Genomic DNA, 72089 nt, shown 5'->3' on the forward strand with positions numbered 1-72089 from the left:
ACATTCACGATGTAGCTACTTCAGTTGTCTGGAAAACTCAGCTTACACTTGATTCAACATACCACTTTCCACAAAGTTTGAAAAAAAAAAGACATAAAATGGCATAACAAAATATACCTCGAGTTTCATAAGACAAGTCTTCTTGGCAAACCTCGTGAGCCAGACCCATGCATCTCTCGTAATAAAAATTGTTGGGTACACAACAAACAGAGTAAACTCCTCTGTTTACTTTGGATCGAAAATACATTTGAACTTCATAGATTCTACAACATCTGCATTGTGTGTAGGTCTGTGAGTGTGAACAGAACTTGACTGAAACAAACATCGATTTGGTTTATTGCAGAAGAACACGTAAAGCTTTCTGGAAGAGCAAGCACTACTACAGTCATTAACTGTCTCACAAAAGCCAACTTAAAATTCTTGTATCCATTCCCGTCTTTGGCAGATTAATAAGGGGAGAAATCAAAAAGACTGTGTCTTACAAAGCTTTCATTATCACAATCTACTTTATAAGGCCAAATAAAATACGTTTCTTTGTATTATTAAAGAAAGCACATGCTCAATATATTCCCATTGACAGGTCATATGAACGCTCTACCGTTGATGATTGCCAATATGTGGCAGAGCTGGCTGCTGCTTTCCCACCGCTTTCCTAAGCTGCACTCCTATGGAAAATAAAGTGTGCTTGGCAATCGATTTGGCTTTATGTCAAGCATACTGATTTGGAGAATAGGTATGAAACTTGAGAATGGGTCTCAGAACCCAAATATAAGAAAGAATGAGTTTGCCCAATCCACCACAAACGAAAGCTACTTTTTGAGATATAGGCGGGTCAGATAATTAGGGAGTTTATACAAAGACAGTTTTCCTAAACGAGATTTCAAACCTTCTTATGCCCCCTTTAGGATAGATGTAACATTGTTGGGCAGAAAAGAGTAAATTAGAATCATCTCTCACTCTAGGGAGGAAATATCGTGATATGGCTGCACAGGTTATGTTTTGGGGAATGGCCATCTATTTTTGCCCCAAAGACTGGAACAGCTTGTGGAGTTGTCCAGGAGAATGGACAAAAAGCCAGAGAAGAATTATTGATATTGATGCCATTTGAATTGACCTGACAGCAAAATACTCTAGTATTCTTCCAAGAAACCAAGCAAAAAGTGGCCATTCCCAAGCAAAGATCCAGGAGAGGCTAGAGCTGGATGAATTCGCCTCTCCATACACGTGGCCAGTTACGTCTGAGGTCATGAACATAAAGCCAAAATGACTCCTTTTCACGGAAACTTAAGATGCAGAGTTGTTTTTCAATGCTTGTTTCCAAACCCCTCTCGCATGGAAGTGAGACAGCTGGGTTCTGAGGATCTAACCACAGAATGTGAGTCGGCGAACTCAAACTTGGAATGACCCTTCTTATAACCTTTGAACTCAATTTAATCTGACTCATTTTGAAATCCCAACAGAGGTCAAGGTATTTTCGAGGTGAGACATCTCCCAATAAAACCAATATTACCACTGTCTGAGGCTGAACTGTGTACATTTTCACAGTTTAATGTATACACAACTGTTCCACAACCGCTAACGAACAACTGGCGCCCATGCATAAATAAAGTCCATTGAACCAAAGGGGAAGATCTAGTTCAAAATGAAAAATGTTGCTATTAAGACCACAATGCATCACACTGCTAAATTTTTAGCCTCATGCATAAAATTATAGCACTGATTGGCAGTTGCTAATTATAATACTACACTGTTAACACAGGACAACTCATTGTTCAGACCAAGTGGCACACATGTAGAAAATAAGAATTTTCTTTTTCAACAGAGCAAATGAACACAGATTGTTTCTTCAGCAAAATATGAAACTGTAAACTTTGGGCTCATTCTGCAACTTTCCCCAATCCAGAATAAATAAAATCCAAAGGGGAAAAAAAAGAACATACATTTTTTTTAAGCGCACCTTTTCGTCTATTACAAAAGCACAACCTAAAACGTATAAAGCTTTTTTTCTTTTTTTTTTTTTAAATCACAGTTACCAAAAGAAACAGTGAATAATTTATTACATACGCTATAATAACATTACTCTAAACACTATTATCTATGAGGTATATCTGAGAAAATTCGGTAAGGAATTGCGCGGTCTGCATTGCCAACATGCCCAGGTTCATATTAAAGCTTTGGAACCGTGAAGAACTAGAAAAGGGAGAAGGACAGGGAAGGCAGAGGAGGAGAGATAGAGAAAAAACCTTTGGTATTAGTACAAATCTCGTTCTTTGCAGGGTTGCATTGCAAAGCACCACAGTACAATAAGCCCACCAATGTACTGTATGGAGGCCCAGTGGAAGCTGAGGTATTCACAGGAAGGATTAAAAAAAGCACAGAGAAGTCCAGACTGGCTAAATCGTTGCTTTGGTTCAAGCAAGGCACTCGTCCCGTGGTTACGTCACACTTTGCAAGTGAAGCATGGGGCTGAGGGGGGATTGCTGAGGAGAGGTCTGCCAATCGGGGATGTTTTCTGTGTTCAGGCCGCCACCGGTCTGCCTACGTTCCCTCTTCTAGGGGCTCGGTGGTCGGAAGGCTGGGGAGGGCGGTGTTGGCTTATAGAGGAGCACTTCGCTGCTCAATGAAAAGATCTTTGTTGTGTCTCCCAGGTATCTGGAGAATTCTACTTCCAATAGGAATTTGGGAAGAAAACCAAAGCAATTTGCTGTTTGGAAGGCAGGCCTTACATCTCTGCCTGGTATGGAGGGGAGATGGAGCTTTGAGCCTGTTTGGACAGGAGAGAACTCTCACATGTGTCAGTATGGTGCTTGCAAACTACAGGAAGGGGGTAAGTGAGGGTTTCTTAACATCTGTCAACCTAACCTCTGATTTCTTCCACTGGCTGCACTCTGGATGCAGGGATCGGATGAGTTGACTGGTCTTTTCCCTTCTTAGCTTCTTTGTCTAAATTGTCTCTTAAAAAGCTAAAAGAGAACTACGTTATGTGAAATGCAAAATACTAGTACTCAATAAGGAACCATACAGGCTAGAGGCCGGTCTTTGCATATGTCTGAAACCCATTTGGTCAAAAACTGAGAATGATTCATTGGCTAACATACAAATCACAGTGATGACTGAATCTTAGTAGTGACTTAATCATTTAATGGAATCGGAAGAAACTTAAACAAGACCAATTCATTTCATGAGTAAGAAGGGAAAAGAATCAATTTTAAGTAATCATGTCTTAAACTGGCATATTGATTTCTCTGAAATTTTGAGGTCATCTTTTGTTTCCAATGAGTAATTTTTCAGCATCCAATGAGATAAGGCTTAAAGAAGTTCTCTCATAAATACAAAAAGTTGCCCTAGAAATGATGTATCAAGTCAAGGGGAAAGGGAAAAAGCTGAAGAGCTTAAATGTCACGTGTGCAAACAGTGATCAGATTCCCTCCCTCTGATAAATACTGACCTAAAAATATGCGTAATAGTTCAACTCAACAGACCAAGAATGCACTTTCTCTTCTCCCTTAATTAGAAGTTTATATATACAACACTCTGGAATGGGGAGGTTTTACAGTGATCTCACTGGATCAGTGTGTACTTCCAGGCTGTAAACCTCTCTATGAGCTCTAATAAATTAAGGCTGGCCACCTTTACAAGCAATTGATCATATGTGACTTTACGTTGAGATTCTAACTAGACAGATACTGAAATGCCTGTGACTATTTTTACAGAGTAAAAATGTTCAGTGACAAGCCCCAGGCCCCCTTCCTCTTTGCCAACGTGTGGCCCATCTCGGCAGAGGCAGCACTGAGCAACGGGCACAGACTGGAGGAGAAGGCGGGAGGCTTGTCTGGGCTTTGCCTCTAGATAGATACTTGTGTTGGATAACTATTTCACTCCCCCGGGCCTCCAGGGGCTGGACTAAAAGATTCCTAAGGTCCCTTCCAGCTCTACTATTCAATGATTAGAATTTCTATGGTCTAATCATTGGAAATCTCAACTGCGATAGCTCCAAAGCAGGGAACAGAGCTGGGACTGAAGGCCACTTCCAACCAGTCTTCTTCACCAATTTGGAGTTTGAATTTCAGGAATCCAATTACAGCAGCATCTGAACTTGCACCCTGAACATGTGGAGGGGACAGCAAACAAATGAGAGAAACACAGAAAATATCCCTTTCCAAATTAGCAGCCACTGTCGCATACATAACTATTTCTTTGGGGTATCTGAGCTGTGGCTGTACATACCATATGTCAGAGAAAATAGTTAAAATTATAAAAGAGCACAAGCAAAATGCAGACCGCACAGAGAAAGAAATCTTTGGTATCTTTGGTGTCATCAACACGATTAAAATTACAAATGGAAAAAGTCAGTGAGGTAGCCTTCTTTGGTTCTCACTAGAAATAGAAAGTTTTTCCTTTTTTTTTTTTTCTTTTTTCTGCTTTTTTTTTTTCTTTTCCTTTTTTGTTTTGTTGTTTTACACGCACACAGAGTTCATTCTTGGAAGCAGCTAGTTTAAGGGTTCCCCTCTTTTTGCTGTTCTGATTTTTTTTTTTAATCTATTTTTTCCAGTTTCTGTACAGAAGCCCCAAAATCCAGGCTGGTGAAGCAGGGTCTCGGCTTACATTTTCTGAATGCACGGGTTCGGGTTGAATAGTCATTGCTTGTCCACAAACTTTGCTCTGTTGTTCTGACAGCAAACAAACTGCAGTGCTCTCTATTGTTTTAAATAAAAAATATAAACTATATCGTGCACCTTTTGCAGGTGCTGAATAAGTTAAATAAATAAGTTACAATATGAAGGCTCTGAGGGCCCCAATAATTAAAAGGTGAAGTTCGCCTGGTACCAGGTGGGGCTGTGAACTTAAATTAAATAATTTAATCACTGCTACTTAAACTATTTTCAAAGTTAATTCAAGAAGGAAAAATACCTCGACATTTTTTTTGTAACCTGTATTTCTCCCCTGTCTGTAACAGAACTTCTCTGCTTTATAAAGCAAAACTTCAAGGGAATTCTAAAAGGGACTGTGCATCTCTGATGCACAATTGGTCTAGGTTTTCATAAATAAGCACAAAGAGTAAAACCAAAGTAAAGAAAGATGATTAAATAATTACTAAAATCCTATACATTTGTGTGCTAAAATCTAATTTAAATAAATTAATTACATTAATGGTACTTAGCTTGTTGGTCATAACCCAAAGAGATGAAGGGAAAAAAAAAAGGTTTCTTTTGACTGTCTTCATTTTTCGATGGACAAAATGTATAGCTTCTTTCCATAGTCTAAATGAAAATAAAGCAGGAAATTCTAACGTCTACACTTTCTCACTTTCAAAAAGACCATTTAAGTGTGACAAGCATGAAAAAAAAATCACCACGTTCCCTGCTCTTAGCTAGTGCAGCATCCCCAAGACCATGTCACCATTTCCTCCACCCTGGAAACCAGAACTCACTTTCTCCTTATTAGTTCATGCTTTACTTTGCCATTTTTTCCTTCTTTTTCTTTTTTTTTGGTGTGTGTCCTTTTTCAGGTCTTTGGATTTAGCTTTAGTTATGAGAGATCCAGAATAAAGCTATTCAACCGAAGTTATCAAGCACGTGTCATTCTTACACAGATGATTAAATAATATCCAAGTTTTCTTGAAAGTTGAGTTTATCTTGGTATGTGCCCAAATGAAGGTAATTCCAAGTGTACAGAATGAAGATGTTGGGATACTTTTTTTTTTCCTGCACTTTAGTTTTCAATGTTACAATAAATAATAAAAAACAATGTACATTGTAGAAGTACCACATACATGTTAAATGATCATTTAAAATGTATTTATTGTAACAGATCACTATTTATGTACATATGAATGTGTCTGTGCACACGTGTCTGTGCAGTCTGAACACTCAGAGGCAATGTGTGTCGCTGTGAGGATGTCTATGAGAATGCATGTTGAAAGGTGCATCTAAATCTGTATACACCCAAGCTGACAGACTGTATAAGGTTTAGGCAAACTTATCTACCAAGGTTTACGCTGTGAGAAATGCCTCTGCTAAAGATGGAACTGAGTGGAAGACTTCCATGGAATGAACAGACCTGTAGCAATGTGTCTTTTTTTTTTCCTATACACATTTTCTCCACTAAAAGGGAATTAGCTGGTTAATTCCAGGCAACCAAACTCAAAACTGGTAAGGAAAGCTTAGGCTCAAGCTTCAACTTGCCTCAGACTGTCAGAACCTTTTTGGTATCTGAGAACAATGAATACTTCCGGTCCCCATGGGTTTCATGGAATAGCCCATCAGCTTCAACTGTAAGTTCTGTGTCTACCTATGTGAAGCCCTATGTTATTTTAATATATATATGTATATGTATATATACGCACACACACACACACACACACACACACACACATATATATATATAATTTTATAACGCATTCTGAGACTTTCTAAAACAAACAAACCCTCCCTTCCCCCTGCCCTTGGAAAGAAACAAATCAAAGGTAGAAAATAGGCACTGGGACATCCATATTTAAAGCCAATGTCATTAACTTAGGAGATTTATACAGCAAACTTGGGTGCACCTTCTGCCTTTAGTAAGGATTTTGTGGCCTTATCTGAAAACTAGAATCTCCTGTTGTTTTAGAGGTGACTTGGTCTTAACTAAACGTACAAAAGTATTAAGTTCTCCAGTCTTACAGGTAAACATCCGAATGTTACAGACATAACAGCTCTATCCCTTTTCTGTCTACTGTCTTTCACTCTCTCTTCCTGGTTAGACTAACAAGTCTGAATCACAAGGCATCAGCAGCAACAGCAACAAAAAATCAGCTCTGATCTGTTAGGATTCCGGACAGTTATCATCACAGTACCTGTGTCTGGGCTTTGGGGTCAACCTTGACCACACGTATCACCTCTTTTTCTCTACTTTTTCATATACTCCATTATTCTTCAACAACACTGGAACCCAGCCTGTTCTTCTTCTATGTTTAAAAATTCCTACTATACAACCTCCTGAAAAACAGAGTTCACCACAAAGGTATACTGTCATGACATTTCGGTAACGGTAATCAAAAAGACACTTCTATAATTCTACCAGCATTTTTAGAAGTGGGAAAGTGTTCGCCCTGCACCCAGTAATGATATAAAAAAAAAATATGTTCAACTTTAATTTATTGGCATGACTAGGTGGGCACCCAGCACAGGTAAAGTAAAATGGGTGATCATCTAAAAGGTATTTATGACAACACTGTAAAGCAGTTATACTCCAATAAAGATGTAAAAAAATAAATAAATAAAAAATAAAAGGTACTTATATTTGGCTTTGAAATACATTGTTTGATTTACAAAAATGTATGTATGTGTATCAGATTTATTCCTAATTTTGATTTTATTTTAGCTAGTAATAAAAATTAGCTTGAATTTCCAAAGCCCATAACTGCCAAGAGCCTGCAGGAAAAGAGACACTGCAGAGGTGATGCCTTGATTTCTTCAAAGTGTCACGTTGGTACCTTCCTGCCTCATTCCCGCCTGTACTGTTAAGTGGTACAACCTACACACTACTTTACATTTTAGAAAAGGCTTTAAATATTGTGGATGAGTTTTTATTGTTGTTGCTGTTTTCTTTTTAAAAAGAAATATATTGGCTCTTTTTTTTAATAAAAATTTCTTGGAATGAAAGAATTATATCCCCAGGACCAAAATCACATTGAAAACAAAAGTAAGCAAGCCTATTTCCCTAAAGAAACAGAGAATTTTCCACTCAATAGCCTTTGGATTTCTGTTGCTTCGAGAATGTGAATTTTGGTTCAGAACTGTCCCTTCACACTGCCCCTTTCATTGCTGATGGCTGAGGCATGCCTGGAATTTTTCTTGGATTGAGGAAATGGATCCTCAATCCAACAGGTTAAACGTTGAAGTCCAAAGAGTTATTTTTTTCTGAAATTATTAACTTAAAGTAAGGTTTAAAAATGTTTGAGGAAACTTACTGGGTCAAATTCCATTACCTTCCAGTTTGCAGGGTTTTTTTTTTTTTCTTTCAGCTTTTTAACAAACTGAAATTCTGTAGGGCTTAATTTTTCAATACACAGATATACAGATACACAGATGTATTTATATATGTACGTAAATAATTTTTTAGAAGCAAGCACTTCTCTCTGGTATGGCATTATCTGGTATGAGACATTTATCAGAAGTCCCTAGCGGGAAGTTCTTGCCTTTTTTTACATTATGACATCTTCCTCTGGTCACCAGGAGTGCTGAGGGTGTATGTGACTACACCTGGTTTGACCAGGGTTGAAATCTCAGGCCACAAAGGCAGCCTTTTTCAGTTTAGACATCTTCATAGGATGCCAGAGACCCAGATGCTGACATTAGCATGCCAAAGGATCACTAACCAAAGCAAGCAGGCTCGGTTCCTCAGTCCAATCTCTAGAAGAACAAGCATTTCCATTGGCCATGAGTCACAAGGATTCATTTACAGATACCCAAGTTGAAATTCATTTTGATCCACCCATAGGAGAGTTCCCCTGCTGAAATATGCTCTTTTCTTGGTCATTCGACAAAGGAGACATGGAGAATGGGCAAGAGACAAAGTGACACAGGGCAAAGTCAAGGAACATCCCCAGGTAGGGTGAGTTATAGAAGCCATGGAAAGTCGCCTTCTTTAGTGGCTACATGGCTGCTGCCCCTGCAAAGGGAGACCCACACAGTGGGAGGAAGGAGGTGGCATAATAGACAATGGGGTTCCCAAGGGCAGGACTCTGGGGTTCTCCCAAACCCTGCCTTGTGTTTTCTCTCTAGGACTGAGACACCCGCACCCCCCAATACCGCTGCCTCACCCCAGTGCCGGCCGTGGCTGCACACAGGCTTGTCTAAACTAATTGGTCATTACCACCCTGAGGAAACCTGATCAACCCATTGCAGCAGGAGTTGGACTTCCCCTGTGAGAAGTCCCTTCGGTGGATCTACTTACTGAGGGGCATCTGGAACACCCTGATGGGACAGGGCGGTTCCTGGAGAACAGACCTCTGGGCTGGCCTCATCTCTGTAACTGGTGGGAATGGACCACTGAGCTTTCCCAGCAGTTAGAGAAGATGAACACTCCCTGGCCACGGCCCAGAACTGGTGGATGGACCTCACTCACCACCCTGATCATGGTTGAGACATAGAATAGAGAAGACTCAAAATACAAATAAAACTCATTCGTCCCATGGGTCCACTTAGCAACAGGTTAACTGTTGAAATGCTTAAACTTGACTTTCAACCTTTCCCAGGAATTTTCACAGAAATCTGAATACTCTAAATCATCCACAGCAGCAAATATACTCTGGGATGGCATGAGAAAGGAGCACAGTTCTGAACTGAATACTTAAGAAATGAAGCACTTGACAAAAACAAGATGTGAATTTGAACAGCAATAACTTTGGGTTATCACCAGTGTCAAGTTGAATCTATATATGTATTCATATATTATATATATCTCTTTCTTTAGAAATGCAACCTTTACAGCTGATTTTTAAAAAGCTAATAGAAAAGTAGAAACTGACAATTATTTTTACACATTTTCCCCCACCCCCCTGTTAGGATGTAGCAATCACGTGAAGACGAGGCTTGTCAATTCCTCTATAAATTCTTTGGTTCTGTGGCTTGGGAGAGGATGTGTCACCGAGACCCCTACCCTTGACCCTCACTCCCCTTCCCTCCCCTGATGATGAGACTCTGAACATAGAAGGAACCAAGACTAAGGATTAAGCATAACATTCAAGTGACAATATTATTCCCCACGCTCTGCTGAGCAGAGAGGAGAACTGTTCAGTATCCCAACATCTTAAACTTGGATTCCATGGAACCTTTTGAGAGATTCCATGTCGGGTAGAAAGCCATAAAACAAAATGATAGGGAAACAATAAAACCAAACAAATGACCCTTTCCTTTCGTGGCTCAGAAACAAAATTGATTACCTTTACACAGATCAATGGCGCTATTAGTATTTAAGCCAGGCAAGAGGAGATAATGAACTGAAACAAAGGTGTGAGAAATCCTCATCTTTGGTATTGTAGCTGTTGAGGTTTCTGTTGCTCTGTTCCGTGTTCTTTTGAAAAACTGCATAGGCACAAATTAAAGACAATCTTCAACTTTTAGATTACCGCATGAGTTGTCAAATGAAGCAGCAGCCACGGAGGCTTTTCCTTATTTCTCTTCCTGTCTCAACCCTTTCTTTAAAATCTGCTTCCAAAAAATGTCCCAAGAGGTCTGTTTGAACACAGTGTGTCTCGCTGTTTTTCTGTTTCTGGTTTTTGTTTTTTTGTTTTTTTCCTTTTCTGGCGAGCTTCCTTCTCGTTGGTGGTGATTTTCGGTGATTTACGTTTTTATCTATTTATTCATTTTAATGGGACAGTTTTGTTTGTTGCAGAAGTAGGTGCAGAAAAAGTTTCTTTGGTTTCGATTAAGTAATTCATAAAAAAAGTCAGTCTCAAGTGTCTGTAAAGAATCATTGCAGTGTTTGGCTTGCTTTGAACACCCCCGTGGTGCCCACCTGGGGCCATTCACTGGTAAATATGCACATGGTGACCTTTGCAATCTCCCAGGGTTCTGTGGGTGCTCTTCCATTTGCCGTGGGAAGGTGACAGCCAGGAACCAGAAAGCCACTCGCTGGGTGGCTTGGCTAACATCCTTGGTGTAGCCGGTCCACTCAGCCCGACGATGAACCAAATGCAAGAGCTGAATGCCATTCGGCGTTGCAGAGGTTTTCTGACTTCTAAGAAGTAATCACAGTATTTTTCAGGCTAGAAAATGGCAAGTAATAAATGTCTTTGGTTTGCAGTATTCTGCTTCTTTGGTGTGCTGTGTTTTCTCCAGATTTATTTAGCTGTTTTGCTAGATGATTCAACAATGGAAGAGATTCAGGACCAGATGACGGTTATGAGTAACACGTATGGTGGTTTGAATTATTTATTTTTTCCTTGCTATGAAACACTGAAAACGTCCCTACCGATGGGATGGACAAGGGAACAACCCAAATCTGAAGGAGCGAGAATGTATCATGTGGTCATAACGCACAATAGGAGGAACCAGGTGACAGATAACCAAGAAGGATACATTTATGATCTAAAAAAATCTAGATCTTTTAAAATGCTGCATTTGCTCCGTGTACTGTAACAGTTAAATTGGCCTCCTGAGTGTGCGTCTGCATTATGTACAAACAGAATTTGTAGCAAACTGCAAAATGTGCTTGAAGCCATATTCCCAATGATTCCCTCATGACTTCCTAACTGGTGTCTTGAAAATCGAGATGCGGTGAATCCAGAACCTTCCTGACTTCTCTGTTTATCTTTGTTGTGCTTGATACTTTGAGCTCAAGTGAACTGATCTGGTTTTTTTTTTTTTTTTTTTTGATGGATCCAAGACCACGTGAGATTTCCAGGAGGTAAGGAAAAGAAAATTGTAAACTGGATCAACTTAAAGCTTTCTAAACCATTCAATGAAAAAGAGGCCTGAGTTGGAAAAACAGGTCCTCGGATTCTTTTTTTTAACTTCCATATTTAAAACTTGTGCTCAGTAATTGTCATTCTGATGTTTTTTTATGTTATGGCTGTGAACGTCGATGAGCTATGGTATGATGAGGCTAAGCACTTGGAAAGCAAATGAGGTCGTTCTTGTTGCTAGATTCTTCTCTTGTTGTAGCATCTTGGGAGCCCAAACTGAGAGTCCTTACACAGGCCAGAGTCCCACTATTACTCACGGGAACTTCGACTGCAAGAGGTTGGCAGGACTCAGAGCGGGACCGTTGACATTCTAAGCAATCCTGAGCTTGACTGACACCACACTGAAACTGACTTGCTGCAGAAAGGCCCCATTTGGGTTTCTGAGGTGCTCAGCATACTTGCTCAGAGGACAAGGTCCGGTTCAAAGAGATTAGTTTTCAGCTTGCACTTGGACTCCATAGCCACTAAAAACCAACGAACGAAAAGAACACCTGGCCTATGATTACAGCTAGAATAGAATTTTCTTTTCAAGAGAATTGTGCTTTCAAATCACCAGTGAAGGGCCCCAGCTAAGAATCCAGCGTCTTTTTCCTTTGCATTTTCTTTTGGTATCTTTTGTCCTCATTTGGAGGTGACTTGTGCCCAACTGAGAGTCCTTCCATCACGCTTTGGTACAGGTGCCGGAGGCGGACGAGGGGCCCCCCGTGCTCAGATCGTCCTGCCACTTCTCCAGGCTGCGGCGCCGGGCATTCATGAAGAAGTTGCTGACGGTCGTAAGCTCCAGGCCCAGCTGCTGGGAAATGGTGATCTGCATCTCCTTGGATGGGCGTTTGTTCTCCTTGAAGATGGCGAAGAGCGTTCGGCGTTGGAGGTCGGTGAACACCAGGCGGGATTTCTTCTGGGAATTGTTCCTGTCTTTGTTTGGTTCTTGCTCTTTGCGTTTGCACGCTTGAAGGGGAAGAGAAGAAGGAGAGAGTCAGTGCGAGCGTGAGAACGTGATCCACTGAGAACATTGACAAAGTCAATGGGGATGGAAAGTCAAAGGGGATGTAAACCGTTAAACTTTATTGTGCAAATTGCCCAGCTGTCAATAACCAGCCTTCCCAGTTCATCTATGGGTGATGGAAAGCCTCGGTTAGTGGGGGAAGGGAGAAAGGAGAAAAGAGCAGGGCTGTTTACACAGTCTGGTTTTGAACCAAATGCTTTCCCTTTCACTCCCTACCCCCCACTGCCACCCCCTTAAAACTCTTTACCTGTGAAATCAGGTGCTCTGAAGGGATAAGTGACTTCCCCAGGGGGAAGTCTGGTTACTAAGTTCCTCTTTCATGGTCACCCTCTGGAATTGTTTACAGATGAGCCACAGTGACTTTCTGGAGTCAAAACTTAAAAGTGCGTAATTTCTCAGAATCAAAGCTTCCACCCTTGTGACTCAAAGAATTGTTAACAGAATGAAATTAGAAGTGACAGAGTGATGGTATCATCCTGACCCCAAATCCCCTTCTTCTAGACTTTCGAAAAATAAAAAAAATAAAATCAAACAGGGAGGGAAAGACTGTGAAAAAATTGGTTTAACCAGTTTTAATTTGGCTGGTCTGAAGTAAAGCCAGTACAAGAAGACCAGGGCTGAGGTTGGCAAAAGAACCCAAATTTACAGTGGATTATTTTAGGGCCCTAGATGTGTCAATTAGTAGATGCAGAGTCTCTGATTCAGTAGATGGGTATCCACATCTGGGGTGCCATGTGCAGCCAGGACATTAATTTATGTGTCACTACCTCTGCCTTACCCTACAAGTTTCTAGAAGGCAGGGATCAGGTCTGTGTGATATTTCCGACTGGCTCTTTCTGGAGCCGCGGACATAAATGAACACTTGGGATGCTGATGACAAGTGGTGTCTTGACTCTTTCAGGAATTTGCACACTTCACAGACAGATTGGGTCTCAGAAAAGTAACTTTTAAGGGCTAAATAATATTGTGCATACAAATCACAAATTTAAACATGGGAACACGTGTTAAAATCACTGGACAGAAACCACAGCTCATCCAGGGGTTCTGTACCGCCTCAGCAGAGCTAATCCAGGAAAGGCGAGGAGGGAGCAGAGGGCCGGCTTTGAGCATCCTTCCCTGGATCAAGTCCTACTGGACATTCTGGCTCCAGGTTGAGAATTTCTTTGTACTCAATTGACACTCCCCTAAGGCTAGCAGTCGTCTGGAGTGCTGTCTGGAAGCCTTTTCATACTTCTCAAAGCCCTGATTTGTGAGTTTTGCTTCTGAGCTTTGGGTCAGGCCATTTTCTACTCTTTGCATTCTGCAGGGAGCATTTGGTATAGTGGGGCCGCTGGCTGCAGTTTGAGTATCAGGGGAACATCCTTCAGACTGATGGGTCTTCGGATTTAACCTAAGGACCAACACTCATAGCAAAGATATTCTGGAAGCTGAACTTCCCCCTACCCAACTGGCCATCCTCTCTGGTGGATGCTATCCGCCATGAAGGATCACTCCTGAAATAAGTGAAGAGCCATGATAAAAAGGGCAGGAACAGGAGAACCCTCAAAAAGGAACACTGTTGGGCTACGTCAGCTTTGCGGAACCCTCTCTTCCTGACTTCTCCTCCTCTCGTTTCTAAAAGTAAACGTATTACCTTTGAAAATTAAACACAACACACACATACACACCTATAAAAACAGTATGTTTCCATCCCAAACCCCATTCTCTTGGGAGGTTTGGACGTTTTCAGATAAGGGGCGCTTCCCCCGAAATGGGAACTCAGAGAGAAAGGGCTGAAACGGCTTACAGTCACCCTTCTCCCACAGGAATTTCCCGGTAATGATTTCTTCTTTGATTATCCCTGGGAGGATCTTACACTTCTGTTGGATTTTTGGATAGTTACCATAACCTCATCTGTAGACTTCCTCTCTCTAGTGCAATCCTCTACAACAGTGCTTCTAAAGTTCAAGGTGCACAGGGATCATTGGGAAGCTTGCTCAAATGCAGATTCTGAGGCAGTCAACCCAGGTGGGGCCCGAGAACCTGCATTTCTAACGAGCTCCCAGGTCATGCTGCTGCTGCTGGCCCATATGCCTCGGTTTAACTAGCGAGCATCTACCTGATTTCTAAAATCTCAGAGGAGCACCCTGATGGAATGGAATGTTCTGGAACCAGATGCCTGGATTCTCTCACCTGCGCTCCTTCACCTACAAGACTTGGGACCTCGGTAAATGACTTAACCTTTCAGTGCCCGTCTTCCTCACCTGCATAATGGAAATAAGGTGCTCACCTCTGTAGAGGCTTACGTGAGGCAGAGTGTGTGAATGCTCCCTCCCCACCTTCCCTCTGGCTGCATAACCCCAGTAATCCTGAGGACGATAAAAAGCAGAATTATTCTCATTTTAAAATGAAATAAATGGAGACCTGAGGGTGTAAGCGATTGACCTGAGGTCACATTCCAAGTTGGCTGCAGACCCAGGGCAAGAATCCAGCCCTTGGGTCTGTCCATCTTTCTCCCCTATAGAAATGGCACCCCACGCCATTGGCACCTTAGAGGGACTCTATCTGCACGGCAGCCTCGGAGGTTCTACCCCCCCACCCCGAGATTCTGACTTTTACCTGGGGGGGCAGTGTTCTGGAATCTGGGGAGATATTGAATATAGTTCCCTGTGCGGTACGGTAGGTCCTGTTCTTTATTTTATATACAGTAGTCTGCATATGTTAATCCCAAACTCCTAATTTCTTTCTCCCTCCCCATCCCCTGCTATCCCCTTTGGTAACCATACGTTTGTTTCCTATGTCTGTGAGTCTATTTTTTGTTCGTAAATAAGTTCATCTGTATCACTTTTTAGATTCCACATACAAGTGATATCATATATTTGTCTTTCTCTGTCTTACTTCACTTAATATGATAATCTCTAGGTCCATCCATGTTGCTGCAGATGGCATTATTTCATTCTTTTTATGGCTGAGTAGTATTCCATTGTGTGTGTGTGTGTGTGTGTGTGTGTGTGTGTACCACATCTTCTTTATCCATTAATCTGTCAATGGATATTTATGTTGCTTCCACGTCTTGGCTATGGTAAATAGTGCTGCTATGAACATTGGGGTGCATATATCTTTTCAAATTAAGAGTTTTCTCTGGATATATGCCCAGGAGTGGGGTTTCAGGGTCATATGGTAGCTCTATTTTTAGTTTAGTTTTTTTTTTTAAGTTTTTGGCACGGGGGATCCTAGGTCCCCGACCAGGGATCAAACCCATACCCCCTGCATTGGAAGTGTGGAGTCTTAACCACTGGACTGCCAGGAAGTCCTACTTTTAGTTTTCTAAGGAACCTCCATACTGTTCTCCATAGTGGCTCCACCAATTTACATTCCCGGCAACAGTGTAGGAGGGTTCCCTTTTCTCCACACCCTCTCCAGCATTTATTATTTGTAGACTTTTTAATGATGGTCCTTCTGACTGGTGTGGTGGTGTATTTGCACTTTTAATAGGGAGTTTAGACAGTATTGATGCAGGTCCATGTTGGCCTGTCAGGTACATATGATTTAAGAAACAAATGTTAAAAGTTTAACGTTCAGCAACCTGCAGAGAGAGAACAGATCATCAGATCCTGTGTATGCCTTGCCAACAGCTCTCCAAAGACAACAGACTCTACGTCAACAAATGCAGAGCTGCAGCTTGTGGTCGGCCAACGTACGGCAAGTCCAAAAGCCCAAAATAATGAGGCCGCAGGTACATGACCGGCCCCAAGTCCTCACAGCTGACAGTTGCCACTTCATGATTCTTACAAAAGCAGTTGGTCAGGAGCTGAAGGAAAATACAAACAAGAGGGCAAACACCTGCTTTGAAAGTCTAAGAAAAAGTAGACGGATTGAATGATGTCTGGAAGCTGGCAGGAAGGTGGGAACCTCAGAATTTCTCAGACAAGGTGTGGAGCTAGCTTTGCCCAGAGGCACAGTCAGAGTGTAAATGGTTTTGGTGTTAGAACATTACACGCTACAAATGCCCATTTCAAAACAGCTAGGGAAATGTCAAGTAGCTCCCTACGGCCCAGGAATGTGTGTTAGAAACCCAACAGACGGTGTTCATCAGTGGTGTGGATGGAGTGGGTTCCTGCCACTCACGATAAACTCTGCTCCAGGAGGGTGAGAGGTTAGCCCAGACTCCTGCAGGCACTGGGATCTGCTTCTCTTCCCTCTTCTAGGAAGGAAGCAGGGAGGGCGTACCATGGGGTGATGTGTGTGTTGCCTGACGGGAAGAGAGAGAAATCCCTCATTCTCCATCTTCCTTCCTCTTCGGGGGAAGTGGTCCCTGTGTGGGTCATGGAGGTTTGAGGGCTCATTTCTATTTCAAAGACAGGGAGAAATCATGTTTTTGCCCACAATGAGGCTACCTCCTGGGGCCACAGTGCCTTTTCCCTCCTTTTGGGGGCAGGAACGATATCAGCTCAGATGGGGAAGGCTGCCTGTCCCCCGTGGACCAGGACCTGGGACTCGCAGGTATATACAGATAGGGGTATCTGTGATTAGTAACAGAGGTGATAGCTACTGCCTAAGTAGGGTCCTGGGTAGACAAATTTTTTAAACCACTGGGTTCCCAGGGTGAAATAATAAGAAGGGAAGCCCTGGTTCAAGGCACAAGCCCTCCCCGAGACCGTGAGATGCCAATTCACCTTTTCCCAGGTGGTCACCCTCAGAGGGTCAGAGACAAAAGTGCATCTCGAAGCATGCGCCACTTCCCTGGAGCTGATCTTCCTAAACCAGGAGAGAAAGAAGAACTTCTCTCTACCACTGGCCCTTTCTCTCTGCTCCGCACACGGTCAGGAGCCCAGCTGTCCTCGGGCGCCCAGGGGAACTGGCCATAGCGCTGTCCAGCGCCCGCACACGGACAGCACGAAGGCGCGCCCCGTCAGGCACGTGGCAAGGTTGTAAAGCCAGAAGTCATTCCCATTAGAAGGCGGCTCACAGGCAGGTGAGGCAGGGTGAGGGGCGGTACCAGAGGCTCAAGAAATAATATTAAGGAGGCCACGGAAAGCAGTGCGTCACGCCGGTGAGGGCCCTGGCGCCGACCCCAGAGGGCAGTGACTGTGTCGTTTCTCTGATGGAAAAGGCTTATTTTCACCCACCCCTAATTTTACTTCTTGGGACAAAGGTCTTTGGTATTTGCCTGCTAGGGGTGGAGAGCTGTGGGAAGCCAGGGCCCGAGCCGCGGGGCGGGGAAGGGAGGCAGGCTGGGAGGGAGAAGCAAAGCTGGGGAGGGCCGCCACCTCTGCGCCGCCCGCCTGGTTTTCGCCGTGGTCTCCTCTGGGAGGGCCCGTGCCTAGACGCGGGCGGGCGGAGCGACCTCGGCTGTCAGTGTCTGCAGGGTAAGGGGGGTGGTAAGGAGCTAGTTCTACGAGGCAGATCCAGGCCGGGGGTCATCGGAACCGCGCTTCGCTTTAACGCCTGGTCCCACAGCCGCAGGGGCTTCAGCTCTTCAAGGCCCCTGCGCGTCTCCCTCCGCCCATAACTCCATCATCACGCCTGAGTCACAGAACGACGGCGCTCCTGTCGGGTCTGGGGCTGTCGGTTTCACGTGGGGAGCTAGAGGTCAGCGAGGTGAGCCTGAGAGGCAGGCAAGGTCTGGACTCCCATGAGCACTTTCTCTCTTTATTTTTATTTTATTTTTAAATTTTTGGCCATACCCCGTGGCATGCAGGATCTTAGTTCCCTGACCAGGGATTGAACCCATGCCCCCTGCATTGGCGCGTCTTAACCACTGGACCGCCGGGGAAGTCCCAGCACTTTCCACAGGCTCTTTGACGGGAACGTGGGGCAGAGGTGTGGATTCCCATTCTGCACGTGGTGAAGGTTCAGTGACTTGTTTAGGGTGACACAACTAGCGTCAGGGCTGAGACGTTGGCCTGGAAACCCCTTCCCAGCCCCGCCTCGGTCCTGAGGGGCCGGGGAAGTAAGAGGCACCCAAAACCGGCCCGAATCCTCGGTCCTCCCTGCTCTGGAGCTGAAACTACCCACGCTACTGGGATTTTGACCCAAGAATTCAGGTCCCTGTTGAACAACTTCTGCTGTATTGGGCTGAAACGCTCCCATTTGTTTTTGGAGAATCCGGCCCCATCTCATGATTTGCTACAGAGTTACGAGTACCGGAAGGGTCCCTCGGGCTCCTTCAACAAGCTGACAGGAAAGGAAAATGTCTCATGGAAATGAATTACAGACTTGAAACAAAAGCCTTTGTAGTTTTATTTTTCTTGAGGCAACTGATGGGGGGAGAAGACTAAAATGGACGGGGGCAGGGCGGTTTCCATCCAACCTAAGCTCAAATTCAGCTCGGCCATTCACTAGCCGTGTGACCTGGGTATGATCACCGGGCCTCCCTCTCCCTTGGGGTGACTGGGCCAGAAATGATTGACGGGTCCATTCCATCCTTCGGATGGATTTGCCCTCCATGGTCCTCTCCCTCTGCCTGGTACCATACAAATGCTGTCTTCCTCAGTGACATCTCCTGGAGGGGTCAGAAGAATTAAGGACATCGTTGGCTGTTAATCTGCGAGCTGTTATACACAATCCACTCTGCCTCTCAAGTCCCATGTTGGGCAGGTGCCCCTTTGGGGGATACTTGCCCCACCTGCCTTAGTGAGAAATGGAATCGGGGCTTTTCTTTCCTTCTGGACTTGAAGCTTCTGTGTCTTTAACCTCCAGGACCGCCTCGCAGGGGTCATGAATGACCTGCTGGTGAAGGTGCCGAGCGTGAGTTAGCAGCAGGGCAGTCGTGCTACAATGTGGTGTCGAGGTCTGGAATCGTCGGCCCCCTTTGGCTTGTCCTCTCATCTCTGATCTTGCCGATTTGTTTGTTCTCTGCTGGTTGTCTCCTTCTCATGAGCTTTCTGGCCTGTCCCAGTCCTCCAGGAATCCAGCAGCCCTTCCCTCTTCTGCCCCCGTGCTCCCCTTCCTGCCCCCCAGCTCCACGCTTCTCCTCCCTCACAGCCCAGCATCACCTCCCGTGTCGACCGGTTAGCCCTGGTGTCCTGCGGAAATGGACCTTTCCTTCCAACCCTCCTCCCTGGAAACCACAAACACACAGGCCGAAGAGAGGTCCTTGCAGAGGCCCTGGGGAGGTGAGGGGCCGAGCCCCCGCAGAGGAGGGGAACTCTGGCTCCACGAACATGATACCATGTCCAGAGATGCTCGAGGATGGGCAATGGAAAGCCACCCTCCAAGAGGTATCTGGAAGAAGCGCCAAAGTCTCAGGTGTAGGCCTAGAAGAATCTTTTTCAGTGTGGTTTCTGCCCCCCGGCTGGCTGCCCCGCCCCCAGGCTCCCCTCCTGTGCTGGCTGATGCTGAAAGCCTCCTGCTTCAGCTTAATCCAGTCAGTGGAAGGCTTAACCCCTGCTAGACTGACTGCACCCCTCCCCCTTTGGAAGAGGGCCGTGTAAATCCCCCTCCGCAGTCATTCTGTGCAACGTCCTCAGTACAAGTGAGACGCGGCTCTGAGCGCAGGCTTGGAGATGGGGGAGCTGAGGCTTCCGGGAAGCAAGGCAGCCCCACAGTGGGCAGTGAGGCTGGCTAACTGCAAAACTGGCCCCAGTTCTTCTCGTCCCACCATCCCTGTCCCCTGCAATGTCGCTCTGCAGCTCCCCTCCAGCACGGGATGGAGTTCATCTATCTTTCCCGGATCTGGGCCGGTCTGGCGATTTGCTTTGGCCAACTGAATGCGGCAGAAGGGACAGCCCAGGCCTCGAGAAGCCGAGTGCTTTGTTCACGCTCTTGGAGCTCTGGCCGCCACATGACAAGCCCAGGCCTGCCCGGGTCAGCCCACCCCAGCTGCCCCAGCAGCTGACTGCAGCGAGCCCAGCTGAGACCCCTCAAGCGTGGCCTGGACCAGCAGAACTGCGCAGCTGACCCGGAGACTCCTGAGCAAAAATAAACGTTCATGGCTTTATGCCATCGGTTTTGTGGTTCTGTGTTACGTGGCATTCCTGTGGTGATATACAGCTGACAAAGAAGCAAAGAACAGCTGTTGCCTTTCTGCCCAGGCAGGGAGTCACATGTAGGGTAAGAAGTCTCAGCTTGAAGTCATGACCTTGTTTCAGATTCCACATTGGCCACTTATCAGCTGCATGACCTTGAGCCTCAGTTTCCTCATCTATAAAGTGGGGATACTAATTGCAAACCCCTCTGGACATCAAGGGGCTAGCTGTAATGTCGGTGTGCACAGTAGGTGCTCAGTAAATATCCTTCCTTCCATCATAGAGAAGGAAGAAAGAGGAAGGGGGGTGAGAAAGTGAGGTTAAGAATTCATAGTCTGAAATGATTTGCCAAGACTTACTCAACGGTAGATGAAGTGTCCAGAGGGCTTATAGCAAACAAAAGGTTAAAGATTTTTGTTTTCCTTGTGAAGCAGTCTCAGAGCCAATTCCCAGCCTCGTAGAAAAGGTAAGACTGTGATGTGTTTTTACATATGTGTCAGAGATCCTAATAGGTTTTGGACCCCTGGTGTTTCCTAACATCACTAATTTATGTCCAAATACATTCTACATATGATGGGTATTGTTAGCCCCTAATAAATAATGCAGACGTGCTCTACTCTCCTTGCATTCAGTGAATACTTTCCCTGAATTGTTCAATGTGATCTCGCCAGGGCACCGGGTGGGGTGGGGAAGGAAGTCATCAGGGTGTGCATTTTTCAGCGTGGTCACTTAACCTCCGAGTATATGGGTTTGAAAACGATGCCGAAGGAGAATCATTTCCAGCTTTCAGCTGGAAAGCCTGAAGCTGCCCTCTTCCAAGGGCTGTGCAGAGCGGGAGAGTGACCCTCTCCAGCAACAAGGGCACACCCACAGGGGCTGGAGTCGGGTTGGAAAGATCAACTGAGGCAACCAACTGGGTTATGCTGGAAAAATCAATTACAAAAGTAAGGTCGTATTTGTACCTCCAGCCTTGTTCGGAGAATTCTGTGGGGTTTGGAGGTAAGAAGAGGGAAATCAACTCCTTTTACTTCCCTTTGTTACTGTCAGGATGGGAAGGAGTGATGGCGTCCAAGAAGGCTCCCTTCCTCTGTAACTAATTTGCATATTCAAGAGCTTTTAAAATAATAACAGCATCCCTTGCATTCAAATAGGGAAGCAAGAATAGAAGAGTTACATACTCTGATAGTACATATTTAATGTTCAGGAAGCCATCAGTGCTGAACAATGCCATCAATGCAGGCTCCTCGGGCCAGCAAAGGGAGAGGTGCTGGCACACTGCTACAGGGACCTGGAGAGGAGGGGTGTGACACACAGGACTTGGGGCTCAGGCTCTGAGCATTGGCCACTAAGGCCAGAAGGTGGCGCACCAATCACTCACCGGGGAGGCGCGAGGGCTTGATGAAGGGGGAGGGGCTGCAAAGGACAAGATCTTTTCATCATCATTTGATTATCTTGTGCTCTTTAAAACTTGGAAACTATAAGTAGTTTGCAGTTAGATGCTTTACAGTTTTCCCTGCTTCTCTTTGATTCCTGACCTTATTACTGAACTCCACCTTGGTCCAGATGGTCACAGAGCCAGTAGGGTGAACTTGGCCCCTGAGAGCTAAACTCCAACTTCCCTCTTGTTTCTCCAAACATCCCTGGCCTGAGTCTAAGGGGAAACTTAATGGCTTTGTCTCCGGGATGGAGCTGGCTTTTCTCACAGACCAGATGCCCATCCGCTCAGGCAGCAGAGCCAGTGACATCCAGACCAGCATCCATTTGGGTGGCCAAGAGCAGAGACAGGGAAGTTGCACGGTGCAAATGGATTTGGAGTCATTCCCGGTCCCTGGGGTTTTAGCCCTCCTTTCACCCCCTTCTAACTGGCCTTCCGTGGCGAGAAAAACCTCTAAACCATTTAGCAAATTATCCTGGACAGACAAGGCAACAGGATCCGGGCTGAACAACCCATGTGCCAGTGAGGTAGCTGCTGCCCGGCCTATTAGAGCAAATATCACGGGCGGGAGATGCCAGAGCAGGAGGGAAAGAGGAGAGAGGAGGGAGAAAAAACAAGAGAGCAGGGGACCACGCATGCGTGAGCACACACCCCTCATTCTGGAGGCTCTGGAAGGGGTCGCATCCAAAGTGCAGAAAAGTCAGGAACCTCAGGAAGCCTGGCATTGCCCGGAACGCTTGAGCCCCACCTTAAGCTTCACTTCTGACCTGGGGCACGTCTCTGCCCATCTGGGTATCCCTGTGGTGCCCTCTTCTTCCCATTTGGAAATCACGGGTGATAACTCTCTGCGCTCCCTCAAAACCCCACCGCCCATGACTTCACTTGGGTTGGGTTATAAACACGTTGGTTGTGACAAACCAGCACCTCCCAGGTCTATTTATTGTCGCATGAGAGGCAGCCATCCGGTCACCATTCGCAGTTCCCTTGCCTCAAAGACATCCTCTGAAGAAAACAAGTTTAATTTCCTATCCCTATTTTCCCTTCAATACAAAGTCACTGAAGGGGACTCAGCAAATGGGGTCCTTTGATGACTGAAACTTGCTTATACAGAGGCCCACTGTGGCCCCAGAGGGCGGATCTCCAGAGGAGGGTCGCCAGTCCTCTGCACCCGAGTTGCCCACTCCTCCTACTGTCCCTCCCAGCAGGTTCTGCCTGTAGCTGGGGCTCGCTCACCCAGCGTGGATGTGCCTTCTCCTCCTCGGCTTCCCTTTCAGCAGAAACTCTGGGAGTAAAAGGGGAGCCCCAAGGAACAGGTTTCTAACAGCAGATGTTCCAGGCCAGCTGGTAAAATCACCGAGTCCTAGAAGGGCAGGACGTTAGAGACCATTTGGTCCTATCCTTTATTTTAGATATAAGGAGTCTGGGGCTCTTAGAGGCGTCATGATTTGCCCAACGCTGACCACAGGGAGTCAGTGACCGAGCCCTGAGAACCCAGATTCCCTTATTACTAGTTCAGTGGTGTTTTTATTTCTCCCTTGACTATTAGAATAAATCTTTAGGGGGCACTCAGCCTTTGAAATCACGATTCCTGGTCATCTATTCTGCCTATGAATTAGACTGGCAAAGACAGACCTTTAGATCTGCTGCATATCTCTACTCGGCAAGCTATCCAGGAGGTTGTGAGTTGCTAAAACAAATATTTAATTCTGGATAGAACATCTCGCTAAAAGTGGTTAGGAGAACCCAATACAGCCTCTCTTAACTTCCCACTAAAATGATCTCGAAGACCTAGAATAAAAGGTAAAACTCACCAAACTGAACACTAGGACTGCCGTCAACCTGCACGGGGGCATTTCTGAGGAATTCTCACCTAAACACAAGGCCAATGGAATTGGATTGAAAAAATAACACCTGAGTCCTCCAGCTGTTCAGAAATTCAAATTAAGCAGCCATCACTCAACTTGATAGGTGATGCCTTTTGAAACAGCCAGAGTGCTGTCCACTCCCTTCTACCTACTAATTGAGAACTGCAACTCTCAATAAACAATTGGGCAAAAAAATTGAGGGTGGGGTGGGTAGAAGAAGGACTCCAGTGGTAGATCGAACCCTGGGAGGTATAGTTTCCAAAGAGTACTCCACGTGAGCTAAGGACAAGAGGAAGATTTGGCACTTGGTATCTTGGGGATTGATGCACATACACCATTTGACCAGCTTGTCAGCAGCTGAGGAATGGACGCAGGAGATGAATCCGTGTCAGTCCAGCAGGGCCAAATTACAAGAAAACTGGTTAGACTGTAGGAGCTGGGTTAGGTATATCAATTGGCAATTTAGTGTAAGTCTACAAGGGTGAGTGCACCAACATCCAGAAAGGAGGCTGTGAGGACAACACACACCCTTCCTATTAACTATATCAGGCCTGACAGGGTTTTTCTCATTTGAGTATGAATACATAGGACAAAAGGAAAGAGATGGAAAATACTGGAAAACAGAAAAATAGATCACCATCTGAAATCAGAGAAAATTCATCCGAAAATATCTTATAGAAACTTAAAGAACATTTTAGAGAGTCATTTGGTATCTCAAGATAATGCAAAAAGAGATGGCTTCTATGAAACAGGAACAGAAAATGATTAAGAAGAAAACAAGACAGAACTCTATAAATAATAGTAGGTAATAAAGAAAACACAAGATAAGAGATGGGAAAGACAAAAAAAATTCTTGCAGGAAAATGAGAAATACATAGCATTGGAGGAAATTAAGAGCAAAATTGATACCACAGTTGTAATGTTAGAATTTATGCAGTTCAGGTGGTCTTTCCTGCAGCGAAGCACTCTTAGTTATATAATGACTCAAAAAGTGTATCTGTATACTCTTTATGAAAAGAAAACTGAAGACACACTCCAACTTCCTTGGAATATAGCAAAATTAAAAGCTCAAGAATGTGATACTGTCCTAAAAAAGGACTGGCCAACAGCTCTGTGTGGCTATGAATACTCCTGAACATATCCCAAACATCCAAAGGGGTATCATTACGTTAACAATCAGCACCTTTTTGGAAAGGCTACACCAATGAAACTTCAGGAAGGTAGAAGGGTCAGTGCCTCCTTTTGCAACAGGATTTCAATGATATTTAAAAAGAAATAATTCCATTATTAATGATTTTCATCATTATGTAAATAGCATAGTTTGAAAAAACGAAATTCTACTGGAAAATTATCTCCCCCTTGCAGAATTTAATACCAGATTCATAAGTGCAGTTAAAGATGATTAAATATACATCAAATTATGAAAAACAAAACAATAACAACAAAAAACCTAGAAGGAACATTTCAATGTGTTAAGTTTCAGGTGAGGCCTGAAAGCACCAGTATCATTCAGTATTATGCTGGAAAAGTAGCCAATGCAATAAAATAAGAAAAAACAATAAGAAGTAGGAATTTTAAAAGGAATGAAACTAACTGATAAAATGACAAAATTCGACATAAACTGAGTGCTCATGATTTCATGGGCATTTTTGAAGTTTTACTAACTCATTCAATTTTTAAAATCAACCTATGAGGTGGTTTACAATTAATTATCCTGAGTCACAGAGGATTAAGCAAATTACTTAAGATTACATAGAAAGTAATAGAGTTGGGTTTCAAACTCAGGTAGTCAGATTCTAAACTCCTTGTACCTAACAGCTACCCTATCTTGCTTCTCTAGGCAGAAACAGAACCCTCATAAAAATAAGTTAATATGATTTTTTAACCTAGAAAACCCAAAAGCTTCAATACTCAAATTATTAGAACTAATAAGAAAGCTCAATAAGGTGGTCAGTTTTAAGATGAACATACGAACATCAATATTGATTAACATCCATAGAAAATCCAAGATTATACACAGATAAACTATTAGAATGAATACGAGAATTCAGCAAGGTTCCTAGACTCAAGATCCATAGACAAAAATCAACTGTATTTCTGTATAACACAACAAACAGAAAACGAAGACGATACCATTTATAATAGGATTAAAATATCAAGTACATAGAAATAAATCTAACAATAGGTATGTAAAACTTTGACAAAGAAAACTATAAACTTTGTTAGAGAAATTAAAAAGTACTAAATAAATGGATGGGAAGACTCAATATTGTAAGAAGTTTAACTCTCTCCATGTTAATCTATAGATCCAACCAAATCTTTAATAAAAATCTCTAGTCAAGCTATTCTTGATGAAGACGAGCAGATGGAAAGACTTGCTGTCTTAACTATCAAGACGTCTAATCAGACTCTAATTGTGTAGTATTGGGACAAGGATATACAACTAGACCAGTGTAACAGAAGAGAAAGCCTACAAACAGATCCACACACCTATGGATATGGGAGTTAATGAGAAGATTCGCACGTCAGAACACGAGGAAAGGTATTCTTTCTAATAACGGAGCTAGGGGAATTAGATAGGCATTGGGGCAGGGCTTAATTCTTGGCCCCCTACTTCCTGTCATATATAAAAAATAAGTTCTGTATGGATCACAGACCTTAGTGTAAATGGCAAAACAATTAAGCTTTTAGAAAATAATATAGGGTAATATCTTCATAATCTCAAGAAAGATTTTTTAAACAAGACTAAAAAAAATACTAACTCAGGGGCTTCCCTGGTGGCGCAGTGGTTGAGAGTCCGCCTGCCGATGCAGGGGACACGGGTTCGTGCCCCGGTCCCAGAAGATCCCACATGCCGCGGAGCGGCTGGGCCCGTGAGCCATGGCCGCTGAGCCTGCGCGTCCGGAGCCTGTGCTCCGCAGCGGGAGAGGCCACAGCAGTGACAGGCCCGCATACCAAAGAAAGAAAAAAACTAACTCGAAGGAAAAAGACTGAAATATTAGAGCACATTACAATTAAGAATTTCTGTATATCAAAGGACACAAACAAGAGAGTGGAGAGAGGGAGAGAGAGAGAGAGGACAGCCATGGATATCTGCAGCACATATGTTTGATAAAGGGCCTGAACTCAGAATATATAAAATCTTTTGGAAATCAACAAGAAGTCAAGACATCCCAATAGGAAAACGGCAAAGACTTGAACAGGCACTTTACAGGAGAAGAAATCCAAATTTCCAACAATTATGTAAAAAGACCCTCAAAGTTACTAGTAATCCAGGAATTATAAACTTAAAACAACAACATTATACATCCACCTAAACGGCTTAAATGTAAAAATCTCTCAATACCAACTGCTGGCAAAGATATGGGAACTCTCCCAGGCTGCCAGTGGGAGTGTAAATTCGCCTAACAGGTTAGAAAACGGTTTAGCAGTATCTGATATAGTTGAATATATGCATGCACTATGACCCAGAAATTCTGCTCCTAGATAGACTGCCTCGCTGCAGATGCTATCATAGGCTGGCACACTCCCTGGGCTTTTTGATAGCTGCCATCCCAATGGATGTGAGGACAAATAAACATTTTAAGAAGAGAACTGGCTGGCAGAGGTCTGAGAGAGAACCACACTTCCAGATTCTAGCCCGTGCCTAGCCACACGTCTGCTAAAACCGAAGAAAATCTGTTTTCCCTATTCGTTCCCGAGTACAAGTTCTCAGGGCAGATTTCTCTGAGCACTATCCTGTCCTTATCTCACGGTCCAGAAGAGGCTAAAGCCATGCTCACCTCCCACCGGGAACTCGGCCCCCTCTGCTGCCCTGGACCCCCTCCAGAGGACCAGTCCTGAGTGCAGGCTCCCCTCTCTCCCTGCATCCAAAGGGCAGGGGCGAGGGTGCAGCTGTAACCAGACCCCATCAGAGCCGCTGAAGATGTGCCTGTGGATCAGAACTAATGGCATTAGGCGATCACTCAGGGAATAGAGCTGCAATTACTCCTTGGACGCCTTCTCCAAGATGACCACATGCAGAACACCAAGAGGGGAGAGAGTAACGAATCACCAAGTGAATTAACCGCTAGCCGCTCTAATTAGTTTTATCATTTTTCATGAAAACACTAATGAATATGAAATAATGTGGCCATGAAACCACTAAGACAATTAATGCTTCGGAGTAATTTGGGGTCAGAAAAGGATTCTAGAGACTGTTTAAATAGTCTCAACAATCGTGTGTTGAGAATTCAGAGGAAGCCCACGGCTTCAAAATCTTCTATTAGCAGGTAAGTTGCTACTTCAGGAAAAGCAACAGCGAGGTGTCTGTGGGTTTTCTTTCCTCCCTCCCTTCTTTCCTTCCTTCCTTTGCATATTAAGCCTCCTGGTTTTGGGAATAAAGATGATAGCATGAACCAAAACAGGAGCCTTCAGGGAGTGAGACGAGAACCAAATGAATGCACAGTGAGTGGTGGATCTGGGGAACAGGAGAAAGAGGCAGGGTCCAGCCATACTGAAACCAGAAAAGAGGGAACAGTACTCAGCACTTTTTGCCTCATCGCTACCTGGACGTGGGAGAAAACAGCTTTCTGAAATGACTCCCAAACCTGCGATCATGATGCAGATATAAGATAAGCTGAGCCTTGCGGGCAGAGCTATAATTTTTCTATGTACAACTGTACGATTCTAGCAAATGTAGAGTTTGTGCTCAATACATACCACACTCTCCAAATGGACCTTACCCCAGCATAAGTCGGTAAGGATGCAGTCAGAACCTACCGTGAGCACAGCAGACTTCCGTGTTCTAAGCACGAGCTTAGCGAAATGCCTGTAATTGTTAAGAGTCTTAAAAGGACACGGGGGTGGGGGGGAGAGGGAGTGGTGGCAGGAGTGAATAACACTGCTGCATGTTTGACCAGTTTGCAAGGAGAGCATCCAAAGACCAATGTTGTGTCTGGCAATCTCTCTCGTCACAAATGCCACTGGTGAAAGTGACAAAAATTATGCTGAAGGATAGACCTGTCCATGTGAAATAGGGGATTATCCTGGGTATGAAGGAAATAAGATGTAAAAGTGCCAGGTGCAGTGCTAAACACTATGGTATCTCATTTAACCCGCACACCAACCATCTAGTCAGCACCAACATTATCCCCATTCTACAGAGGAAGCAACTGAGGCTCTCTGAGGTTAATGACTTGCATGAGGTCACATAGCTAGTAAGTGGTGTAGCTGGGACCTAAACTGGATCTGTCTAACCCTGAAGCTCACGCTCTTGATGACAATGCCAAGCAATACTCTTTTTTTAAAAAAAAGTATTTTATTTATTTGGTTGTGCCGGGTCTTAGTTGCAGCAGGCGGGCTCCTTAGTTGCAGCATGTTAATTTAGTTGTGGCATGCATGTGGGATCTAGTTCCCCGACCAGGGATTGAACCCGGGCCCCCTGCATTGGGAGCTTGGAGTCTTAACCACTGCACCACCAGGGAAGTCCCAAGCAATACTCTCGATATGTAAAAAATATGGAAGAATTGGTGACTCAGGCCAAGTCTCCTGCTTATGTACAGAGAAATTACAAAGGTAATATTAATCAATTAATAGTAATAATAATGATTCAACTAAATTAGCAAGTATTCACAATTGACCAGTTGTTCTGAGCATCTATATGCATTAGCTTATTTAAGGCTCACAATAACCTTATGATATGCCCACTATTATCTGAGGCACAGAGATTGCTATAGACTGAATATTTGTCACGCTCAAATTCATATGTTGAAATTCTAACTTCCAGAGATGATGACAGTAGTAGGTGGGGCCTTTGGGAGGTGCTTAAATCATGAGGGTAGTAAACCCTTTTGAATATGATTAGTGCCCTTATAAAAGAGGTTCCAAAGAGCTCCCTAACCCCTTCCACCATGTGAAGACACAATGAGAAGTCTGCAGCCTTGAAGAGGGCCTTCACCCAACCAGGCTGGTACCCTGATCTAGCTCTTCCAGACTCCAGACCATGAGCAATAAATTCCTGCTGTTAATAAGCTGTCTGTGGTATCTTGGTACAGTAGACTAAGACAGAGATAAACAAGATAAACCTTGAAGACTCTGAAGATCTACTCAATTCTGAAATGTTTAAAGGTTAATTAACAATGCAACAAAAAGTACATCTTTGGAACTTTTTTTTTTTTTAGTATTAAAGCAGTGCTTATGGAATGCCAACTCTCCAATTACAGCTCTGTTACCGCAGGGTCCTTTGCCACAGAACTGAATGGGATGGCTAGTCAGGATAAAAGATGAGCAGGGTCTGTTTTTCTTGTCTTCGGTGGCAGGTGGGTGGAACTGAGAGATAAGGCCTTTCTCCTGGGTTTTGCTTCCAAAGATACAAAACATCAGGAATCACACCTCTTCCACTGGGGATGACTCCTCAGACCGATAACCTTATTTGCTTTCAAACTCAATCTGGAATTCTACCCACCTCCGCTATGCAAATAAGACTTTTGTATGCCCTAAAGGGGGCAAGTGGCCTTGAGCTGGACTCTGAACTTGCAAACAGGAATTCCGGGACTCCAGCTAATCCATGAAAGAAGTTACAGGTTTCGTTCACAATGCTCAGAATTCGAATAAATCAGCCTGCCAAACCACAGGCACAAAAACACAAGGACTTTTTGGAATTACAGGGTGAACAAGTTCAGTAACCAGGGACAGCTTGTTATGAATAACAGGAGACTACACTTGCCTACAAGGGTGTCATTTCTTCACATCCATGGGACGTATAAGCACTGGGCATTGATTCATGGGATGCCATTTCATATGTATGCAGAACAAATCCAGCTAAACAAAGTTATCTGCCCAATGGAACTCGAAAATATTTCTCAATTGAATTTTAAACAGACCTCGATGTGAAGGAAATTTAATTAGGTAAGTAATACAGAACACAATGAAATGTCCATCAAAATTGCTTCCAAAGGTTTAAAATGTTTTCCTTTTCAGACAATGTAGTTAGAGCTGCTAAGATATCTATGTTAGTACAATGTCTTGAAAAGTGGGCCTGGGAAATCAATATGATCACCTCTCTGAATTAAGTATGCGCAAATGAGAGCAACTGAGGTCCATATAAATCAGCTCAAGTAGCCCTCTGTGTACCAGACCATTAGGGGACAGGCAGAGAGGAAGGAAGATGCAAATAAACACATTATCTGAGGCATACTCACTAATGGAAGGCATCTCTTAACACCCACATTAAGAATCAAGACAAAACCCGTCCAGTATTTTTAACACTGCTTATGATTTAAAAAAATAAAAGCATGCCAGAAATAGAACCTAAGGTTAAAAAAACAAAACACCCAAAACAACCCTCAACAAGCCTCAGACATTGTTAGAATCACAAATGAGTAAATCTCTTGATCTTTTGGACATCACCTCCAAATTGCTTCTGTATTCATTGGTAAAATGAATAAAGTGCTGGCATCGTTTGGATGTTGTCTGTGCAGAATAATGGAGATCTGGATTGGATGGCTTAACTTCTACAGGCAACAGATTTGGACTTTTTTTCTTTTTTTGCGGTACGCGGGCCTCTCACTGTTGTGGCCTCTCCCGTTGCGGAGCACAGGCTCCGGACGCGCAGGCTCAGCGGCCATGGCTCACGGGCCCAGCCGCTCCGCGGCATGTGGGATCTTCCCAGACCGGGGCACGAACCCATGTCCCCTGCATTGGCAGGCGGACTCTCAACCACTGTGCCACCAGGGAAGCCCAGATTTGGACTTTTGTTCCTCAGATGGTTGGTGGTTATTTCAGTGAAAAAAAAAAACACAAAAAAGTTTAAAATGAAGTCTTAAAATACATGTAGAGGTACATGTGGTCATCTGGTGGGGCTAGAAGGGACCTCCTGTTAGGACACCAGAGCTGTGTGACCCTGGGGATCACCTGCACTTACTGAGTGCCAACTATGGCCAGCACTAGAGGGAAGATGAAGGAGAGCAAAGCCAGGCTCCCTGCCTGCTACCATCTAGGGGGAAGGTCAGGCATGGCCACAGATCAGCCTAGTACAAAGAAACATGGCTTCTAACAAGCTGGGCATAGTTTGTTACTTGTATACAGTATAAGGTAATAAAGGGTTTTGAAATACTTCTACACTTATTTCCTATTTGTTGCCAAATCTGCTGTCCTTATCCTATCCCAACCATAGGAATGACTTCCTGCAAGAATGGAAGTGAGCTAAAATATGTGGTAAGAGGTAGATGGCAAAAAATACCAAACCCCTCAAACTCCAATTCACCCTTTCCTGTACGAGGCTCCTTGCCATGGAATCTGGTAGTGCCCCTCTACTCTGTCTCTAGGCTCAGCCATGTGACTTGCTTTCACCAATGGAATGTTACTGCTTGTGCTTTCCCCTTTGTCATTGTGGTGAGGACATACCCAGGCTACTCCAGTGGTCCCAGGATAGGAAACATGGAACAAAGCCACCCACAGACACATGATCAAGCCAGCCAAACCACAAAGGGAAACCCAGCTGGGATCAGCCTAGATCAGCTGAATCCTGCAGATATCTGAGAAAAAAATGTTTATTGTTTTTGTAAATTAATTTTTATTGGAGTATAGTTGATTTACAATGTTGTGGTAGTTTCTGCTGTAAAGCAAAGTGAATCGGTTATACATATACAAATAGCCACTCTTTTTTAGATTCTTTTCCCGTACAGGTCATTACACAATATTGAGTAGAGTTCCCTGTGCTATACAGTAGGTTCTTGTTAATTACCTATTTTATATATAGTGGTGTATATATGTCAATCCCAATGTCCCAATTTATTCTTCCCCCCCAAATATCACATGATATCGCTTATATAAGGAATCTTAAAAAATGGTACAAATGAACTTATTTACAAAACAGAGTCCCAGATGTAGAAAACAAACTTATGGTTACCAAGGGGGAAGGCGGGTAGGGAAAATGCTTATTGTTAAACACCATGAGTTTTGGGGTGGTTTGCTACTTAGTATTATTATGGCAATAGGTAACTGATACATAGCACATAATAGATGTTCAATAAAATCTGTATCTTATATCCTTTCTCTCCTCCTCCCCAACATCCAAGCCTGTCTTATCCCTCAGATCATCACTCTAGGCAAGGAATTCTGTGGAAAAGTCCTGACGACAGCTGATCAGCCCATTACCTAACAATGATCTTATACAGATCATCTCTCATACTTACATCATTCTCCGAGATGGACATACTATTCCCATTTTATAAAGGAGGAAACTGAGACCCCGAGAGGTTAAATCGGAGCTAGTAAATGGAAGAGTTATAATTAATATCCAAGCCTGTCTGACTCCAAAGCCAAAGATCGTTTGTTCTGCTGTGCTACTTACTCTGCTGCTACTTCTATAAGATCAGCTCTGAAAGAGGCAGGGAGAAAGGAATGCTTGGTGCCTCCAATCCCTTCCCAACAGCCTAGGATAGAAGGATCTGGGTCCTACAGACACTATTCCCAGGACCTGTCATACACTCCCTCTCTTCTTAGCTTGGGGCTCCTTCCCCATCTCAGATAGGGACGCTCATACCCTAGGGACTTCTGGAGCTCTAAGGAGGCAGAAGACTTGGGCTCCTGAGTTGGTGTGGCTTCCAGTAGAAAAGCCCACCTATCTCCACTGTAGATTTTCCTCCCTCTCCCCTCCAATCCAATCCCTACCTACCCCCAACTCTGCCCTTTTAACTGACTTTCCAAAATCTGTCTAGGGAAGCCTAAGTCCGAGGCTCTAGGTGGAGAACTGGTCAGGGGGGGTGAACTCAGCAGTTCTCCTCCAGGTCCCACCTAATTACTTTGGAGGATGGCAGAGGATGGAAGATGAGGCACCAGGAAGAAGGGAAAACAGGAGTGTGTGGTCTTTCTGGACATGGCATGTCCAGGCCATGGTACCCTAGCCAGAGAAGGGGGCGGCCTCTGAATAAGGGCTCAAGGCTCTTCAGAGAGGCCTCAGAGCTGCCTCTTGCTCTGCCCACCCCTGCCTGTCTCTGCCTCTGTCAGTGGAAACTTGTTTTGGCTACACAAGGCGCACAGATGACAGTCACTGAAGCCAACTGCTTACCAAGCATACCTAATTACCGTGCAGCACAGAGAAGCACTCAGTTAAAGGCATTAAAAAAAAAAGGTCTGGAATGTCTTAATTTAAACATTCTGTTCATATATGCCCGGTCTTCATAGTGTGTTACTCATGTAATATGAATGTCAAAATGTAACTGTAAAAAAAAAATCTCCAGGCAACGTATAATTTTCACCTAAGAGGTACAGCAAATTATCTTAGTTTCAGTTTCTCCCTAAAGTTGAGGTAATGGTAAAACCTCTTTTCACTCAATCCTGTATGGATATTATGAAGAGAAGTGAGATTTATCCACTCAAATCTTAAAATTCCAATAAAATCAAAGGTGAAAGAAGCTAGTTAATTTTTGTCCATGTGTAATTACTTAGATCAGTACTATGTAGGCAGAACTGTGTATATCCCTGAAAACCTTTGAACTACTGGGTTTCAAAGACCTCAAATAACTTTACGTACTCATTTGCCGAAATAAAAGGAAATGAGAAAGAAAAAGGGTAAACTAACAAAAATGTTGACCTCTGGCTTTTTTCTTTACAGGTAAATTTAAGTCAAAAAAATCTAGGAATTTGTACCGTATCAAGTTACTGCCATTTTAATACAAATTTGGTTTATTAATAATTAAAATGACTTAAAAGAGGAAAACAGTCCCTCTGATTTGCTGATGTGTTTGCAGCCTCAAATATTCTGAAATGGTAACATTTTCAGCTGTGTGTGGAAGCAGAACCACCTTTGTTATTTACCAAGCCATCATGAGAACTGTTTTCCCCATATTAAGCTTAGGTGTCATTTCAGGTTAACTCAGGAATCTACTTTTGACTGTGTAAGCAAGTATTTCTGTCAACGATCAAAATATTTACAAAAAAGAATACTCCTATTTGAAGAGTAGAGGCTAAAGATGTAAAAAAAAGAAAAAGAAAAAGAGTAGAGGCTAGAAAAGAATGCCAGCTATAAGGAGACATACAAAACCTAACTCCCAGGCTTCCCTGGTGGTGCAGTGGTTGACAGTCCGCCTGCCGATGCAGGGGACACGGGTTCGTGCCCCGGTCCGGGAGGATCCCGCGTGCCGCGGAGCGGCTGGACCCGTGAACCATGACCGCTGGGCCTGCGCGTCCGGAGCCTGTGCTCCGCGGCAGGAGAGGCCACAACAGTGAGGTGCCCGCGTACCGCAAAAAACAAAAACAAAAAACCAAAAAACTCCCACACCTCCCCAACCCAGTGACTGAAATTAGGGGAGTCCATAAAAATAGGCAGGAATGCATCAAATGACTCAGTTGAAAAAAAATGCCTATTCTGTGCTCAGCCATGGACCAGCAGCTGTGGGAGGCACAAGGATATGGTATCTCCTCTCCAGAGCCACAGGGAAGGGATACAGGAGAGATCTAGAGAGGGGTGTGAGACCCCAGCTCAGAAGCTGCTATGCAGTTTGGAACAGATGACTGCAACCAGAGTTGAGCAAAGGGAGAAAAAAGAATGGGTTAGAGTTTGCTGGGAATGTTCAGAGATGGAGTGCCTAAGGTGGTGGCCGGGGACGATCTGGAGAGGGACAGATGAGATAAGGCATTTCGGGCAGCAGGAAGAGAGCGTGCAGGGACATCGATGTGGCGAAGAGGGCAATGTATGAGCAGGACAGCAAGAACTACCTGTTCGAGCAGGTTACCTTGGCAGACTAGAGTCAACTGGTAACACCCTAGTCTAGTGTGTAGTGATGGTTTCACATCCCTCACCTCACTGGAGATACTAGTCTGAAACTTTGGATGGGAGATTTAACCCCACTTCAAGATTCCCTTTAAAACTCATACATACCTGTAGTATCTTAGCTTAGGAGGAAAATGACATCACTGAGAACTCGATATCATGAAATATGAAATACTGCCTCCAAATGATGCACCAACACTGATGATTCTTTTTCGAATGCCATTCACTAACTTGGGGGAGTAAAATGGGCAGAAACAATGTCATATAAAGGTATTCATTAATTTATTCATGGATATTTACTGGCTGCCTATCACATGCTCTATCCAATCTTTGGTCTCACAGAACCTACAATCTGGGGTGGGGGAAGGACACTGACAAGTAAGCAGGTGATACCTATCTGTGTTCTATGTGAAATGGGATAGGTGGTCCAGGGAGACCCCAATTTAGGAGACCAGAGAAAACTTCCTAGACCTTTAAGCCAAGATTTCTCTTAAAGACAAGGAACTCTAGCCCATTCTTTAAGCCAAGATTTTGAGGTGAGGTTAGCTGAGTGAGGGAAAAAGTGTTCTAGGCTAAAGGAATGGCCTGGTGTGTTTGAGGAGCTAGAAGTACAGCATGTCCTGCGCGCAGAGTAAATGGGTGGAGTGATGGGAGATCACTGGATGGGAGGCTGGAGGTGAGCAGGGGTTAGTCTATCCTGCTCAGGGATCTGTACCTTCACCAATGGTCAAAGGGAGCTAACAAAGGGTTTTAAACAACAGTGTACTGTGGTCAGATTTGGGTTCCAGAAAAATCACTGTGGCTTAAGGCTGGAAAATGGATGGGACAAGGCAAGACTGGAGACAGGGAGACCAGTCAGGAGGCTGTTGAAATTGGTGATGCCTCCAATGAGGGCAGCAGTGCAGGGGATGGAGACAGATGTTTAGGAGGTATAGTCCACATGGCTAGTATGGCTGACCTGGGGGAAAAGGAAAGAGTTTGAGTTGACTTCCTGGTTTTTGGCTTGAGACTCTGTGTACAAGATGCTATTACTGAGAGAGAGAGAATAAAAGAAGAGACTCATATTCGGTGGTGGTGGTGATGGGGGCTGGGGGTTAAGAAGAATGAGTTCTCTTTGAGGTGCGCCGAGTCTGAGGACACCCAGGCAAAGATGTCCAGATGCAGAATACAGGGACCTGGAACTCAGGAGAGAGATCAGGGCCGGAGGGAGACCTAGAAGTCCTCAGCGTAGCAGGATGACAACCAAACAGATGCAGTCTTCCGGGGTGAGTATGATGAATAAATAGATAGAATAGCCTAGGCCTGAACGCTGAGCTAGATGGAGGGAGCCCAGAAAGGAGACCGAGAAGCTACAGCCAGGATTCCAAAAAGGAAACCTAGACAGTACGGTATTCCAGAAAGCACGCTCAGGAGTGTGTCACAGGCCGTGGAGGGGCCAAGTTGAGGTGAGGACTGAGAAGCATCCATTGGATTTAGCTACAAAGACCTCAACAGTGACATTGGTGAGAGCAGATTTAGCAAACAGGAGTGGCCAGAATGAGACAGCAAAGGCCTGGGACTGAAAGGGGAGGTGAAAAACAGAGACTGAGTTAGAGCAACTCTTTCTAGAAGTGAAGGGAGGGAAGAGCTAAAGTTGGAACAGGTGTTGGGGGAGCATTAAAAAAATATAGGAGAGTCTGGAGCACAAAAATTCGGATGGGAAAGTGCTAAGAAGAGGTTATAAACACAGGAAGGGATTGCGTCCTGAGAAGGTAGGAGAGGCAGGGGCCCAGAATGAGGTCAAAGAATTGGTTTTCAACAGGAAGAGTGTCTCTTCTTTTTCAGAACAATAATAAAAAAAAAAGGATGAGAGGGGTTAAACATCGAGAGTGACTGAGGAATTCACTCTCATGCCTTGAACATGAACTGATATAAACTCGGGTACACGTTAGGAGGCATCTGAATCCAAGACTTAAAAACAAAAAACCCTTTAGATTTGGAAATCTGTCGCTCTGTTTCAGAAACACAAAAAGTTCTTTGAATCCACACTTTTTTTTTTTTTTTTTTTTTTTAGTATTTGGAGTCAAAGAAGGCTATTGGGGAGGTACTGTTTACATTGCAGTCTTCTCAAAATATCTTTTAAAAACCACATTGAGTTCACTAGAAAGGAAATGCATTTAGTATAAGGCCTTGCAGAGTGCACAGCCTTATTTTAATAAGATGCAGTGATGCATATAAAATAGACTTGAAAAAAAAGGCTTTGCTTACTGTCAAATCCATGTTTTACCAGAAAAGGTTTTGATAGTGTAACCCAACAACTACTAGGAAATGCATGCCTGCAAGTTCAAAGATCATATGACTTGAAGAAACTGCTTTAATCAGAGTTTATCAAATAGATTTAAAACCAGTTCTTAGATCTAATTCAAATATGTTCCTGCTCATTTATAGAGCAAGAGTCTAGGTATTTAGACACAGAAAATGATTTTTTTCAACACTGAGAGTGAATGCTCTACCAGATTTGTTTTGTTTGGGGCTGGATTGTCTTCCTTTCATCCAAGAGCCACTTGGAATTTAAAGATGAATTATCACAGTGAAGAAAATCTCATCTATCATGCCCTTGACTTTCTGTTTAAAGGGGATACACTTGTCTGTTCCTATGCTCCACCACCCCGAGAACCACTTTAACAATAAATTAGGCTTGAACGAAAGTTTCTTGATATAAAGCAAAAGGTTTACATTTTAATTAGCTCTGGGAAGTCAAGGGCCATTTTACTAGAAACCTAAAGAGATGAGAGTTGTGCTTAATCACAGACCAAAAGGACCCACCTGCCTCCTTTCCCTGTAATAAAAACACAAATAAAGCAGAGCTACTGAATGAAAACAGCCAGAGTCAGGGGTCAGTGCCTAATGTCAGCTCTCACCGTGGCCAGGGCCATGTAACTCCGTTGTGTGGCTTCGTGGAAGTGACACAACCCTTGGCCCACAGAAGCGGTGGAGAGGCTCCTCTTAAAGACAGCCCCATCGAGGAAAACTCTAAAGAAATCAAACCCACTTTCTAGATTTATTGGAGGTAGCCTGGCAACACTACTGCTGATATAATGTGAGAATCTTGCTTCATCTAATGAAAACCATGTTTGCAAAACTCACGTGGAGGCAGGGGTGGGGGGGGAGGGGAAATCCGTTTTTGTATATTTGTGTGCAGGGCAGCCAGACCGTAAACCTTGAAAGGAAACCCTCAATCTGAAATACCGTGCTGGGAGTAGCAGTCAGCGCCTGCAGAAGCCAGGAACATGGAGAAAAACATTTCAATCCCTCCGCCCCCGACAGAGGTAATGTTCTTCCTCTTGGAAAGGAAAGGGTCCTTTAGCATCTTTTGTCCTCTCACCGCCATCGCCTCCTCTCCCTTTATTATCGCTGACCTCCCACAGAGAAACGAAGCCACGGGCCGAGGGAGGAAAATCTGAGGCCCTGTTCTGTCTGAGGCTCCGAGATCTAGAGAGCTGGAGCTACTGATCGGGGTCCCGCCCGGATTTAACCCGGCAGAGGACCCATCTCCCTTCTCTGGGGTGAGATGCCAACTTGCTCAGAACCCGGACTGGGCGTGCTGGCTGCCAGGGCCCTCCGTGGCGCTGTTCGTGGTGCTGAAGCCTGCATCAAGGCGTGGAGGCAGCAACCCACGCACAGGCGACCAGCTGTCAGGGGCTCCGGGCCCTGATCCACGTGAGGCAAGTCTGGAAACAGCTGCCGCTCACAGAGCTACAGCCAGCGCCACAGTTTGGCTCCAAGTGTAGCTCACTGGTTTACTTCTTTGCAACTGCAAAATGGCTGGTTTACTTTTTCTCTTCCCAGGGGGTTTCACAGAGCCCACCTCTGGCTCACCGATCTGGCATATCTCTTTCCTGATGTCCTCCCTGCCCATAGGAATTCTCTCACCCCCTCTCCTTCGAACAATACTTTGCCTTTGCAGAGCACCTTACAGTTGGTAGCGCCCTCACTGGCACCATCAACGGAGCCGTTTCTCTTACACACATAACCATTCCTCTTCTCTCCCACAGATATTTTTTGCCTTCTCTGCCCCTCATCTCTCAAGCAGGAGACTATTACCTCAGTGTGCAGGGTGGGCGAAACACCTTTACCCATCACAGCAAAACCGCTGATTTCTCCTTGGCAATGAATTCGGAGAGGCAGAGGTTAGAGTTCCAAAGGACCAGGAGAAAGTCCCCTAAGAAATTTCTAGGAAAATACGGGTAGTGGTCAGTAGGGTGGGGAATGGAGACACAGACACTAGGAACAAAGTGAAGAAAAGAGCCTGGGCCTTCGAGGTGCAAGGCTTGTTGCAGTTAGAAGACTCCTGGCAGGTGGCACTCTAGCTCAAGGTGCTTTGGGTAGAAGCCTTGACTGTGCTCCTGGTTCCACCTCAAACTTCCTTTCTGCTAAACAACCCCCTAGCCAGGGTTGGAGGTCTGTCTTCCTCTTGATCCAAGCACTCTGCTAAAAAGCACCGTTCGCACAATTCTATTTACCGTAACACACAATGATGAAGGGAACATAACTAAGAAAGAGAGGGTCAGTGGGAGGATTTTTTTCTCATGTGTGATTGACGGTGCTCAGATCAAAACTGTGTAATCATCAATAACACGATTCAGCAATTGGGAAATGCAAACAAGTTGTGCAAGTGCTTGCTTTGGTCAAAGCCCTGGAGGGGCCCACGGGGCTGGGCCAAGCTTGAAGAGGGCAGTGCCAACAGGATGCCCTCCCTCCCACCAGGGCAGAGCTGGCTGTGCCTACAGCCTGACTGGCGTGACCTTTGCCTTTTGCAACACACATGCGGTTGGGCCGGCGTTAATGGCACTTTGCAGGGAGCTCCAATTGAGTAAACAAAAAATGCCTTGCCCTGTTCTAATGGAGCACATTATTCTGAGGCCTAAGCCTTCATCCAGGCCCCTGCAGCTGCTCTGCAGGTCAGTGCTACCAATAAAGCAATTAGCCAATGAGAAAACTCTTCTTCCCTGAGGGGGACTTGGAGGCTTTGTTGCAGTGGCTGTGCTTTGCTTTGGGTTTTTAAACAAGCAATCCAAGTTGATCTGAGCCTCTTACATCAGACTCCAGGATGAAGACACTGAAACTGTGTGTTTGCCGAGTGTGATATTTTAAGGAGCTGGTCCCTTGTTCAACACAGACTGGAAAGCTCACTGCTTCCTGTTCAATTAACCTGAACCATAGCTGAACTCTGCCCTTTGAACTCACTCTGCAGATAAATACATTAGCTCACCTAAGGAATCATTAATATTTTTCAATCACATAAAACAAACATGAATGTCTGAACACAACCCAAGAGATAGCCCATTAGGAATAGCACATGGAACATGTTGAAAAAAAAAATCACAAATGGATGTTATTTACAGAACAAAAAGGGTCAAGGAAAAAATAAAACGGATCATGCCAACAGTTCTGGAAACAAAGGCGACTTTCATTTTCATTTCTGCAAACACAAAGGGTACTGAGCAATATTGAGCAATTCCTGTTCCATCTACACTGCTCAATAAGAAGAAGTTGTACCCTACTCCTGGTCTGGTTTCTATCTACTTCCATCAGAACACACAACTCCAAGCCCTTCTCTTTGAAAGTGACTTCAGTGTTCATGCTCATATACAGAGTCCAAAATATTACATTTCTGGGGACGATTTTACTCCCAATTTGCTACAAATGAACCAAAATAATTTTTGTGGAAGATCACTGCCTTTAAGTGAACCACTGTAAATGAACCAAGCTAGTGGCTTGATTGAAATAATTTTACAGTAGAAGATGATGTTCCTGTGATGTTGTTACTCTAGCATCTAAACAGATTTTGTTTTGGGGGGAGGGAAAGAGAGAGAAGAGAAAAGAGGAGATCACTAAATGCATCTATTTCGTCCTTATCCCTGCATGTCATCTTAGAAGAATGAGAAAAACATTCCCCAACCAAGTCATTACACATTTCAGTCTGATTCAGTTTCACTTCCCACAATTCTGCCTCTTGACTCCTCCCCTCCTTCCCCCTTTTCATTTTTGTTTGGTTTGGAGTGTGGGCTTAATGCCCAGCTATCCTAGATGAGAACACTTAAAGGAATATCGCAAGCGCAAAGGGTAAATCTATTGAATGAGGGTCTTTAACTATGTGGTTTCCTTAAAGGGAAAGGCTGGATCAATAGGATCAATATGAAAGGTTTCCCTGGCCCTGCATAAAAGGGTAAGGGCTTCTCTTTTCACTGGTTTAACTTTACTCTCTGACAAATGCAAATCAATGGGTCTGTGTTTACAACAGATTCCCTAACAGACCCAACCTGGGTAAAGCCCAGAGCCTCGTCCTGGGGGTGGGGAGTCCAAGCTTGCTCTAGGGGGATGCTCTAGGGCAGAGCTTAAGGCTCAAGGCCCTGGGGGTGGAGTGGGCTTGCTGCCCACTGGGATCCTGCTGCTGCCGCCTGTGGTCTCTCCAAAGAGGACAGAAAAAAATGGAGCAATGGAGCTCCAGACTCTTCCAAAGATGCCTCAACCCAACATAAACATAAAGCCCAAATTCCTAGGATCTGGTGAGCCAGTCAACCTTGTTTCCTACCAGTATAGATCTGGGAGGTTGACTACACAGAGGAAGCTGGAGTGGGATACCTACAATTGGAGCGGCCCATGCATTTCAGCTCTAGAATTCTCCTTCTGTCCTTTCTTAGGTGGTAACTGGCTCTCTTAGCTATTACAAGGCAAACCACTGAAACCGTGGGTTCTTTCCCCCTTAATTTTACCTTTCCCTTTAAAAACGTGATGCTTTCCAGAGATTACATGACTTCAAGTCAATACCAGTTACAGAGAAATTATTTTTCTTCCTGCAGGAGAAAGTATATGTATATTTGATTACATGAGCCAAAGTCCAATGCTGATTAAATTACATTGGAGGTGTGCTTCCAACCCAAACAAAGTCTGCTTTCTGCAGAAGAGTAATGGATCTTTAAATGGCGAGAGAGGCGCCAAGGTGGAACGCAGAGCTTCCCTTCCCTCTGGGACAATTTGTGTTGGACAGTTTTTCACAACAATGTCCACAATGTCCACTTCTCCCCCAGTGAGACTAGCTCTGTGTGCACAGCCCGCAGCCTGCTTCCATGCCTTGCCATGCCTCAGATGGGCTGAGCTACCCAGGCTACCTCCCTGCCCCTGCAAAAACCTGTGTACATTTCTCAGGGTCTTCACCTGGAGTGAGACTTGGAAATCAAAAGTCAAGCTTTTCCCAAAGGCGCTGAAGTGCATTAGGGGGACAGACTGGGTGATGAAAGGGGGTGCTGATGGGCCCCCAGCCCACCTTGAGCAGGCTCTGTACCTGACAGTATAAATGTCCCTGTTGGGTTCTCTCATAGTGGTCTCTCCCCACCAAGAAAAGTATCCCCTCAGAGGAAGCAATTGTCCCCAGGTCAGGAAAAACAAGGATAATCCAGAATTTGTAGATGAAGTTTAAGGCCCAGGGTTCCTCCGTATTCACCCTTTTCCCCAGGGCCCTTTATCCAGACAATTGTTTCTGTTTATTCCCTCCTCATTTTCCTTCCTTTGGCAAGAGCCCAGAAACTAAATCCCTCTGCTTCTCCTCTGAGGGTTTCATTCCTCCAGGGATACCCCCGACAGGATACCACTTTCCCTCAAGACAGTTTCTACCAACACCAGCCACCAGCAGTAGTGTGGTGGCGTCCAGTACCTTCTTCCTGAGAACTCTTCAACCCCCTTCGTCTGATCTTCCTTTAGAAACAGGTTCTAGAGCCCAGAAAACCAAGAGGCGACCCTGAAGTGAAATTTTGGATTGAAGAAAGCTGGAGAGGCAGCCTCTTTACCCCTCAGGGTTCAGGCCTGGAGCTCTAGAAGGTAAACCCTGCCCAGGGTCCCCTGTTACCTCTGGGCAGACACGTGTCTCTGGAGAGAAGTGGGGCCATTCTCAGAGACACAGAGAATCTGGGCAGCTCAGTTTCCCCTCTGCCCCACCCTCACCATTCACCAGGAATCCAGCCCTGTTTTGGGATTCTAAGATGGGGTTGGAGGAGACTCTAAGATTCCACCCTCCAAAAGCCCACTCGCCCCTCCCAGAACCTAAGAGCCCTTCACCGGGAGCTTGAGGGGAGGGGCCCGCTGTCTTCCTCACCAAAAGGAAACCTTGCCACCTTTTTGGTTTCTGTATCTGATCACCGGACCTAGTTCAATGTAGGTTTTCAGAAGAGGAGTAGGGCTCATTCTGACTAGGAATCAAGGAGCTGTATCAAAGCTCTCTTCTCTAAGGAAACCCACTGGAAGGAAGATGACCCCTATCTCTGGGGAGGACAGAAAGAAATGACTGCTTCCCCTTTGCCACATGGCAAAGCAGAATAACGCAAGATTTGGGGGGTTTTCTCTCTCCTTTCTTTCCTCCTTTTTCTCATTTCGTTGTTGAAGGAAGGAAAACACTCCTTTTCGTCCAGGTTGAAACCTTCTCTTGAAGGAAAAGCTTAGTATTTCTAAAACTGGAGAATTTATAATTTCAAAAAACCCAAACAATTTAGTTCTTATCTCACCCCCACTACCGTCCCAGCTCTTTCTTTCCTTCATCCACCTTAGTGTTCCTTCTGGAAGAATAAACCATTTGGCGAAAGGAGCCGTTGGCAGGATGTGGAGGTCTTCCTGCCGGAGGGAAGGGACAGCTCTTTAGTTCTTTCTTTTCCCGTCAAGGCAGGTGTCTCAGAGAAAACCTCTCTACTAGGGCCCGGTCTGAGTCCCGAGTCTCAGAGGGGAAGATCTCTCCAGCTGCTGGGAAGGGGAGCTGGGGTGGGGCAGTTCCCCAGGCTGGTGTTTCTTACCAGCCAGGGCAAGAAACAAGATTCTTCTCTGGTTGTGACCCAATTAGCCCAGAGCAGACCATTCTGAGGGGTGAAGCCCAGGCCATTGTCACTGGGGTCTCGTTTAACTGTCCAACTAATGCACCAGCGTAGAAAGTCTGCGAATGGGAACATTTAATGAGAATGTTCTTTCTTAATGAAAACAAGGATGGGGCGGATCTGCGGATCAGGAAGCTACGAGGTTAGCAGGCAGCTTTAAAGACGTCGTTTCTATACGTCTGTGTCTCTAGCTCTGCTTTGCAAGGAAGTTCATCTGTACCATTTTTTCTAGGTTCCCACATATATGCGTTAATATATTTGTTTTTCTCTTTAGAGACGTCGTTTCTAAAGTTCGGCTTGGACGTTCCCTCATATGGAGAGGAGACCAAATTTCCGGGATGGTTTCCGTGGAGGAAAGAAGTTGCTCCCGGCCCTGCTGGACCAGATGCGGGCCGCGCGGGGCAGAGGCGAAGGCACCCTAAGCACGAGAGGACTCGGGCGCCGTACCGTGCGACGCCTTCGGTATACCAACCACCCGCAGAGCCCGCGGCAGCGAGCGCAGAAAGCGGCGTTGCGCGCGCGGGGACCCGGGGAGAGGGCAGGCAGCCTGGCGACAGCAGGAAACCTCGAGTAGGAAGCGGCGGGCTGGGGCCGCGCGGGGTGAAGCAGCGGCCAGACCCGAGAACCCGCCTGCAGCTGCGGAAGCAGCGCGGCGGGAGCGCCGGGGAGCCAGGCCGCTGGCGAGCGCTCTGCTGGGAAGAGGGCGCCGTCTGGCTTACTGGAAACGCGCCGGATCAAGTTCCAGATCAATGAAATCTGGGTCTACACGTTAACATTATTGTTGCCAGCATTAATGCTCTTTTAATCTTCTAAACATTATCAGCATCGATCTCCCTCCATATACACATTTGTTTGAGAAAGTGACATAACCACATGGTGGAAAGCCTGGAATAAAAATAAATGCGCAGCCTCTCGCATCGAGGGCGCCCGTGGACCCAGGCTACTTCTCGCCCGCGGGTTCACTAACCTTCCTCGCGTCCCGCCGGCTCGGCCCAGCTCCCGCCCTAATGCGGGTTGGGAAGGTGTTCTCGACGCACCGAGGACTTGACCAAGCAAGGATGGTAGTGAGCTTTTCAATTATTAATCCGACCAGCCAGCAGGAGAAAACATCTTGTGTTCCGTACCGACGTGGTACATTCGGCCTCTCCGGCTCGGATCCCGAACTAAACCTTCGGGAGAGACCGGCTGAGCCCGCCGAGAGGCTGACCAGAGGGAGGGGTGGGAGTCGAGGTGCGGGGCTCTGCGGATGAGGTCCCCGCCCCCGTCCCTAGGCTTAGGGTGGCCTGAGGACGTCCCCTGGCGCCAAAAGGAGCCGCGCACGCACGTGGTGCCCCTGGCAGGCGCCGCCGCGTTGTGCCCTGGCCACGCTCCCCTGCCGCGGGCGTCAGGTGGCCCAGGCGACATCCCGTTGGGTTGGTTAAGGGCCCTCCGCTACCTCAGCAAGAGGTGGCTCCGGACTGGTCGCTGGGAGCTGCTGCCTGGGGAGGCCGGGCGTCTGTTCGCCGCGGGGACGCGAGGCAGGCTCGGGGCGGGCCGCCCCGGGAGCCCGGCTCACAGAAGGCGCAAACCTGGGCAGGGTGTGTCGTCGGAGGGTCTCTGCTCTTGTCTTCCAGTTGTTGGAGGAAACCACTCCCGCCACCGGGGCCTCGATCGTCCTCCGCGAGGCGCCCATCCTTGGCCCGCGGAGGAACCCACTTTCTTGCCTGGGTTCTCTCGGTCCCTCCTGGTTCGTGTGTGCTTAGTTCAGAGGCCTCTTGAGGATTTGTGCTTGAACACGCTGGAGTTTGTCCTCGCCGCCTCTTGCCGGGTTAATAAAAACTGCTCTGCCGGTGCCAGACCCGGGGACCGCGGAAGAGACCCAAGCCCGCATGGTTGCAAACAGTTTCGGCCCTCGCCACCCTTTATGAACGAAGTCGTGCACTTGGAGCCCATTTCTCTGAAATCTACTGTTGAGGCAATCTGAGCTCCCCCATCTTCTCCCTTCCCTTTTGCTATGCTATCCCGGGCTGTGGATACACCGAGGCGGTCGGCGCTTCTGTTGTGACGGGGGTGTACTTCACCTAAGGGTGAGGTTGCCGACACCGGCCCAAATCAGGCATCTTAACTCTGCAGTTCCTCAAACCCCTATCTGCTTACCTCTGGCAAGACCCAAAACGAGAAAGAGAAAGCGAAATTAAAAGAGAGAGAGAGAGAGAGAGCGCTGGTCTCGATGAGATGGGGGGCTGGTCGGTCTCGGCGAGGTTCGGGCCTGGGATTCAGGCAGAGCTGCCCTGTAGAATCACTGGGATTGTTTAACCCCCAGAGCTCAACGGTGTGGGCCCTCGGCAGCGTCCTGGCGAGATTCCGATCCATACTCCTGGTGGAGAAGGGCTCAGCTTTTCTTCTCCATTTGCTCCTGTCCCCTAGCGCTCCAAGTACATAATACCAGTCCCAGCTTCTGCATCAGTGTCTGAAGAGACTGATCTACTGACCCCAAACTGAAAAGCTTCCTATGTAATAATAACCACTCAACACACTTGTAGTTGCTGATCGAATGGCCAGATAAAAAGGCTAAAGCTCTTGTCCCTTTTCAGCTCTGGGTAATAAAACAGACACACATTTGAATGCCTGAGCAAAGCGGGGTCCCTCGCAGGAAATTCCCAGTCGCTGAAGGAGGCTTTCAGACTCCCACTGAGGGGGCTTTCTTGCTCCTGCTCTGAAAATCCCCGATGCTGCCTGAGGCCAGCCCCTGAGTGGCCCCGGGACTCTCCCGTGGTGGGTGGTGGGACTGGGGTCCCCCAGGAATGCACACTCTCCCCCATCCCAGCAATGCTGTTGCAAAAATGCTTGAGACCGGCTAGTCAGGAAAGCATTACTTTCCAAATCACTTATACATTGGCAGAGGGCACGTGTTTTAAAAATCTCTGTCTTTTTCGGGACAGGCGTGAGGGGGCGGCAGCGCTCTGAGATCAGCCTGACTAGAATAGCTGTCATCCTGCCTTTACCTTACCCTGGTCCCCCCTCCCCAAGACCAGCTGCCAAGTTTCTTCTGGCTGCCTGTGCCCAAGAAGCCAGCCCTTGCTAAAGCTCACCCGTGAGGGACTAAAGGCCTTTTCAGGGGCCTAAGATAAAGAGGTACCACACTGTTTGGAATTGTCAGTAAGCTTCCAGTTTTTCACGGATAATCTCTATTCACTGCTTAATCTTTGCGAGGAACCTAGAGCAATCGGAGAAAATTGTAGGAGAGGATGAAGAGTAAAAAGCTAAATGAGGAGAAAGATAAAGTAGGTTTCCAAATCCATGCAGAACTATTTGGAGTCCACCGATGTGAGGAAGCCCTTGGCGGGGGGACTAGTTTCTTTACCTTTTCAGATCAACACTGCTGGGAGATTACTGACTGGAGATCCGAATCCTCCAACAGCGGGCAAAGGCGGAGGCTGTCAAAGTGGAAACGCCCCCTCCCCAAGCCTGGGCGAACACGTTGCCTGTCACACCCCCCAGCCCTGTCCGGCGTAAGGAGAGTGCACCCTACAAGCCAGGCTCAGCGGTGCGAGGATAGCCCCGGGGAGCCGGAGAGGAAGCCTGAGCTCACAGCTCCGGAAGCGCGTTGTGTGCGGCTCGGAACCGCGCGCTACCCACTACCCGCACCTATGTAAATCACTGCCACCACGAATTGTCCGCCAGATAATCCGACGATCGGGAGAGACAGCCTCAATCCAAAAGAAGCTGCCCATCTCGGCCTGCGTCCGGGTACCGTGCGTCCTCCCCAGTGGGGCGCCTGGACACTTTTTGCCCCTCTTGGCCCGTGGCAGGGTCCTGGGGGCAGCGCAATTGCCACGCGCACCGCGCTGGGTCTGTGCGCACTAACGCGCGCAACTGTGTGCCAGTCGCAGCCACGGCTGCGCCTTTCTCTCTGGTTCCCGCCGCCCACGCAGGAGGTTTCTGCGCTCCTAGAACAATAGAGGGCTGTACCTCGCGGCTCTGCCGCTAGAGGAGGCACAAAGAGCCAAGCCGGCTACAGAACAATGTAACCAATGCGTCGACCCGTCCTCTCCCGCCGGCCGCAAGCCCTCCCCGTCGCCGAGCTACGCGCACAATCAGCGTCCGCTTAATGCAAAGGCGGAGCCTGTAGCCCGCGGCCAAGATGCGTTAACTAACCTGCATCTTAATTTTTCTGCACCTCTTCCCGCGAGCTCCCAGTCTCTCCCGGAGGCCCCAAACCTCGGCAAATCCTGGCAGACGCTGGGAGCCGGGCAAGGGCAGCAGGCGAATGAGGCAGGACGCTCTCTACTCTTAGTTGCTCCTCTCCCGTCCTCCCAGAGAGGTGGATGTGGCAGTCCCAACCTTCGTCCTTGTACCCTCCCCTCACTGTGGACAGTGACAAGGGAGCTGGCCCCAGCCTGCTCTTTCGATCATAAAGTCCCCGTGCCAATGTCAAGGCTGGAAACGGGCTCGGGAAGTGCTGTTGTACCCTGGTCACCCGTTCTCCGCGTGGGCAAGGCTGTGACTCTTGTCAGTGACCAAACAAGTTTGCCTCCCGCTCCCCCACCCCAGCCCACCAACTGCTTCCATATAGGGAGACCAGGCAGCTTGGAAAACTGAAACGTATTGCCTAAGCAAGCTTGGAAATGTATTGTCTAAGCAAGAGTTCAAGTGCACAGGGTTTCCAATAAAGGCAATCCCCCTTTCCTGTGAGTCCTGGAAAGAGAGGGCTCCTAGCAGACACGGTGCACCCCCATCGCGACTCCCACAACTGGGTAAGGTCGGAAGGAGAGGGCAGAGTTGGCACGTTGACCAAAGTGCGAATAAAACGCGGGTGGGGGTCGGTCAGGAAGCCCGGGAAACAAGGAGGGAGGAAGGAAGAGAAGAGAAAGGGAGAACAGAAAGAAGAGAGGAGAAAGAGGAAACAGAAGAAGAAATAAAGTGGAGAAGAAATAGGAAGTGTGGAGAGGAGGCGAGAACCCAGAGATGTGGCTAAGCGCCCTCACCCGGGGCCACAGGCACCCCGGAGCCCTCTCCCAGCACCCTGGCTCCAGGAGACCTCCAGGAGACCCTCTGGGCTTACCTGCCAGGCGTAAAGCAGACATGCGCTGGAACTCGGGCTCCTGCAGCCACTTCCACATCCTGCGGAAGGTCTCCCTGCCAGATTTGAGTTTACTCCACGGTTTGGGGTTCCGGAGCAGGTCGGAGAGAGTCCCCTGAGACCGGCACAACACCCTCTGCGCGAAGATCGCCTGTGGGATGCTGTAGCGCTTCAGCTCGGCGGTGATACGCTGGGCCACCTCTTTGGTGTTGATCTCCTCCAGCTGGCCTGATGTGGCCACCTGCGATCCCGAAGAGGACGAGGGTGGCCTCTCACGGCTAGGCGCCAGCACCGGCCCATGGGACTGAGCGTGGCCCGGGTGGTGTAGGCCGTTGAGGTGAGACATCATGGCCGCGGGCGGGGTGCCCAGACCGCGGGACAGGTGTTGCTCACCGCGGGTCAGCATGGCAGTGTGGTGCGCGTCGAAGTTGGGGCTGAGCATTTTGTCGTGGCCCGAGGGCCCGTAGCTGGGCAGGCTCTGCTGCGCGTTGTGGAGGCCGCCCAGCCCGTTGCCCAGCGGTGTGGCAGCTAGCGGGGACAGGCTCTGGCTCATGCCGGGCATCTCCTTGTAGGGGCTGTAGAGGTTGTTCATGGTCGGGAGCCCTCGCTCGTCGCGCATGAGGGTGAAGCTGCCGCTGACGTTGCCCGACAGGCGCTGGTGGTGGTGGTGGTGGTGGTGGTGGTGGTGGTGGGGGTGCGGGTGCGGGTGGTGGAACTTGTCCGACACGGTGGAGATGGGCGGCAGCGGCTGGAGAGGCGTCAGCGTGGTGTAGGTGTTGCTCATGCCCATGCCGGGCGGGGACGAGTCGCAGGACATGCTCATGGCATGATGGAGCGGGATGGAGAGCTCGGGCCGGTAGTCGCCGCCGTCCAGGATCGAGGCCATGCTAGTGACCATGGCCGAGCGCGACGCCGCTGCTGCCGCCGCTGCCGCCGTGCCCAGCTCCTGGTGCGCCGTTGGCGGCGGCGGCGGCGGCGGGCCCCGCAGCGAGCCAGCGGCGCCGCGGCCCGCGTGGTGAGGGCTGGTGCTGGCTAGCAGCTCCTGCTCATGGCCCGGGCCCCCGCCGCCGCCCCCGCCGCCCCCGCCGCCGCCCCCACCGCTGCCGCCGCCGGCCGGCCCGTGCAAAGTGCCCAGACTTTCCATTGTCAGCTCCGGGTTCATGGCGCAGCCTTCTAGGTCTTTGGTGAGGCATCGATAGGCGGTGTAGGCAGCCTTCATTCAGTCCATCGGGGCCCGGGGGCGGCGGGGGCGGCGGGGGTGGCCGGCGGGCTGGCAAGGCGCGCGTGGCGGAGCTCTGCCGCGGGAGCAAGGGAGGGCGCGGGAGTGCGTGAGCGTGTGGAGGGGGAGCGTGCGTGCGGGTGTGCGCCCCGGGCTGCGGGCGGGCGGGCGCGCCCGGGGTGGGGGTGGGGTGGGGTGGGGTGGGGGCGGACGGGGCGTGTGTGCGGGAGACGGGAGGGGGCGGGGAAGGAGGGAGGGATCACCGAGTCCCGCCGCTCGGGGCGGCGCGCTGCCTAGCCATGTCCAAGCCCGCTCCGGTGCCGACGTCTTCTGTTTGGGTGAGCGGGAGCTGTCCAGAAGGGCTCTGCCGCTCGCCGGGGCAGCCAACCTACCTTCTCGGACCCGGGGCGGGGCAGTGCCCGATGGGCGCCGCGAGCAGCCACTGCGTGGCCGCGACTGCCCCGGGAGGCGGGCCCCCTGCGCACAGCTGCCAATGGCTGAGGAGCGGGCGGGGCCGCGCGTTTCACGTTTGGCTGACGGCTCTGTGCTTTTTTTTTTTTTTTTTTTTTCCTCCTTTGCCACTGGAATCAAACGTCAAGGAGAGGAAGAGAGGGAGGGGAAGAGAGGGTAGTGGGGAAAGAGGCGAGAGAGCGAGTGAGGGAGAGGAATTACGTTAAAGATGCCGCTCTATGTCTCTCCGGAGCTGCTGCGACCTGGGCTAAAGGGCTTTGCTTCAGTTCCCCTTGCTTCACCCCAAAGCTTTTATCGAGGCAAGCCAGGAGGGAAAACTCCAGCTACGTGCTGGTGTAAAAACAATCCCACGTCTCCTAACAAGCCACTTCCCAAGCGTCCCTAGCTGGGAGCCAGTAGTTTAGCCTTTAAAAATGCGGGCGCTAATGTATTCTAATATAGGGTAAATTCCCGAGACTGGGGAGTGCGGAATCTACGGAGCGAAGGAACTCCAGCGCCCTCGCTGCCTGCTAGCTGCGGCTGGCGGACGCAAGCCCACCCGCGGCGCGGGCCGCAGTAATGCCTGCAAAGTTAACACAATAACATCATTTAATTACCCGGCGAGCCCATAAATCTCTCAGTTATGAGCCTTCAGAAGGGCCCCTGCTAGATTGCAAAACAAAACTAGAACACCAGGAGCTACGGTTTCAAGGTGACCAAATGCTTGCTGCGCGAGCCAGTTGGAAAGGAGTGGTGGGAGGGGGCGGGGGCTGGAGGGGGTAGTGTACAGCAGGGTTGTTGCCGATGCCTTAGTTAGCAAACTTCTCCTGGGGGTAGGGAGTATGTAAACGTCCGGGACGTTACTCGCGGATCTTCCCCCTAACACACACACACACACACACACACACACACACACACACACACACACAAGTCTCTCGAATCCCGGGAGAGGAACGCCCTGGGTTACGGCTGTGGATAGATGACATGGAGCCCATATCTGTATATCCAAACCTTGTTTCTGAAAAGACCAGAGCCCTGGTGAGTTCTAGAACGCTCGCAAGCCGCAGCTTCGAAAAGTGTACCTTCATCTACCCAGGATTGCCGTTGTTTAGTAACCCCTGGTCGGCGACTGGGAATGGAGCGGGGTTGTAGAGAGAAGGTGGAGATTTCTGCGGCCCGGGTTGGGGTGGAGGGGGTAGTTGAAGGCAGAGAGCCACTCGGCATTGAAAACCTTACAAGAAACAGATTCTTCCGAAGCAGGTTGCGTTCTGTTTGCCTGCGAAGATTCAAGCTAGCTGAGGTTGCGCAGATGTTGCCTTTGTTTAAAGAGACAGTAATTAAGGACAGGGTGGACATAAGTTGGAGAAGCGTGACCTATTTTCTTTTGATCAGCTGTCAAAAGAAGAGCAGGGGGTCTCCTTAAGACAGCCCCCTCCAACAACTTCCAGCTGTTAGAGAAAACTTGATAAGAAAACAAGGACACAGTCTGGAATACTGTATGTGCCTCCCTGGCGCTAGAGAAAGGTTTTATTCATTTGGAAAACAGTTCTTAGTCTTGGTGACCTTTTACGGCTGCCCTCCTCTCTCTTCTAGCTACAGAGCAAAAAAATCCACCCCTCCCACATCATGCTGTCACATGAACGTACAGTGACACTATTTCTAGATCTTTATTGAATTCTGGCCAATACCTTGCCAATTATTCTTTCAAATAGCCTATTCTTGTGATATCAAAGCCTGAGTAAGAAAGTGGATGATCCCCTGCTTTGCTAGACATACTTTTCTAGATGCTCACATCTTTTAATGTCACAGTACTAGACAGGTAAAATCACTCAGTTTTCTGTTTCTCTGACTTTCCTCTCTCCCTCACCTCCCCTACCATCTCTCTTCACCCTCCCCACCTTGTATATGGCAGCTGGACATTTGGGATAATTTGAAAGTTAATGTTTGAAATACACACCGAGTTGAACAAAAGTTCACAAGAGTGCAATCCCGTTGGTCCAGGAGTGCTCAGACACTGAAATAAGGCAGGAGAGGAGCAAGACAGGGAAAAAATCTGTTTGGTGTGCCCCAGTGCTGAAGGCAGCTTTCTCTGCCCTGGCTTCAGGCTCAAGCAGTGGCCAGTGACCCCAGGCTGGGACATCTGGTAGGCACTGCCTCCGTTCAGAAACCTAGGCATATAAATTGCCATTTAAATAAAATTTCAAAATTATAAACTCATTTCCCAGGCTACCAGGATAAATCTGCTCCTGGGTATTCCACCTCGGTGTGCCTGGGAGCAGTCACGTGCTGGGGAGTTGAAAGGTGAGTTGCATATTCTCGCTGCCTCGCTCCTTCCTCCCTCCCTCCTCCCCTCCCCTTCCCTCGATCAATATTGGAGATCTCAGGGAAATCATGAAATCGCATTGGCTTCTTTGTGTATAATTTCATTGGGCTAGATTAAAGCAGACTTTTCACGTTGTTTTTCTGATAGCGGTTTGAGGTTTTATATTTCAACCCAAAACCCATTGAAAAGAAAAATTAATGTGCTTGTTTACTCAGAATCCTAATTTTTACTGAATTAAGTTTGCATGTTTTCTCCCTTTCTTTTTAAACCGGAAAAATAGTATCTACTTGAAGATAATTTTAAGAATATCAGTACTAATACAATTTTCAAATATGTTTTGAAATATCTTTGATTTTTTTCTCTATAGTTCTTCGAGAAAATAAAAAGGAAGAGTTGCTTTCTAACCACCCCTTGTTAAGCACACATGTTCTAACCTTCGGAAGTTCTACGACTCAAAATTTTTTCTTTTAATTTGAAGTTACACTCCTGTTCCCCCTGACCGTATAGAAATGTGGCAGCAGAAGTGCTACTTCACGACTGTTAGAATCTGGACAAACAGTTGCACCAGCCATTATATCTGGAGCAGGATATCCATTACTTAGAATACCCCATTCGCAGGGCCGATTTTCTTCAAGACCAAACACTTAAATGATTCAAAAGAAGCCTGTAAATAAAATGCAGCTTTGACAACAAATATAAGCTATTGTACTGTAAAAGAAAAAAAATTGAAGTTGAGCAAGTGCAGAAAAAGACTGGAAAATTTTACTGGACTTTTCATATGTTTTTTTACATTAAAAAAATTTTAAGGGTCTGAGAGGGAGAGAGACATGAGCATTCAATTAAAACAGAGACCCTATAAATTATTCACGAAAAAAAATAAACACACCACAAGTAAACCCAATCTGGATAAGGGGTCCAACAGCTCTGTTTTTACTAAACAACTAACTGTAACCACAGCCCAAACCCTGGGTAGAACGGGGGCTGCTTATTTCCACCCAAATATTCAAAATCCTGAAGAAGGTTTTGTGTTGGGCAGAACGGATTTGCGCTACAACTAGGTTTATCAGAGCAATACAAAGAAACATAATGGTGGGCTGACTTGGACTATTTTATTTTTGTCCTTCCCCAAACCATCTGGCGTGTGAGTGTAGGGGTATTGATCAGGATCTGTGAGCTGCAGACCCCATGCCAATCCATAGCGTTTCTGGCAATCAGCGTCGCCCATGAATTGCAGCTGTCTGTGCAGCTCCTGAACAGAAATCTTCGAAAAAGTCCCCCACTTATCAAACACATCATCCGTTCAGGGGTAAGTCAATGTCATTTCTTTGTCATTCCATGAGCAGGGATTATGCAGGAGAAAGTTTTTGTTGTCTGTTGTATCTGCTGCTGTGCCTTTTTTTTTTTTTTTTTTAAAGGAAGGAGAGCAATTTTCTAGCCATTGAATGGTAATGGTTTTCCAGAAAGGCCTCAAGCGTTTGTAGGAATCTGACGACAAATACTGTTTTAATATTGTGGGGGAATTTTAAGAGGAGGGGGACATTCTTATGTTGCTATACACAAACAATAATAGTGATAATAGAGGGTTCCTTTTAATGACAGAGGATTTTCTCCCCTTTTCTCGCAGCCTCTGGTGATGAAGACGCCGCAAGTCTGTGATTACACTTGCAGATGGACGGTGGGTGCTAGTGGCGGAAAAGGCGTCTTCGGAATTGTGGCTCTGTTTGATATCTCCATTAGCTGCAGTTTTCTTCTGCCTGAAAGCTCGGGCTGGTTGAGCATAGGGAGAAGAAAACCAAAACCGATGCCTAGCCCCACTAACTCCCTTCGGCCTCTGAGCTCAGAAATTCACTGATACTTCTGAGTTTCCAGGTGAATCTAGGAAAGTCTGAAACAAAGTTTTCTAGGTGTTGAGGCCGAACCGGTCCTTTTTCGTCTGCTTCTGGCTCTGCGTGGATGTTGTTAATATCGAAAAGGCCAAGTTAGAAGAGCTGGCGGGGGACTGCCCTGAACTTTTGGGTGAACAGACACTGCGCCAGGGTCGGGGGAGAGTTGGCATTTGCTAGTGTTCTTCCCACCCTCAGCTAGCCTCTTAGGAAAAGAAAAACGAAGCTCCCGGAGCCCTCTCTGCCGGGGGAGCGTTCTCTTGGAGCCCTAAGCCCTGGTGCCTGGATTCGAAGGTGGGGAGTAGGGTCGCGGGGCGAAGCCAGCGGGATGTCGGAGCCTGGGCTTAACCCACCTAGCCTCAGTAGTCCAGGAGCGGGGAGTGGGCGAGCTTGGGGGAGGGGAGGGGCGGAGGAGACCCCATCCCAAGAAGCTTTGGCACCTGCTCTGGGGCAGCGGGTCTGGACAGGCAGCGGCAGCCCGAATCCAGACCTCCGCAGAGCAAAGCTTCTAGCGCGTCCGCCTGCCTAGTTTTAAAGAAGGCTTGGGACTAGGTCGGCCGACCTTGATCGCCTCCCTCCACTCCCTCAGAGAGGGGACTGCTGGAGTTTTGTGTCCTCAAGGACACACACACACACACATACACACACACACACACACGTTTCTGTCCTCCTTCCTCCCTGACCTCTCCGGGTTCCCCGGCCCCCTCTCGGGAGGAGTTTGCCCGGGGTGTGTGCCCGGGCCTCTGATCTGGACCCGAGATGACTGTCGCCAGGGCTGGGTGGCGGGACTGCAGTCCCTGCCAGGGGACTTCCTTCGAATTCGGTGCTCACGACAGACTCTCCTCTGGGGGCCCCCCTTCCGGTTCTGTTTTAGAGGCTGCTACCACTCGGGAAGCTGGTGGGAGAAATAATTTGACTCTTGGAGGAAATTTAAAAAGTGAAGGGGAATTTGAGGATTCAAAGCTGCGAAGATCAGAAGGCTGATTTATTTATTTATTTAGTGGGAGGAGGGTGGGCACGGGGAGCCGGAAGCCTGACTCTCACAACTACGTAGGCTTTTTTTTTCCCCCTGAAAGAACGTTGAGCTTTAAGAAAGCAACTTGTTAATCTGAAAACCACGACGAATTTTCTCCTCACAGGCCTTCAGTTCCTGTCCCATGATTTCTCTCCCACCACAGCCCCGAAGTCTTGGTTTTAAACCGTGTGGAGCTGCGGTCGCATTTTCTTTTTACAGTGGGTTTCCAAAAGTACCATCCAAGTATACTTAAAGTTTTCCTCTCCTCCAGTTGTCACCCCACAAAAGAATAACTGGCTTGAGGTCCTTTTGTTCAGGTCAACTTGTGCGTGAAATCTTTTTGTTGTTCTTTCAAAGGAAGGCAAAAGTTGCAGTTGATTTTAAAAAGGACGAATTTAACTCTCTGAAAGTGGAGCGGTTTTCAAGTTGCTCGGAGACACTAAGCACGGGCGTCGCTTTTATTTATTACCTTCTTAAAACGATCATTTATTTGCTCTGGACATAACAATTTTTGATTGAGGATTCAATATTGTTTAGACATTAACACAGATACCTAGCACTTCCCCTCTCTATGAAAATGGGGGGTTTAAATTTTTTTCGTATAATTTCAATCGTCTAGCTACAGTTGATTTTTTTCTTTAGAGTATTAAAAAAAAGAGTTGATCAGATTTTAAACTTGAAAAATATTATTTCCGATTTCAAAGAAATATTTCTGTTGGAAAACTAAAACCCAACCCAGGGGTATAAAATATTTATGCGAATCAGACCATTTCTTTTTGTAAAAAAATCGCATGATATATATATATTTTAGATTCCTGGGATATCAGCTTCCAAGGATATTAAATAACCAAGGAGTCCGAGGTGATTTTTCAAGGTGATACAATCAAAAGTATAACAGAAAACACACTCGGATTATTTTAGGAGCATTTAGTCTTTGGAAAATCGCTTCGATGCCACTTTTGAGAAATTCTGAATTGTTTCGTTTCCAAATGTGTAAAGAAAAAGCAACTCTGGCCAACCGTAGCGTTCAGGGGCGGCCGTGGTCGTTCGAGGAGCGGGCCACGGTCCCCGCAGGCCACTTCATCCAGCGCCGCGCCGGGCCTGGCCGGGCACAGGTGGTTTGGCTGCTTCTAAAGATGCCGGGCTCCGAGGGCGTCCTGCCGCCGGGGTTGGGAGAGCGATGCCCGCGGCGCTCCTGACTCCGGGGAGACCTGTTGGCCTCGAGGAAGCGGTGTTTGCGCCGACCGGCCGGCTCGGCGCGGAGACCGGCGTCGAGGCCGCGGGCGCGGGAGGCTGCGAGCGGCTCCCCTGTCGCACCGTGCCCTCCAGCTGCCCGGGTCCTGCCCTCCCGGCCCCGCGGAGCTCGGAGGCCCCGGGGCCCGCACCGAGCCGCTTCTCCGGGAGGGGCTGCGCGGCCCGGCGGCTCAGGAGGCGGAGGGAGCCGGCCAGGATTGATGTCTAAATCAATGCCGTTTCTAGGCGCTTCTCTCTACTTCTCTTCGTCTTTCTCAAAGGCAGATCGCCTCCCGAGGGTGGATTTCTTCTCCCTTCGCGAAGTCGGGGAGAGGAGAGCGTCCGCACTTAACTGAAACCTCAGCGCCACGCGAGGTCCCTGAGAGGTGGGGGGGATCTAGCAATAAGCACCCACATGGAGGGAAACTGCGGGCCTGGGAGCCGCTCGTCCCTCCTCATCCTCCTTTTTTCCTCAGGCTGCTCCCCCCTCCCGCATTGTTTCCTACACCTGAGCTCCTGCTTCCCTCGCCCAGACTGAATGGCGCCCCGGCTCGGGCTGTTCTCCCAGCAGTGGCACGTGGCGAGGCCTGCCCCCGACCGCCCTTCTAATCCCAACTGGACCCCCAATTTGACGGGATCCAGAAGGGGAGACCCCTAGTCTCCGACGCCAAACCCGGCCCTGCTCAGGCCGGCCTGGCTACTTCTGATTTAATTATTCACTGATGAATTAGCTGCAATTGTGAAAAATCAGCGGCCACTATTGATTCCCGGAACGAGTAGGGGGTGGGGAGGCCGCGGGGCGCAGACGGAGGGCGGGGAGTCGGCTCCGGCCCTCGGGTGCCCTCGACCGGGGTCCTCGTCGGGCCCCCCCGGCCCCCAGCCGAGCACGCGGCTTCGTAGGGCCTCCAAGCCTCAGGCTCCTCTCCTCGCGCGAAGACAGCCGGGGCCCGCCTGTGTGTGCGCGGGGCCGACAGGCCTGGTCTACCCCCCTCAGGCCTGCGCCGGCCTCCTGCGGAGGAGAACTGAAGACAAAGGGCAGGACCAGGGGAGGGACGCTCCCTCAGGGCTCGCGGGGGACGGCCTTGGGGGCGGCGGGCGCCTCAGGCTCGGCGCGGGTCTCAGGCTCGGCGCGGCTCCCGGGCCGACCCCGCGTCCTGCAGGCGGAAGGGCGCACCGGCGGCGCTTCCGGTCCCCGCACGCCCGGCTGGGGGGCCTCGTGCGGCAGCCGCCGCCGCCCGGCTCCAGGATGCCCCGGAACACCGGCTCCCCGCAGAGGCCGCCCTCCTCGTGGGCAGGGCGGGCCACGTTCGGCGGATAGTGGAGACTTCGCGCCGCCGCCGCCAGAGCAACAAGTCCAGGCGGGCTCGAGGCGGCGGCACCCCGAGGGCAGGCAGTGGATGCCATTTCCCTCTCCTTTGTACCAAACTGAGTGAGAGATGTGTGTCCTGAGGAGGAGTGTCTATGTGTCCTCAGAACCAGGAGTTGACACAACTGTGTGGAGAATACATGCTAAAGAAGCCGTTCTGGTTCTAACTGACTCAAAAAGGTAGAAAGATTTGGTGTATATACATAGCGTATGAGAATCACCCCCTCTCCCCGCCTCGCCCTTGTATCTATATCAGAAAAGCACTGGCAGCCAGAGAGTAGTCCTTTGACGTATACATTTTATGTCCGCTTCGTTGGGCGTCTTAAAACCATGTAGTTTTCCATTACAATTTGAAATTTTCTTATACGACATTTTATAAGAATCAAATTATACAAGAAATATGTAGGCTATGTAGAGCAAAAGTATTACAGGTGTAAAGCTCCTCATTCCCGATGTCTCACTTTTCTATTTCCTTCTAAAACGGCCCTTAAGTATTTTACTGTCTTCCTTTGTTGGAGGAATGTGTGCTTCAGACTTTCTCCTGGAAAGAGTTGAGCACTGGCTCCCTGGAGATCAAATATAGAGTCAAAAAGGGCCCTCTCACTGCATTGCCTGCTTCATAATCCATGGGCTGAGTATAGGTCACTGAACACAAAATGGCCTTTCCTCTCTTGCTTACTGAGATGGTTTAATGGATTTTGTAATGGTTTTCCAACTATCAGACTGGGGAAACCTGGTTTGTGGGCATTGTTTTCACATCAACCAAATTCAGTGCATTTGTCAAATTCTTTACCTTACCGATATAAATCGGTGACAAGATAATGGAATTTTCTGGGATAATTTTGAAATATCATGTTTTGAAACACCAGGTTTCAAACATGCTTTGTAATTTTAAATGTGGAAAATCCTTAAAATTTTCCATTAAGTTGATCCTGGGCTTGGTGAAAGTTCTGGAAATCCTTTCAATAATATCCTATATATATCTGCTACAAAACTATGATGTTTGATCTGGTTGCAGTTTTTAATAGGTCTCTCCCTTCCCACTTTTTATTTTTTTTTTAAGTAGGAGACTTTGTCGGGGAGGGAGTGAATTGGGGTGAATTTCAACCTCCAGTAAAATAGAGGTGGGGTGAGTGGAAATGTTTTTAGGAATTCACAAACCAACTAAGGTTACCTAGATTCATATGATTAAGGCAAGGATTTTGTGTTTTGGGAGGACAGAGTTTTTGCCTTTTGCCTCTGCAGTTTTTGCTGTTCCCAGTGACGAACTATGTTCATCCCCAGTGAACTTGGCTAATATCAGCTCATATCTGAAGCTTCAGTTGCCATTTTTATACTTCATTTTTGAAGCTATTTGCATATCTGATTTACTTTGGAATTTTTTTACTTTCTTTTTTTCTCATACTTTAGTTTTTCTCCCTGTTATTCTAAACTTCTCTTTTTAGAGTTATTACTTAATTAAATTACTCATTACTTAAGTGATACCACTCATAATGGTAACTAATGCTATGAGATATCGTGGCATTCTTGGGGAAATGATGACTAACCCTAGTTTAGTTAAATTTTTTTTTTTTACTTGACTCTTTCATCAAGAAGAACTTGCCTTTGTTAAATATTGTAATTTAGATATTGGGACATAAATGGGGATAACTTTGTAATGATTAGCTTCATATTCCAAAAGCTTTAAGGCTTCTCAGAAATGAATTTTCAGAAATGAATTTTCAGAAATGAATTTTCTTTTAGTTCTAATTCCAAGTGACGTAATTTTCAGAAATGAATTTTCTTTTAGTTCTAATTTTCAGAAATGAATTTTCTTTTAGTTCTAATTCCAAGTGACGTAATTCAGTGCGTGGGTTCTGGGTTTTTTGGTTCCTATCTGTAACTAATTTACAGACCAAGAAAGACAGAAGGAACAGAAAACAGAATGAGAGAACAGAAACTGTCATGATTTAAAGTGATTCATGAGACCAGAATTGCTTCAGAGTTATGTCATTTTTTGGAAAGTGTTACAAATTTTTGATTAAGGGATTTCTTCTGAAGGGAATTTTAAGTTTTATGTGGAAAAATTGCTTGTTTAAGTCCTGTTTTTTCAAAGGGGAACCATAGCAATATTTACTATATCATCAAAGTGTCCTGGCTGGAGAGATGTGGGAAGTCTCAAGGGTCATGTTTAACATCAGGTTTGTTACACAATATAAGCAAACAGTAGCAACCCTGGATATTTTGTATTCTTGATATTCTGAAAAAAAATTGGGTATCAATCAAATGAACATATATTAAACCAGGGTCACTTACCTTGTAAATGAACCTTCTGGATGCACCCATTTTAAAAGTGAATAATCCCTTGGAAACCAATTATTTATAATTATATATATATATATATGCTTAAAATATAGATTTCTGTAAGTTGGGGCTGCTTACAGTAGTAAGTAGTTAGGGTGGGGTGGGTGGGGTGAAGCAGGCAGTAGAAGAAGTTACATCTATAGGAGTTTATCCATAACGGGGTAAAATTTATCCCCGTGGTTTATTCTCCCCTTTATGACACTTCAAATCCTACCAACCTTTAATACTGTGTTTGTAAACTTTCTGGGTGATATCCACAGTAGGAAATGGATTTTACATTGCAACCCTAGCACATATATATGCACATTTCAGGAAGCAGAGACATCTTTTAAAGTGCCCTTTTGTAGCCAAACTTGTATTTGAAATTAATTACTAAATCTTAGAACCTTGTCTGATTGTTCTGAGAGGTGTCATTTTCTTCTCTGTATACCATGTGTTTTTCTTGCTGCTCATTCAGTACAATCATCTAAAGCTTGGTATTGTTACTTGTGTATGAAGTTCATTGGCTGTTTTAGATAGTGAGCACTTGAGGATGCCTTCCTGGAGGTAAGTCTCTAGTGGTATGCTACAGGGCCCTTGACCCTATCTTGTTCAATATTTTTTTTGAAGTCTTTACTGAAGGTTAGAAGGTCTACTCATCAAATTTTTAGGTGACACAAAGCTAGCAGTCATAGCCAATATATTGAAAGAGAAAATCAAGATTCAAAATAAAACATGAATGTTGGAAAGAAAACCAACATGATTTAATGGAACAAAGACCAGTATGAAAGCCCTTTATTGAGGCTGAAAATATAAATCAAAGGAGGTTCCTGGATTGTCACAACAATGCATGTGCAAAAATGGAGGTATTAGTGTACTCTAAATGCAAAATGATACAAAAGTATTATGTTGCATAAAAAGCTAATGTAATTTTAGGCTAAACTACTAGAAATATGGCATATAGCTTACAAAGAAGGTAACAGGTTCCCTGTATTCTGGGCTGGAGGCTTATCTAGCTCTAGCTACCTCATTTTAATATAGCTATTGATAAGCTAAAGATTACCGTGGGCTCTCAGGGTGTGAGGGAAGAGGAAACCACGCTTTATGTGGAAGAGTTAGAGCACATGTTTAAGCTGGGGAAGAGGCAAATGGTGTGGTACATGATTGCCACTTCAAATATTTGCCTAGCTGTCATGTGGCAGAGGGGGTAGAGTATTTTTTCCTGATCCTCGGGGCAGAGTTAGGACCAAAGGGTAAAAGTGACAGTGGAGTTGACTTTGATTCTAATAATTAAGGTTGTCCAAGAGTACAGCAAGTTACCACATGAAAAGTGCATTCTTCATCCACAGGCGTATTCTGCACAGGCTGAGTGAACATCTGGCTAGGATGCTATTAATAGGGATCAGCTGAATTAGGCAGCAGGTTGAAATAAGTGATCTTTCTGGTTGAATTCCAGAATTTTCTGAATTAATTATTTAAAAATATTGTGCAAGTGATTTTATATAGATGATTTTAAGAGATAGGTTAATGTTAATATGCTTGTAGGAACTTTAAATGTACATGGTAGAGCATTTTCTGTCTCAAAGTGCTGTAAAACCAATCCCTTATTTATGAAAAACACAACTTCATTATTTCTTGTCTGCATTTTTAAAATCCAAAAAAATCTCCGAAAATCAAAAGTTTTTCTAATCTCATGTCGAAATAGCCTTAACTGAACGGATGTGAGACTATTTCAGTCTTTATCCCACTTAGAATGAACATTTGTACATACCTCTGCAGAAATATTATTGTGTTTAATTACAAGGTGCTTTCCCGGACCCTGTTTGGGGTATGTAGTATGTGATTTTTTGCTGCTAACACGTTTCAAATATCTGAAAAATTCTCAATTCTAAACCATCTATCTCCAAAGAATTTGGTTAAAGGATTGTTATTATTATCCATACTTACCTTATAATTAGATAGTTCTTGTTTTTTCAGAGTAACTTGAATCCATTGGCCAGAAATCTAGACAATAAGCTACATTACTAACCTGTGCTAGAATGATTCTCAAGAACTATTACTGAGTCCCTAAACCTTGTCACAGAAGGAATTTGCTTTATAAGCCAAATTTATACTAGATAATGAAACGATAAGTTGCTCTGCTGTTTCCATATTTATTTTATGAAGAGGTTAGTGGCAAAAATGATCAATGTCAAAGGTCTTCTCCCAAGCATATCTGATATTCCTTAAGGCTGGCTCTGGGTGACAATATCACACTTTTCTGGCCTAGGTGGAGGAGTTAGTAGGATCACTTAATTAATGGCTTTTATTTTACCAATCATTTCTGTAACTATTACTCATTCTGTAGACATTTATGGAACACCTACTCCAGACTGGCCCTCAACTAGGCAACAGACAAGATGAATGAAATGAAAATAGTATCCTTAATATGCCCACATACTAATTTGATCCTCAAAACAACCTGTAAGGTAAGCAAGGCAGACATTATTGTTCCCGTTAAAGATTAAAAAATGGAGTCTCAGGGAAATTAAGTGACTTTCTTAGGGTCACACATCCAGTAAGTGGTAGACAGGACTTGAATCCAAGGCTTTAGTTCAGAATCTACTTATTTTTCCATCGTATTAACATATATTAAGGACCTGTTGTTCACCATACAAATTGTATCTTCTCCTCACCCAAAATTTATCATCAACTTTTCTTTTACTTGGCTGCTCAGAATTTGTAGCCACTTTTTATGTTTGGAGAAGGCATTGTGAAATGCGTTTTTATGGGAGATTGGCTTCCAACTTCTTACTATGAAAGCCCAAATGCCCAAACTCTCCCTTTTCCATCCCTTGGCAGTTGGGACTCAGGAACATCAACCAAGCTCAGTCAATAAGATATGCCTCCCTCAAGGTCAAACACCAAAGAACAAAGGAGTGGGAACAGCCTAGAATTCATGCTGGTGAAGCTGGTGTACCCTGCGTCCAGCAATGTCAGCTGGTTCTTTGGTTATGATTCCTTATGCCTAAACTTTATTGATTTCAGACCATTTGCTGGACTTGGTTCTCATCCCTTTTGGGCTATTCTGTGAGCCATCTGATTTCCTTTCACTAAATTTGTTGCAAAAGTCAGCCTGAGTCAGTTTCTGTTGTTTTCAAGCAGGAACTTTAGAGAATCATTTTATAGACTAGGTACTGAGAATTGGTCAGATTGTGGACATATTTTGAAGAGAGACCTGACAGCATGTGTTGAGGCATTGGATATGGAATGTGAGAGAAAGAAGTCAAGGATGCCTTCAAAATTTTTGTTCTGAATAATGAAAGAATAAAGCTACCATCAGTTCCAGTTCTCTATTACCAAAAATCGCCCCCCAAATAGTGGACTAAAACAGCAACCATTTTTATTATCTCTCCGTTGACTTGGGCCTCTCACAGCATAATGGCTGAGTTTTGAGAGGGAGCAGTCCCTGAGGATGGACATTCCAAGAGAACCTGGACATTCCAAGAGACCTAGTCTCAGAACTCACATTGTGTCACTTCCCCCCCGTATTCTATGGCTAGAATTATTCACAGGCTCATCCAGATTCAAAGACGAGGGGACTCTGGAACAACAAAGAATGTGGACCCATGTTTTGAAACATTTATTAGGGAACTCTAAGAAAGGTGGGGAAGACTGGGAGAGGAAAAAGTTGAGGGGGGATATCATGTGTTCGGACTTGTTAAGTGTAGATGTCTCTTAGGCAATCAAGAAGAGATAGTGGGTAGGCAATTGGGTTATGAGTCAGGTGTTCAGGTGAGAAGTTGAGGCTAAAGATATAAATTTTAAAAAATATTCTTGTATTTTTTTCTATAGTTTTGTTTATTTATTTTATTGGACACACCGTGTGGCATGTGGGATCTTAGTTCCCTGACCAGGGATCGAACCCATGCCTCCTGCAGTGGAAGCATGGAGTCTTAACCACTGGACCGCCTGGGAAGTCCCTAAAGATATAAATTTAAGAGTTGTATGTGTGTACCTGGTGTGTAAAGCCATGGGACTGGTTGAGATAGATCAGCTAGAGATGTAGCCTTATAATATGTTTTGAAGTCAGGGAGTGTGACAGCTCCAGCTTTGTCATTCTTGCTCATAATTGCTTTGGACATTTGGGGTCTTTTGTGGTTCTAAGTAAACTTTAGGATTGTTTTTTCTATTTTGGTAGAAAATGCTATTGAGATTTTGATAGAAACTGTGCTGAATCCTCAGATCACGTTGGAAAATGTGGACATTTTGACAATGTTAATTCTTCCAGTGCATGAACCTGAGATGTCCTTCCATTTGTTTGTGTCCTTTAAATTTTCTTTTGTCATTGTTTTGTAGTTTTCAGCCTACAAGTCTTTCACTTCTTTTGTTAAGCTTATTCCTAAGTTTCTTCTTATTTTTGATGCTATTGTAAGTGGAATTATTTTAATTTGCTTTTCAGGTAGGTTGTTGTTAGTGTATAGAAACACAATTGACTTTTGTATGTTGATTTTGCATCTTGTGGCTTTACTGAATTTGGTTATTAGTTCCACAGTTTTTGTACAGTCTTTAGAGTTTTCTACATATGAAGATCATGTCATCTTCAAATAGAGGTAATTCTACTTCTTCCTTTCTGATTTGAATGGCTTTTATTTCTTTTTCTTGCCTAATTTTTCTGGCTAGGACTTCCAGTGCTATGTTGAACAGGAGAGGTAAGAGTGGGCATCCTTGCCTTGTTCTGGATCTTAGAAGGAAAGCTTTTGGCTTTTCATTGTTGAGCATAATGTTTGCTGTGGGCTTTTCATAAATGGCTTTTATTGTATTGAAGTAAGTTCCTTCTATACCTAATTTGTTGAGAGTTTTTAATCATGAAAAGATATGAATATTGTGAAATGCTTTTTATGCATCCATTGTGATGATCATGTGATTTTAATCCTTCATCCTGTTAATGTGGTGTATCATGTTAATTGATTTATATGTGTTGAACCATCCTTGTATCACAGGGATAAATTCTACTTAGTCATGGTGTATGATTTTTAAAATATGCTGTTGTATTTGGTTTGCTGGTATTTTTTTTAGGATTTTTGCATCTATGTTCAGCAGGATATTGACCTGTAGTTTTTTTCTTGTGGTATCTTTGTCTGCTTTGGTTTCAGACTGACCTCATAGAATTAGTTTGAAAGTGTTTCTTCTTCTAATTTTTAGAAGAGTTTAAGAAGGATTGGTATTCTTTTTAAATGTTTGGTAAAATCCACACATGAAGCCATCTGGTCCTGGGCTTTTATATGTTGGAAGTTTTAAAATTACCCCTTCAGTCTTTTTATTTGGTATGTGCAGAGTTTCTGTTTCTTCTTGATTCAGTCTTGGTAGGTTGTGTGTGTCTAAAAAATTCCTCTACCATGTCCAATTTGTTGACATATGCTTGTTTATAATAGTCTCTTATGATCCTCTTTATTTCTGTGAGATTAGTTGTAATGTCTCCTCTTTCATTTCTGATTTTTATTGAGTCTTCTCTCTTTTTTTCCCTTGTCTAGCTAAGGGTTTGTTGATTTTGTTTTACTTTTCAAAAACCAGCTTCTAGTTTCATCAATTTAAAAAATGTTTTTCTATTCTCCATTTCATTTATTTATGCTCTAATATTTATTAGTTCCCTCTTTCTGCTAATTTTGGGCTTAGTTTCTTCTCTTTTTCTAGTTCCTTGGGGTATAAATTTAGGTGGTTTATTTGAGATCTTTCTTTTTTTTCAATGTAGGTATTCATTGCTATAAAATTCCCTTTCTGTACTGTTTTCTTTGGCATCTCATTAATTTTGTTATATTGTATTGTTGTATTTTTATTTTCATTTGCTTTGAGATATTTGCTAATTTTCTTTTGATTTCTTCTTAGACCCAATAGTATTTTTTAGAGTGTGTTGTTTAATTTCCATGTATTTGTTAATTTTTCCATTTTTAAATTATTGATATCTAGTTTCATTCCATTGTGATTGGAAAAGATACATAGAATTATCTCAGTATTCTTAAATTTGTTAAGGTTTGTTTTGTGACCTAGCATGTGATCTGTTCTGGACAATGTGTTTCTGTAGGAGAATGAGGGCTGGAGGTGTCCTATTCTGCCATCTTGCTGCCCTCCATTTTAAAAAAGTCCTAGTCACCTTCCTAACCCCTGGAAACCACTAATCTAGTCTCTATTTCTCTAATTTTGTCATCTCAAGAATGTTATATAAGTGGAATCATATGGTAGGCAACCTTTTGAGAATTGGCTGTTCACTCAGCTTAATTCTCTGGAGATCCATCTAGGTTGTTGTGTATATTAATAATTTACTCCTTTTTATTGCTGAATAGTATTCCATGGTATGGTTGTACCACAGTTTACTTAACTATGCAGCTGTTGAAAGATTTTTTTTTCCAGTTTTTGGTTATTTTATGAATAAAACTGTCATGAACATTAATGCACAGGTTTTTTGTGAACATATGTCTTCATTTTTCTGGAATAGATGTCCAACAGTGCAGTTGCTGGATTGTCTGGTAGTTGCATGTTTCCTTTTTTTTTTTAAGAAACTGCAAACTTTTTCCCATAGTGTCTGTACCATTTTGCTTTCCCACTAACAATGTGTGAGTGATTGAATTTCTTTACATCTTCACCAGCTTTAGTATTGTCAATATTTGTGTAGTAATGTTTCATTACAGTTTTAGTTTGTGTTTCCTTAGTGGCTAGTGATGTAGAAGATCTTTTCATGTGCTCACTTGCCATCTGTATATACACTTCAATGAAATGTCTGTTCATATGTTTTGCCCATTTTAAAATTGGATTGTTTGTCTTTTACTGTTGGGTTTTGAGAGTTCTTTTTATATTCTAGATAGTAGTCCTTTGTCAGATAGGTAGTTTGCAGATAGTTTCTCCCAGTCTGGACCTTGCCTTTTCCCTCTCTTAAGTAGGACCTTTCACAGAGCAAATATTAATTTTGGTGAAGTCCAATTTGTAAATTTTTTTTTTGTGGACCATGCTTTTGATTTCAAGGCTAAGAATGCTTTGCCTAGCCCTAGATCTATTGTCTCACATACTTATTTTTTCTAAAGTTTTATAGTTCTACATTTAACATTTAAATCCAAGATCCATTTTGTGTTAATTTTTGTAAAAGGGTGAGGTTTAGAACAAAGTTATTTATTTATTTTTTTGCCTGTGTATATCCAGTCACTTCAGCTTCATTCATTGAAAATGCTATTTTTACTCTGTTGAATTATGTTTGTACCTTTGTCAAAAATCAGTTGGGCATAAACATGTGGGTCTACTTCTGAGTTCTCTATTCTATTCCATTGAGTTGTGTGTCTGTCTTTCCACTAATATCACATAGTCTTGGTTACTGTAACTATATAAGAAGTCTGGAAATCAGACTAATTCCTTCTCCTTTGTTTTTCTTTTAAACAATATTTTAGATATTTTAGTCCTTTATACATTTTAGGATAATTTTATCTATATCTACAAAAAATCTTGATTGGATTTTGATAAGAATTATGTTAAACTTGAATATACATTTGGAAATAATTGACATCTTTACTATGTTGTGTCTTCTAGTCCATGAACATGGTATGTCACTCAATTCATTTATGTCTTCTTTCATTTATTTTATCCTGATGTGTAGTTTTCAGCATACAAATCCTATACACATTTTGTTATGCTTTCCCTAAGAGTTTCACTTTGATTTTAAATGATATTTTATTAAAAATATTGGTATCCATGTGTTCATTGCTATATATAGAAATACAGTTAATTTTTATGTTTATCTTGCTGCTTGCAACCTTGCTGAACTCACTTATTAGTTTTTTTTTTGTTTTTATTTTTGGTGAGGTTCTTGGGATTCTTCTATGTAGACATTCATTGTCATCTGCAAATAGGAACAGTTTTATGTCTTCCTTTATTATCTGTATAAATTTTATTTCTCTTCTTGCCTTATGGCACTGCCTAGAAAACTTTTAGTACTGTGTTGAATAAGAGTGGTGAGAGTAGATATCCTTGCCTTGTTCCTGACCTTAATGGGGGACACATTCAGTCTTTCACCATTTAGTATAATGTTAGTCATAGATGCTCTTTATAAAGTTGAGGAAGTTTCCTATCTTCCTAATTTTATGAGTTTTATCATGAATAGGTATTGAATTTTGTCAAATAATTTCTATGCTTTGATTGATATATATGATCATATAATTTTTCTTCTCTTTTTAATGTGCTGGGTTATATTGATTGATTTTCTAATACTGGACTTACTGTGAGTCCCTGGAATAAACATCATTTAGTCATTGTGGTGATTAGTTGTATGTGTCAACTTGACTGGGCTAAGGGATGTCCAGACAGCTGATAAAACACTATTTCTGGGTGTGTCTGTAAGAGTGTTTCTGGAAGATATTAGCATTTGAATTGATGAACTGAATAAAGTAGATAGTTCTCCCCAATGTCAGTAGGTATCATCCAATCCACTGAGGGCCCATATAGAACAAAAAAGCAGAGGAATAGCAAATGTGCTGTCTCTCTGTGTTTGAGCTGAGATATCCATCTTCTCCTGCTTTCAGACGTTGGTGCTCCTGGTTCTTGGGCTTTCACGCTCATATTGGGACTTACACCATCAGTCTCCCCATTGTAATTCTCAGGCCTTTGAATTCAGACTGAATTACAGCTTTCCTGTTTCTCCAGCTTACAGATAGTGGATTGTGGGACATTTCAAACACCATAACCATGTGAGCCATTTCCTATAAAACATCTCCATATATATACCTTATTGGTTCTTTTACTCTGGAGAACTCTTACTAGTGCAGTCATGTGTATAATTCTTTGCATAGACTGTTGAATTTTATTTACTAATATTTTGCTAGGGAATTTTGCATCTATATTCATGAGGGATATTGGTTCATAGTTCTTTCTTCATATTGTCTTTGTCTGGTTTTGGTATCAGGATAATACTTGCCTCATAAAATGAATTGAGAAGCTTTCCCTCATTCTGGAAGAGATTGTGTAGACTTGGTGTTAATTATGGTAGAATTCTGTAGTTAATCCATCTGGACCTGGGGAGTTCTCTTTTGGGAGTTTTTAAATTGCAAATTCAATCTCCTTAATAGTTATAACACTGCTCTATCTATTTCATGTTGGGTGTTAGGTTGTGCTTTTTGGGGAATTGGTACATTTCATTTAAGTTGTCAAATATATATGTAGAATTTTTCATAGTATTCACTTATTATCCTTTTGATATCTGCAGGGTCCCTTATTTTATTCATGATATCAGTAATTTGTGTCTTCTCTCTCTCTCCCTCTCTCTTCAGTCTGTTAGGTACTTGTCAATTTTACTGATCTTTTTTTTAAAAATTAATTTATTTTATTTTATTTTTGGCTGCGTCAGGTCTTCGTTGCTGTGTGCAGGCTTTCTCTAGTTGCGGCGAGCAGGGGCTACTCTTCATTGTGGTGCACGGGCTTCTCACTGTGGTGGCTTCTCTTGTTGTGGAGCATGGGCTCTAGGTGCCCAGGCTCAGTAGTTGTGGCTCACGGACTCTAGAGTGCAGGCTCAGTAGTCGTGGCACACAGGCTTAGTTACTCTGCGGCATGTGGGATCCTCCCGGACCAGGGATCGAACTCATGTCCCCTGCATTGGCAGGCAGATTCTTAACCACTGTACCACCAGGGAAGTCCCTATTGATCTGTTGTTGAAGAACTAGCTTTTGTTTCAGTGATTTTCTCTGTTGCATTTCTGTTTTCAATTTCATTGATTTCTGCTCTTTATTTCCTTCCTTTTCCTTGTTCTGAGTTTATTTTTGATCTTTTTCTGGGTTCTTGAGGTAGGAGCTTAGATCATTGATTTGAAACTTTTCCTCTTTTCTAATGTATTTAATGCTATGAATTTCCCTTTCAACACTGCTTTAGCTGCATCCTACATGTTTTGGTATACTGGGTTTTCATTTTCATTCAGTTCTATGTGTTAAAAAATTTCCTATGAGACTTTCTGATGGAGTATTTTTAAGTATGTTGTTTAGTTTCCAAGATTTTTGAGATTTTTGGTTATCATTCTGTTATTGATTTCTAGTTTGATTCCATTGTGGACAAACAACACATTCTATAATTTCAATTATTTTAAATTCGTTGAGGTTTGCTTTATGGCTCAGGATATGGTTTATGTTGGTATATATTTAACAAGGAACTAGAAAATATAAAAAGAACCCATCAGTGCTGAAGAATACAGTAACTGAAATGAAAAATGAACTAGAAGGAACTATGTGATACAGAAGAATGTATAAGCAATCTGCAAGGTAGAATAATGGCAATCACCCAATCAGAACAGCAAAAAGAAAAACAAATTTTAAAAAATGAGGACTGTTTAAGGGACCTCTTGGACAACATCAAGCATATGAACATTTGCCTTATAGGGGTCCCAGAAGGAGAAGAGAGAGAGAAAAGGGGGGTAGAAAATGAATTTGATGAAGTTATGGCTGAAAACTTCCCAAAGCTGACAAAGGGAACAGACTTGCAGGTACAGGAATCAAAGAGAGTCCCAGACAAGATGAACCCAAGAGGTCCACACTAAGACATATCATAATTAAAATGGCCAGAGTTTAAAGAGAGAATTTTAAAGACAGCAAGAAAAAAGGTGTCGCATATTATGGAACCCCCATAAGGCTATCAGCTAATTTTTCAGCAGACTTTGCAGGCCAGAAGGGAGTGGCATGATATATTTAAAGTTCTGAAAGGGGAAAACCTACACCTAGGATATTCAACTCAGCAGCATTATCATTCAGAATTGAAGGAGAGATAAAGAACTTCTTAGACAAACAAAAACTAAGAGTTCATCAATAGTAAACTGACCCAACAAGAACTGTTAAAGGGTCTTCTCTAAGTGGAATTAAAAGC

General features: G+C 45.2%; 1 protein-coding gene across 1 annotated transcript; it reads right to left on the reverse strand.

The window, feature by feature from the left end:
- Positions 1-11355: 11355 nt before the first annotated feature.
- Positions 11356-50637, reverse strand: ONECUT2 (one cut homeobox 2). Its single transcript, XM_032602886.1, has 2 exons — positions 49401-50637; positions 11356-12397 (listed from the first exon to the last, which is right to left on the reverse strand). The coding sequence occupies exons 1-2, from the start codon at positions 50635-50637 to the stop codon at positions 12111-12113; spliced, it is 1524 nt and encodes a 507-aa protein (XP_032458777.1). The 3' UTR covers positions 11356-12110.
- Positions 50638-72089: the final 21452 nt, after the last annotated feature.

This window comes from Phocoena sinus, chromosome 14 (genome assembly GCF_008692025.1).
Source record: "Phocoena sinus isolate mPhoSin1 chromosome 14, mPhoSin1.pri, whole genome shotgun sequence".
Taxonomy (NCBI): Eukaryota; Metazoa; Chordata; class Mammalia; order Artiodactyla; family Phocoenidae; genus Phocoena; species Phocoena sinus.

Coding starts and splice junctions, on each gene's coding strand:
- ONECUT2 (XM_032602886.1), bottom strand. CDS start 50,637: ATGAAGGCTGCCTACACCGCCTATCGATGCCTCACCAAAGACCTAGAA. Junction 12,398..49,400: donor GTCTGCTTTACGCCTGGCAG/GTAAGCCCAGAG, acceptor TTCCCCTTCAAG/CGTGCAAACGCAAAGAGCAA.